At 40.7% G+C, this 72,089-nt stretch overlaps 1 protein-coding gene across 1 annotated transcript; it reads left to right on the forward strand.

The window, feature by feature from the left end:
* Positions 1–19,149: 19,149 nt before the first annotated feature.
* MRPL42 (mitochondrial ribosomal protein L42) lies at positions 19,150–53,018 on the forward strand. Its single transcript, XM_023224747.1, has 6 exons — positions 19,150–19,214; positions 21,599–21,762; positions 27,495–27,558; positions 29,921–30,005; positions 36,798–36,961; positions 51,509–53,018. Exons 2-6 carry the CDS (start codon positions 21,693–21,695, stop codon positions 51,552–51,554), a joined length of 429 nt encoding a protein of 142 aa, XP_023080515.1. The 5' UTR covers positions 19,150–19,214; positions 21,599–21,692; the 3' UTR covers positions 51,555–53,018.
* Positions 53,019–72,089: the final 19,071 nt, after the last annotated feature.

Genomic DNA, 72,089 nt, shown 5'->3' on the forward strand with positions numbered 1-72,089 from the left:
CCCTTATTGTTTCTTGCAGCATAGGGAAACTGTTTCGTGGGTGAACAAGATAGAAGAATTTGTGAGAGGAGGGTTCATGAACACTGACTCAAACAGGCAGTGGGTGGGGTGGGGGTGTGGGAGGAAAAGACTGCTCACTGATTTTAGAAAAGGAAGAAAAATTGCTTGATGGCTTATATTCATGCCTTCACATAAGACATTGAGCACTTATAAACTGTTAACCAACACAAGACCAGACCACAAGAAGGACCCGAGTGGAATCTTCCAGGGTCACAGGCAATCCCTAAGGAGTGCTATCTCACGTGAAAGACCCTGGGAAACACGAGACCCAGAAGAATCAGAGTAATACAGTTTTACTTTGTTTAGTGTTTTATGCTTTACAAAGTGTTTCTGAATGTTATCTCACCCAGTGACAGCTTTGAGTACCTTTAAGTGCATGCACCACTAGAGTGATTTTGTAGGACCCATCATTGATTCTGCAATGTTCCTATAAAAGTAAATGGAGCCGGGCGGGGTGGCTCATGCCTGTAATCCCAGCAGTTTGGGAGGCTGAGGCAGGCGGATCACTTGAGGTCAGGAGTTCGAGACCAGCCTGGCCAACATGATGAAACCCCATTTCTACTAAAAATACAAGAAAAAAAAAATTAGCTGGGCGTAGTGGTATGTGCCTGTAATCCCAGCTACTTGGGAGGCTGAGGCAGGAGAACCGCTTGAACGCAGGAGGTGGAGGTTGCAGTGAGCCAAGATCACGCCACTGCACTCCAGTCTAGGTGACAGAGCAAGACTCTGTCTCAAATAAAAGTGGATGGAGGGGAGTGTTCCACACATATATTCATCTCCTTTCTCTGAGCCAGTTCCCAGTGGAAACAGGATTCCAGAGGTTGGTGACTCAAGACATTTGGCCAGAAGCCTGGCTGGAACAGGAACTCTGCAAAGTAAGGCTCACTTCTCCGCCTGTGTGCCACCCTTTTAGGTTCCCAGGAGAATTGTTTGCTTTCCACGTCCTTGGGCTTCAGTCGCTTCGTAACTCTGCCAGTGACTGCATACTCAGCCCCTACCCCTACCCAGCCTAAACTGTTCTCCCATTTCCTCCCACCTGATGTGCCCCACCCAAGTTTCTTTTCAATTCACTCCCATCACCTTCACCATCCTCCTTCCTCCTTCACCATCACCTGTCTGTCTCAAGTCTGATTGATTTCTCCTATGTTTCTCTATTATGTCACTTGCTATCTGCAAAAAACTGCTCACCTGCTTCTAGTATGATTAGAAATGTTTTTGAAATTGTTTTTCTTCTGAGTACAATGATTTGGGATCCGATATACCCTGGAACAGATGTTTCCACACTTTGGACTGCTTGCTCACCTCAGAGGCTAGTTGAACATACCGGTGAAGGGGCCCTGCCCAAGGTCTTCTAAGTTCAAGTCATAGTCCCCATGTCTCTGTGTGTTTAACAAGCTCCCTAAGGACCACTGAAGGGTCTAAAGCTTGAGAGTCAATGTCATATTATGTGATCTTTTCAAGAAAAGCAAAACAGTTGCAACAGGAACCTTGACTTATAATTTACTTACTCCTGTTTTTCTAAACTCTTCTGATCCAATACCTGTATCTTTCCTTCTGCCTATTCAAATTCTTTTGGTTCAAGTGTGAGATATTTCAGATTGTCGAAGTTTAAGTTGACCCCAGGTGTTCAGTAGTCCAGATTGTTGGGTTTTGGATGTTCAGTATTGTTCACCTCTTTCCACTCCTGAATTATTATTATTTTTTGAGACAGAGTCTCGCTCTGTTGCCCGGGCTGGAGTGCAATGGTGCAATCTCAGCTCGCTGCAGCCTCTGCCTCCCTGGTTCAAGCAATTCTCCTGCCTCAGCCTCCCGAGTAGCTGGGACTACAGGCACACACCACCACGCCCAGCTAATTTTTGTATTTTCAGTAGAGACAGGGTTTCACCATGTTGGCCAAGATGGTCTTGATCTCCTGACCTCATGATCTGCCCGCCTCGGCCTCCCAAAGTTCTGGGATTACAGGCGTGAGCTACCACAGCCGGCTTTCCACTCCTGAAATTATAACCAGTTGAAAAACACAACAGATGGAAATTAAAATATTGCTTTCATTATTAATAAATCTGATTGAAGAATATAGCTCTAAATCAGCAACCAGTTGGGCTTACTCATGTTCCCCCACTAGCCCCATAATTGCAATTATAGCTCCATAGTCACTTAGCACGGCTAGACAACTGCAAGCTCCTTAACCCAAGACAGCAAATGGGAATGCATGAGGCCAGAGGCAGGGACAAAAAAAAAAAAAAAAAGGAGAGAGAAAAAACGGGAGGAGAGGAAGATAAAAGGCTGAGCAGACTGAGTTCATTAGTTTTAAATTCACCAATCAGAAAACTTATTCCTCTTGTAATCCCAAAACCACTTGACTTTTTCTTATGCTTCTGCTTACTTTTTGTTGTTGTTGTTGTTGATAGAGATGCTGTTGTAACATCCCTATTAACCACAACAACAAAAAGTAAGCAGAAGCATAAGAAAGATGTTATGTGTTCAAGACCAGGCTAGGCAACATGTTGTTAATAGAGAACAACATGCCAGTTTCTATGACAACTCCCTGAAAGCAACCCCAGATCACAACCTGGGCAATCTCATCGTTGCTTTGAATGTCCTATAATGGATCATACTTGCACTCCCTCTGACACCATAATTTTCTCATCTGGTTGCCATTTCACAAGTGAGTCTCCACTCCATCTGCTTGATGGTTTCTTGCCCTCCTCCATGAATGTTATATGTAAAATGCTTATTTAAAAACAGAATGCTTGTTCCTTGGTACTGCAAGGAAAAATTAGCATTCAGACAAAAAGTTCTCTCAACAAGGCAGTTTTACTTTCTGCAGAAAGGCTGCTCCTCACAGACGGAACAATGGCAAGAGCACATCTGAACAAAGGAGGTAAGCAATTTTTATTCCTTACGCAGCTTGTCCTTGCTATTGTGTCCTGTCTCCATTGACTGGAGCCAGACCTCACAGTCTAAACTGCACCGGATTGGCTAACAGCTTAAAAACTTTAAATAGGTAAAAGCAATGGAGAACAGAGTAAAAGAGGAAGTTGCTTACCAAAGGACTTAGAAAAGTAATAATATTCCCAAACAAGGAAGGGGCATAGGTTGCGAGCTGGGATATGCCTGTGAGCACGTCCAGCACAAATATCTTGGTTAAAGTACAAGGACATAGAATGTACTGTGTGCCTGTGAGCATGTCTAACAGCTACATAGGATAGGGCTTAACAAACAGTTATCAGCACAAAGCAAGGAGGCTTGAAGGAAGTTAGTCTTTAAAATAAATTATTATTTCTAACACTTATGATTTATTCTTTAACAAGAAGAGAAACTTTGAAGAGGAAGCTTTTTACTTTCTACAATGAAGTTTTCTCCATGTTCTCCAAAACACCTTGTTCATCATGTTCTAACAATGGTCACTTGTAATAATCTGTTTTCCTGTCTCCCTCACCACATTGTGCACCCCTTTAGGGCGGGGAGCACCATATTCTTCTTTGTTATGTGTTCAGCAGTAACATAATGGCTGCACACATTCCCTCCTTCCTGCCTTTGCTCATTTTCTGCCTGTGATGTATTATACTAGATCATCTATAGGAACTTTTTTTTTTTTTGAGATAGGGTCTCACCTTGCTGCCCAGACTGGAGCAAAGTGGTGCCATTGTGGTTCACTGCAACCCCGACTTCCTGGGTTCAAGCTGTCTTCCCACCTCAGCCTCAGCCTCCTGAGTAGCTGAAACCATAGGCACATACCACCATAACTGGTTAATTTTTGTTTTTGTTTTTGTTTTTGTTTTTTGAGCCACCAGCCACCACACCTGGTTTAGGAACTAAATTTAAAAAAAATTTTTTTTTCAAGATAGGGAGGGGTCTTACTGTGTTGCCCAGGCTGGTCTCAAACTCCCAAGCTCAAGCAATCCTCTGGCCTTGACCTCCCAAAGTGCTGGGTTCACAGGCATGAGTCACCACACCTGGCCTAGGAAGTAGTTTTTTTTAATGAACAAGGTAGGCTCTCTGATCTTGAATTTACTTTTTTTTTTTTTTTTTTTTGAGATGGGGTTTTGCCCTTGTTGCTCAGGCTGGAGTGTGATAGTGCGATCTCGGCTCACTGCAACCTCCGCCTCCCAGGCTCAAGCAATTCTCCTGCCTTAGCCTCCCAAGTAGCTGGGATTATAGGCATGCACCACCACACCTGGCTAATTTTGTATTTTCAGTAGAGACAGGGTTTCACCATGTTGGTCAGGCTGGTCTCAAACTCCTGACCTCAGGTGATCTGCCTGCCTCAGCTTCCCAAAGTGCTGGGATTACAGGTGTGAGCTACTGCACCTGGCTTGAACTTACATTCTAATAGATGAAACAGACATTAAAAAACTAATATAATTTGACGTGACAAGTTGTCAAACTGAGATATAGAAGGTGCAATGAGGAGTATATAGAAGACACAGAGAAGGCTTCTTCATCCATTCAGTTATTCAATAAACATTTATCCCAGCCTCGGTGGCTCACACCTGTAACCCCAGCACTTTGGGAGGCTGAGGCGGGTGGATCTCCAGAGGTCAGGAGTTCAAGACCAGTCTGACCAACATAGTGAAACCCTGTTTCTACTGAAAACACAAAAATTAGCCAGGCATGGTGGCAGGCGCCTGTAATCCCAGCTACTCAGGAGGCTGAGATAGGAGAATTGCTTGACTCCAGGAGTGGGAAGTTGCAGTAAGCCGAGATCACATCATTGCACTCTGGCTTAGGTGACAGAGCGAGACTCTGTCTCAAAAAAACAAAAAATAACAAAAAAACAAACCAAAACATTTAATTGGTTAGTGCCCACTAAGTGCCGGACACTATGCTAGACTCTGCAAGTAAAATTATTAGCAAAATCAGATGAAGAACTACTCTTATGGGGCTAGGCATGGTGACTCACGCCTGTAATCCCAGCACTTTGGGAGGCCGAGACAGGTGAATTACTTTAAGTCAGGAGTTCAAGACCAGCCTGGCCAACACAGTGAAACCCCATCTCTACTTAAAATACAAAAACGAGCTGGCCATATGCTTGTAATCCCAGCTACTCAGGAGGCTGAGGCATAAGAATCGCTGAAACCCGGGAGGCAGAGGTTGCAGGAAAATAAACTACCCTTATGGGTTTATGGGGGGTGGAAACATAATGTTAATAGAATTGTCACCAAGTAAGTGCAAAATATTATGTTAGTCAGGGTTCGTGGTTATAGGCAAGGAAACTGACTTAGGCTGACTTAAAACAGAAGAGGAATTCACTGGGAGGACATGGGGAGGTTCACATGATCACAGGAAAGGCTGCAGACTAGGCTCCTCCTGCCTTCCTAAATATTTGATACCACCAATTCCTGAGCCTTGGTGCAACTTGCATGCTTGACTTTGCTCTACCAAGTCAGGTATTCCTGCTTCTGTTGGCTTCCATTTTTGTTCTCATTGTTGTTTGGGTGTGATTTTTGAGAGATGGGGGCAAAAACATCTTTAAGTTGATGTATTTTGTTGTCTTTAAGGCACAAGATTATTCACAGAATTTTTTTTTTTTGAGTCGGGGTCTCACTCTGTCACCCAGTGCAGTGGCATAGTCTCAGCTCACTGCAATCTTCGCCTCCCACGTTCCCAGATTGAAACGATTCTCCTGCCTCAGCCTCCTGAGTAGCTGGGATTACAGGAATCTGCCACCATGCCAGGCTAATTTTTAGTAGAGATGGGGTTTCACCATGTTGGCCAGGCTGGTCTGGAACTCCCAACCTCAAATGATCCACCAGCCTTGCCCTCCCGAAGTGCTGGGATTATAGGCACGAGCCACTGTGCCTGCCCTAATTTTTATATTTTTAGTAGAGATGGGGTTTCACCATGTGGGCCAGGCTGATCTTGAACTTTTGACCTCAGGTGATCTGCCTGCCTCAGCCTCTCAAAGTGCTGGGATTACAGGCGTGAGCCACCATGCCTGGTCATTCACAGATTTAAAAAATTAACATTAAATTGATTGAAGTAACAGTGAAGTATAGTTTTTCCTCAAACTTTCAAGTTTGATTTATAGTTCTTATTATTCTTTTTTTTTTTTTAACTTTAAGTTCTGGTATGCATATATAGAATGCGCAGGTTTGTTACATAGGAATACATGTGCCATTGTGGTTTGCAGCACCTATCAGCTGGTCCTCTAGGTTTTACACCCCACATGCATTAGGTATTTCCTAATGCTCTCCCTCCCCTTTCCCCCGACCCCCGATAAGCCCCTGTGTGTGATGTTCCCCTCCCTGTGTCCCTGTGTTCTCAATGTCCAACTCCCACTTATGAGTGAGAACATAAGGTGTGTGGTTTTCTGTTTCTGTGTTAGTTTGCTGAGAATGATGGCTTCAAGCTTCATCCATGTACCTGCAAAGGACATGAACTCATTCTTTTTTATGGCTGTAATAGTTCTTACTATTCTATTTATAGACTAGCAGCTAAAATAATACTTGAGTAAGTTAAATACATTTAAATATTAATTTTTTTTCTTTTTTTTAAGACAGGGTCTCACCATGTTACCTAGGCTGGTCGTGAACTCCTGGGCTCAAGCGATCTTCCTGTGTTAGCCTCCCAATGTGCTGGGATTATAGGCATGAGTCACCATGCCTGGTCATTTAAACATTTAAAATTGCATTCATAAATCTAGCATATATGATATTCTTTTCCAGCCCTTCAATTTTCTGGCTGCTAAATATTCTCAAGTACTGAAATAATTCTCATAAATTAAAAAAAACTGAATATGGCAACTCACCTATTAAATACTCTAATAACGCTTCCAAACCCAATACAATTTTTTACACCCTCCTACATAGACTTACAAGTCTAAGTTAGCTACCTGAAGATAAATTTTTAAAATTTATTTAAAATTGAATTCAGTTTTAGATTCAAGGAGTACATGTGTATGTCTGCTACATGACTGTATTTCATATTGGTGGGGATGGATTGGGGTTCTAGTGTATCCTTATCCAAATAGTGAACATTGTACCTGATAGGTAATTTTTGAACCCTAGTACCCTGCAACCTTCCTCCCTTGGGTGGCTATTATTTCCATCTTTATGTCCATGTATGCCATTGTCAAGCTACCACTTATAAGTGAGAACATGGGGTATTTGATTTCCTGTTTCTGAATTAGATCACTTAGAATAATAGTCTCCAGCCCTATCCATGTTGCTGCAAAGGACATGATTTCATTCTTTTTTATGGCTGCATAGTGTTCCACGAGATTATCTATCTATCTATCTATCTATCTATCTATCTATCTATCTATCTATGTATCTATCTCACATTTTCTTTATCCAGCCAACTGTTGATACACACTTAAGTTGGTTTCATGACTTTGCTATTGTGACTAGTGCTGTGATAAACATATGAGTGCAACTGTCCTTTTTAATGTAATGATTTCTAAGGAAATCATTTTTTTTTTAAATTGGGATCACAAATTACAGAAGATACAAAGGACCTGGGAACATGTTAAAGTTTGCCCCAAGGATGCACTCAGCAAAGTCCAGACTGTAAGAATCTCTTCAGGGCAAACAACCTGGTTTATTTGACAAATAAATGCAAGGAAAAAAAAAAAAAGGAGAGAGAGACGAATTGAGGAGGAACTTGTAAATTAAAGAAACTTAAAAGTGATATTAAACAGTTAAAATGCATGGATCTAATTTGGATTCTGATTCAAACAAGCAAAGCAAATTTAAAATACGACATTTATGAACCATCTGGAAAGCTGTATATTCACTGGATATTTGAGAATGTTAAATAATCCATGTCAATTTTTAAAAATTGTATAATTACATATGGTTATGTTAGAAGAAAGGAGTTATTACCTACTAGTGTTTCTTACTGAGATAGTTATAGATGAAATTACAGGCTATGTGTGATTTGCTTCAAAATAGTATAGGAGAAGGTACAAGGTAGGAGTACAGATGAAATAAAATTGGCCATGAGTTATCATTGTTGAAGCAGAATGAGAGTTATCTGGTAGTTTACTATACTATTCTTTCTAATTTTGAATATGTCTGAAATTTTCTGTAATAAGTCTTTAAAAATTAGAATCATAGGTCAGGCACAGTGGCTCATACCTGTACTCTCAGCATTTGGGGAGAATAAGGTGGGAGGATGTCTTGAACCCAGGAGTTTGAGACAAGCCTGAGCAACATGGTGAGACCCCCATATATACATTAAAAAAAATAGCTTTGCATGATGGTGCACCTGTGGTTCCAGCTACTTGGGAGGCTGAGATGGGGGAATCACTTGAGTCCAGAATGTCAAGGCTGCAGTGAGCCGTGATGGTACCACTGCCCTCCACCCTGGATGACAGAGTGAGACCCCATCTGAAAAAAAAATCAGAATTACAAAGATAAACTAATAGGCCACAAAGTGAATCTAATATGTTCTAAGGACTTACATATAGAATACATACACACAAATCATATATATAGTAATATATGATGTGTATATATGTGCATACCATATATTATATATGATGTGTACACATATATTTACACACAGACATATATACACACACACATATATATCTGTAGTGAAATAAACCAGATCCACCTAGAGTGCTATTTTCCAGTATACACGCACAAGCACACACACACACGCATGTCTACATCACAGATTGGCATCTGCAGTGGCAGGGGACAGTCTTGTGTCTTATGAGACTGGGCCTTTAACCCATGGGAGATGGGAAAGATGGAGAGGTCAGGGTAATTATTACTCTGGGTTACTCCTTCAAGGTTACCTCAGGCTGGCTATGCCCTTCATTTTAAGGTTACTGCCCCTCTCAGGGTAGCTGCTGCAGGACTCTCTTTTTCTGGGCTCTGATAACTGCTCCCTCTCTTTGTACCTTCAGGCCTGGAGGGGCATGAAGGAACAGCCAGTTTTACTAAGCCTAAATTCTTCTTCTTCTGCTACCACTGCTGCTGCTACTACTACTACTACTACTACTACTACTACTACTACTACTACTACTATTACTGCTACTACCTGTGATCCTGTGATTCCCCTACATACCACTCACACTTCTGTGAAGACACCTTCTGTAAACAAACCCTCCTGAAACCATCCCAATTTGAGTAAGTCAACTGTTTTCTTCTGGGACCCTAACAGATATAGCAATCTTTTTGTTTTTATTTTTGTTTAGACAGAGTCTCCCTCTGTTGCCCAGACTGGAGTGCAATGGCATAATCTTGGCTCATTGCAACCTCCACCTCCTGGATTCAAGCGATTCTCCTGCTTCAGCCTCCCAAGTAGCTGGGACTATAGGTGCGTGCCACCACACCCAGCTAATTTTTGTATTTGTAGTAGAGATGGGATTTTGCCATGTTGGTCAGGCTGGTCTCCAACTCCTGACCTCGGGTGATCCACCCGCCTCAGCCTCCTAAAGTGCTGAAATTACAGGAATGAGCCACTGTGCCTGGCCATTATTGTTCATTTTAGACCAGATTTATTTTTTCATTTTTAGTTACATTCATTAGATTATTCTTGGTAGTCAAAAGGGAAGGCTTTTATTTTAATGCCTAAGAAATAAGTCATCTCCTTGGTATAGATTTTCACAAAAGTTAATAGACAAGATTTTGTTAAGCATCTATAAGATATGATTATGGTTAGCTTTGATTGAGTGCTTACTACCTGCTAGGTACTTTGCTAAGCTTTTTGCTCACTTTCTGTTATTTATTCCACTCAACAATTCTATAAAGTAGATTACAGGTGTGAACCACCGCACCCAGCCAGAAAACGTAGTATCCTACTTTTACAAAGGATAAACTGCGACTCAAAAATATTAAGTAATTAAATTACCCCAAATAACATAATTAAGAAGGAAGGGGAGATTCAAATTTAGGCAGCTAGATTCTCAGACTCCATTTCTTAACCTCTGTACTCTACTGCCTACCTAACATTATGTTGAGCCTCCAGGAACTATAAAGAAAATGATTAAGATGGTCCTGGCTGGGCACAGTGGCTCATACCTGTAATCCAAGCACTCTGAGAGGCGAGGTGGGTGGATCACTTGAGGCAAGGAGTTTGAGACCAGCCTGGGCAACATGACGAAACTCAGTCTTTACAAAAAGTACAAAAAATTAGCCAGGGGTGGTGGTTTGTTCCTGTAGTCCCAGCCACTAGGGAGGCTGAGGTGGGAGGATTGCTTAAGCTTAGGAAGCAGAGGTTGCAGTGAGCTGAAATCGCACCAATGCATTCCAGCCTGAGTGACAGCACAGGACCCTGTCTCGAAAATTTAAAAAACAATAATTTAAAAAAATCCTATTAAAAAAAGAAATAAGATGGTCCTACACATGGGGAGCCCTTTAAGATCTTAAGGATAGAGAAGACGTTAAGTGTAAAACTTGTTTAGAATGTTCATAAGAAAACTCTTGAAGGAAAAGTAGTTTGTAACTTGTGATCTGTATTGTACTCAGTGGAATAAAGGGCCTTACATTTTTATCATTACTAATCCTTTATAGATATTTTTCTTGAATTATTTCTGATTTGAATTATTTTGATTCTGTCATTTCAGTTAGGATTAGTTTCCACTGTTAGTAAAAGACAAAGTATTAGGTTGCTGCGCAGCAGGCTAATACTTTGTCTTTTACTAACAGAGCAGTAGTTTGTCTTCACAGATTATATGGCAAATTATATTCATTTCCTCAGGAAAGCCTTTCCTGTCCTGAGTACACTAGTCTGATGTTCCTGGTATGTGCTCCATGACATCCCTTTCCTCTGAGACACTCAACACAATTGTCATAAAATAATTAATCCCATCATTATATATTTAATATCTGTCACCCTCTGACTATGTAATCTGTGAAGACTGCTGCTCTGGTGTCTGGCGAAAATTGGTGCAATTACTTTTGCACTAACTTTTGCCATTACTGTAAATGGCAAAAACCGCAATCACTGTAACAGCAGCTTAAACAAGATAAAAGTTTACTTCTCTCTTTTGTAAAAATCTCAGGAACCTTGTCTACAAAGTCATCAAAAATCCAGACTCTTTCCAGCTGACTGCTCCATCATTCCAAGGTCAAGGCCGTCCTGGGATTCTACAATAATGACCATTAAATCCACCTTCCAAGAGGAAGGATGAAGTAGGGAGCAAAGGGTGCATACCAGTTGGCTTTAAGGAAGTCACATGACCACATCTAGGATTGCAAGGGAAGCTGAAAAATGTAAATTTTTTTTTTTTTTTTTTTTTTTTTGAGACAGTCTCTTGGTCTATCACCTGGGCTGGAGTGCAGTGGCACAATTTTGGCTCACTGCCAAACCTCTGCCTTGCAGATTCAGGCAGTTCTTGTGCCTCAGCCTCCTGAGTAGCTGGAATTACAGGCACGTGCCACCATGCCAGGCTAATTTTTTGTAAAAAAAAAAAAAAAAGTGTGAATTTTATAATTGTGAGTAACCACATACCCCTGAATTAGGGGTTCTGTTAATACAGAGGAAGGGGAGAAACATCTGTTAGGGGATAGCTTGCAGTTTCTGCTACAGATTTCTCAGTTTGTAGTGGGAACATTAATCCCTATGATTTTAGGTATAACATTTATCGTAACAAGAAAAAGCAAGCACTTCTTAAAGAGAACACTTAGTGCTTACTAGAAAAACAGGGTCTTGATTTTGGTTAAGTTTGAAATGATGTGGTCTCCTAGAAAGCTTTATTTGTTATTTATTTTTTTAGGCCAGTCAAGTGAAGCAGCGGGAGTGGAGAAGGAACAAAGAAATCTGTAACTGGTTATGATCAATGAGTTGTAAACCCCGTTGCACTTGAACCAGCCAGTTTTTAAGTGTTGGCTGTCAGGAATAACATGAAAATAAATTTGCCGTCAGCCTCATTGCTTTTGCTAGCACCCTATATTCTAGTCACATAGGCCTTATTTATTTATTTATTTATTTATTTATTTATTTATTTATTTAGAGACAGGGTCTTGCTGTGCTTCCTAGGCTGGTCTCGAACTCCTGGTTTTAAGCGATCCTCCTGCCTTACCATGCCCCCACCCCTACCACCAGTTGCTGGGATTACAGGTTGAGCCACCACTCCGGCTCTTTTGTTTCTTAGAAGAATCATACTACTTCCTATTTCAGCGCCTTCACACAGGCTGCTCCCTCCGGCCCTCTTCCTCTACCTAACTTCTCCTCTTCCTTCACATTTCCACTTAAATTCACTTCCTCAGGAAAGCCTTTCCTGTCCTGAGTACACTAGTCAAATGTTCCTGGTATATGCTCCCTGACATCCCTTTCCTCTGAGACACTCAACAAAATTGTCATACAATAATTAATCCCATCAGTATATATTTAGTATCTGTCACCCTCTGACGATATAATCTGTGAAGACAAACTGCTGCTCTGGTGTCTGGTACATATAATAGGTCCTCAATAAATATTTATTAGATAAATAAATGAATTAGAATAAATTAAAAATCTAGGAGTTGCAGGAAAGCACCTAACAATGAATTAACTTTAAAATGAAAACTGTCATCTTGGGAGGCTGAGGAAAGAGAATCGCTTGAGCCCAGGAGTTTGAGTCCAGGCTGGGCGAAACAACAAGATCCCATCTCAGAAAAAAAGATGAGAGTTACATTGTAAGGATTTCTCTCTCTTTCTTTTTTTTTTTTTTTTTGACAAGTTCTCGCTATGTTGCCCAAGCTGGAGTGCAGTGGCGCAATCATGACTCACTGCAGCCTCAACCTTCTGGGCTCAAGTGATCCTCCCACCTCAGCCTCCTGAGTAGGTGGGACTAGAGGCATATGCCACCACACCTGGCTAATTTTTAAAAATTTTTTTGTAGAAATAGGGGCCTCACTATGTCACCCAGGCTGGTCTCGAACTCCTGGGCTCAAGCAATTCTCCTGCCTTGGCCTCCCAAAGTGCTGGGATTACAGGTGTGAGCCACCATACCCAGACTTCCGGATTTCTTTTTTTGTTTGTTTGTTTTTTTGAGATGGAGTCTCGCCCTGTCACCCAGGCTGGAGTGAGATGTCACAATCTCGGCTCACTGCAATCTCCACCTTCCAGCTTCAAATGATTCTCCTGCCTCAGCCTCCCGAGTATCTGGGATTACAGGCACCCGCCACCATGCCCAGCTAATTTTGTATTTTTAGTAGAGACGAGGTTTCACCACGTTGGCCAGGCTGGTCTTGAACTCCTGACCTCATGATCTGCCTGCTTTGGCCTCCCAAAGTGCTGGGATTACAGGCATAAGCCACCGCACCTGGCCCCAGACTTCATTTTTTTTTTTTTTTTTTGAGACGGAGTCTCGCTCTGTCACCTAGGCTGGAGTGCAGTGGCCGGATCTCAGCTCACTGCAAGCTCCGCCTCCCGGGTTCACGCCATTCTCCTGCCTCAGCCTCCCAAGTAGCTGGGACTACAGGCGCCGCCACCTCGCCCGCTAGGCTAGTTTTTTGTATTTTTAGTAGAGACGGGGTTTCACCGTGTTAGCCAGGATGGTCTCGATCTCCTGACCTCGTGATCCGCCCGTCTCGGCCTCCCAAAGTGCTGGGATTACAGGCTTGAGCCACCGTGCCCGGCCAGACTTCATTTTTAAAAAACAAAATTTTAAGTTTTAGGGTCTCACTGTGTGGCCCACCCTGGTCTTAAACTCCTGGGCTCAAGAGATCTTCCTGCCTTGGCCTCTGATAGTGCTGGGATTACAGGCATGAGCCATCATAACCAATGCAAAGATCTTTAATAATCAAAATAACCCTTTAAGTCCTGATGATCTCTAGGAGACTTGTAGTTCTACACTGACAATATTAAGCGTGTTCATAGGAAAAAAATATGTGCATCCATGTGTATGTATACTTATTTATATATTCATATTAACAGTAATAGGAGAAAACCTAAAAAATAATGTGTTCGTGTGAAAGAAAGGGAGACTGAAGGAGAATAAGGCTATCCAGTTCATATCTCAGCTCCACCATTTACTTGCCATAGAACTTTAGAATAGTACACATAATGTGCTCGATAAATGCTAGCTATTGTCATAATATAGATATAAGAAGACAGCTAGGTTCTGTGGCTCAAGCCTGTAATCCCAATTACTCAGGAGGATGAGGCAGAAGGATTGCTTGAGGCCAGGAGTTTCAGACCAACCTGGGCACTACAGCAAGACCCTGTCTCAAAGAAAAAGAAGAAAAGAAATGTCAAGTGAAAAGTTATACATCAAAATGTTAGCAGTGATTATCTCTTGGGTTTTGTTTTTTAAATGTGCATTCATTTTTTAAAAATCTGTTTTATTTGTTGTTGAGATGGGATCTTGCTGTGTTGCTCAGGCTGGTTTTGAACTCATTGGCTCAGTCCATCCTCCCCGCTCAGTCTCTTGAGTACCTGGGATTGCAGGTGCACTCCACAGCACCTAGTCTCATCTATATTTTGTATTTTGAAATAAGCATGGTTCAGTCTAACACAGAGGTTAGGTTCATGAGCACTGGTAATAGTAGTTCCTGGGTTCAAAGCACAGTAACCTGTGTGACTTTGAACAAGTTGTTAACCTCTCTGTGCCTCTGTCACTTCTGTTTGTAAAATGACAGTCACAATAATTAAGTGTTTAGAAAGATCTTTTTTTTTTTCTTTTTTTTTGAGACAGAGTTTTACTCTGTTGCCCAGGCTGGAGTGCAGTGGTGTGATCTCAGTTCACTGCAACCTCTACCTCCCAGGTACAAGCGATACTCCTGCCTCAGCCTCCTGAGTACCTAGAATTACAGGCATGTACCAACATGCCCAGCTAATTTTTGTATTTTTAGTAGAGACGGGGTTTCACCATGTTGGTCAGGCTGGTCTGGAACTCCTGACCTCGTGATCCGCCTGCCTTGGCCTCCCAAAGTGTTGGGATTACAGGCGTGAGCCACTGCACCTGGCCAGAAAGATCATTCTAATAGTTTGGTTGTAAGATTGCTCTGGAATCTTTGCTCTCTGATTGATACAAAGACCGACTTTTTTTTCTGGGAAGTTACAGAAGAAAAGGCAATCCCCTTTTAAACGGAAGTCATTTGATGCCAATTCCAAAGTCCTAGAATTTTGTCTGTTTTGTCATTTTACTAGCATGAATTCAAAGTATTTGTAGCTGAGCACAGTGGCTCACGCCTATAATTCCAGCACTTTGGAAGGTTGAGGTGGGCGGATCACTTTAGGTCAGGAGTTCAAGACCAGTCTGGCCAACATGGTGAAACTCTGTCTCTACTAAAATTCAAAAATTAGCTGGGCATTGTGGCGGGCACCTGTAATCCCAGCTACTCAGGAGGCTGAGGCAGAAGAGTCACTTGTACCCAGGAGGTGGAGGTTGCAGTGAGCCAAGATAACATCACTGCACTCCAGCCTGGGTGACAGAGCGGGACACTGTCTTAAAAAAAATAAATAAATAAAGGCTGGGCACAGTGGCTGAAGCCTGTAATTCCAGCAGTTTGGGAGGCTGAGACGGGCGGATCACGAGGTCAGGAGATCGAGACCATCCTGGCTAACCCGGTGAAACCCCGTCTCTACTAAAAAAATACAAAAAATTAGCCGGGCGAGGTGGCGGGCGCCTGTAGTCCCAGCTACTGGGGAGGCTGAGGCAGGAGAATGGCGTAAACCCGGGAGGCGGAGCTTGCAGTGAGCTGAGATCCGGCCACTGCACTCCAGCCTGGGCGACAGAGCGAGACTCCGTCTCAAAATAAATAAATAAATAAATACATAAATACATAAATAAATAAATAAAATAAAGCACTTTTACGTAGGTCAGTATAAGTTATTTGCTGGTATTTCAAGTTTGTATTTTGGAAATTATACTTTATAAGTTGCTAGCACTGAACTCTTAAGTTAGGAACACTTTGTGACGTGGCCTCTCTTAACTACTCTGACATCATTGTATTTGTTTTCCTTCTACCTTTCTTACTGCCACTCTTGGGAGACCCTTGCTCAAGGTTATCCTCCTCCATCTGATTTCTAAGTGTTGGAATTCCCTGGGGCCAGCTTCCAGGCCCTTTATCTTTTTTTCTATACCTAGTCCAACCTCTACTCTCCAAACACACCTCTTCAAGTACCTGCCTTTTGTTTTTTGTTTTTTGGGGGATGGGGGTCTCACTCTGTTACTCAGGCTGGAGTGCAGTGGCATGACCACAGCTCACTGCAGCCTCAACCTCCAGGGCTCAAATGATCCTCCTACCTCAGCCTCCTTAGTAGCTGGGATCACAGGTGTGCACCATCAGCCTGACTAATTTTGTGGATTTTTTGTAGAGACAAGGCCTCACTCACTGTGTTGCCCAGGCTGCTGCCTCGTTTTGTATCTCCACTGGAGTGTCTCAGAGCCATCTCAAACTCAACAACTCCCAAACAGAAGTATGCATTTCCGCCCTCATCAGACTCCCCAAACCTGTTCCTCTCTCAGTCTTCCTTGTCTTATGAATGGCGCCATTGTCAAGCTAGTCATCAAAGCATCACCTGAAGTGTCTTCCTCTCTCTCAATCAGTCCATCAGCAAGTTAAGTCATTACTTCCAATTTTAAAATACATCTGGACTCTTTCTCTCTCTCCATCTCCACTGCCACCACCCTCCATCACATGATTTATTGACTGCAGAACTGCTCTAGCTTCCTTGCTAGACTTGCCTGCGGTCTTGCCACTCTCCAAACCACTCCTCCCAGGGCAGCCAGAGTAACCTTTTAAAAATAGAAATCAAATTATGTCACTTCTTTTGTGTAAAAATCTCAAGAGACAGGGGCTCACTCTGTCACCCAGGCGGGAGTGCACGGCACGATCATAGCTCACTGCCACCTTGACCTCTTGGGCCAAGCAATCCTCCCACTTCAGCCTCCTACTCCCAGGGTAGCTAGGACTACAGGCACACAGCACCACCTACTCCATTTAATCTCTACATATGTCCTGTGTCCTAACTCCATGTTAACCCCTCCAAGGCTTATGAAGCCCAACATGACCTGGCTCCAACTCTCCTCATCTCCTGCCACTCTTCTCCACACTGTCCACCCTACTCCAGTATATGGTAAGCTATTTCCACCACATTAAAGTTTTTGTGTAAGTTGTTCCCTCACTTAGCCTAAACTTGTCTCTCCTCTTTCTTCCCCCAAAAATGTTGGTTTCTTTTCCGGTCTCAGCTTTGTGAGACCTTCCCTGGTCCCACTAAGTGAGTCTCCCTATTGGGGACTGGTCCCACTCTGCTCACAGCCATCAAGACTTGACATCTGGAATCATCTTTGATCCATTCTTCTTACACTTTACGCAGGGAATGTTCAACCAGTCCAGTTGACTGCTCATTCAAATCTGTTTCTCCTCTCTCTCCCTTCCTATTGCATAGTCCAGAAAGACTTCATGGGTAGCTTTGGAGGATGGACATGATTGGAAAGGACACAGATGGGCCCTCTGTGGGCTTCTACAAGAGCAAAGATTAGCCTCCTGATGTTCCCTGGGAAATGCGGAAACATACTACACAGCCCATATTCAGTTTTCTTTACTATGTGATCTTTCACTTACTTTCAATACTTGTCACTTCACGAATATGGTTCTTAACTTGTTAGGAGGTTTATCAATTCCCTGGAATACATACTAAAAGCTATAGATTCTTTCTTAGCAAAATATACAAAAGCAAAATTTTGCAAATCATAGGAAAAGGGAATTTCTAGGCAACAACTTCTCCTTTACCAGCCAATCATCTGCTGTCTTGGATACTTGCAACACTATCTAGTCTTTTCATTTGTTCAGCAAACACTTACTGGAGACCTATAATGAGGCCAAGCATAGTCTGAGATGCTGGGTTTGCATATGGTGAAGAACAAGATAGACATATGTCCCTGCCTTCACGGAGCTTACATTACCCAGCATAAGAGACATTAAACGAGGCTGGGTGCAGTGGCGCACACCTGTAATCCCAGCACTTTGGGAGGCGGAGGCGGGCAGATCACCTGAGGTAAGGAGTTCAAGATCAGTCCGGCGAACATGGCAAAGCCCCATCCCTACTAAAAATACAAAAATTAGCTGGATGTGGTGGTGGGCAACTGTAATCCCAGCTACTCAGGAGGCTGAGGAAGGAGAATCGCTTGAAGCTGAGAGGCGGAGGTTGCAGTGAGCCAAGATCATGCCACTGCACTCCAGCCTGGGCGACAGAGTGAGACTCTGCCTCAAAAAAAAAAAAGAGAGACATTAAACGAGCAAACAAATAATCAATATAAAGTCAGGTAATGGTAAATGTTCTGAAGGAAAATAAAGTGGGGGTGTGGAATAAGGGTGGGTGAGGCTATTTTAATGGTGTGGTCCTTTCTAAGATGGTATTTGAGAAAGGCCTGTATACAGTAAGGTCAAGAGAAGAGGTGAGAGAAGCGCATTGTTGGCAATGGGAACAGAGAGTGCAAAGGCCCAGGGGACTTTCCTTCCTCCTAAGATGGAAGGCAAGGTCCAAGATTCTGCATATTTACTTCCTCCCATAATAGGTAGCCAGCACAGTTCTGAGGGCACAGTGCCAGGTTCTCTGAGCGGAGGGCCTCTTCAGGTTCTGATTCCAAACGTCCAATTCCTAACCTCGACATTTCAGGGCTTCTCTGGAATGTCTCTTCCCCTGAGAAACTTTAACTCATTTACTAAAGGGCAATCTACGATTTCTTTGAATATTAACATAATTTTTTTAAAAAGTACTTGTAGGCTTGCATGGTGGCTCAGGCCTGTGATTTCAGCACTTTGGGGGGTCGAGATGGGAAGATTGCTTGAGACCAGCGTGGGCAACATAGCAAGACCCCGTCTCTACAAAAATATTAAAAAATTAGCCAGGTGTGGTGGTGTGCGCCTGTAGTACCAGCTACTCAGGACGCTGAGGTGGGAGGATCTCTTGGGCCCAGGAGGTAGAGGCTGCAGTGAGCCGTAATGGAGCCATTGCACTCCAGTCTGGGTGACAGAATGAGACTGCCTCACAAAAAAAAAAAAAAATGCTTGTTACTTTCTAAGGGTATGTGTGTGGGGCAGTGATTTTGTTTTTCTGGGCACCTTGATAACGTTGCGGCCATGCTGCTACAAATAAAGGCAAGCGTGCATAGCAACGACTCCGCTTTCCCTCTGCGTCCGGGCCGCTTTCCCACGGAGACTACATTTCCCAGAATGCCCCGCGGCCGGGAGGGCGTGCGCGGCGCTGTTTCGTGGGACCCGGATTGAAACAAGATGGCGGGCTCGTGGTGAGAAGCTGTCAAGGTAACCGCTTCCCTCTAGTCCTCCTGTCGAGGACTCCCTCGAAGCTGGGCAGGCCCACAGTGTTTGTCTGCAGGTGTCGAGGTCTCCCGCCTGTCGTTCCCGCCAGGGCGAGGCTGCCTATATCCCCAGTCTTTGTCCTTCTTGCAGAAGGGCCAGCATGTGGCCGCGCGCTTCCTATAGCGTCCCCTTCGTTCCCTGGCGGACGCCCGGGGGTGGCTGATGCAGCTTGTGGCTCTAGGGACTTCTTTAGGTCGAAGAGTCCGTGAGCTCCTGGTAGCCTGCTCCTCAAACCTCTGACCCGCAGAGGTTATGTAGCTTTTGTTTGGGGGTTGAATTCCGGGCCAAGGGACTTGACCTCTGAAATGATCTTCCTGGGGTGAATAATCTGACTCCCAGCAGGGTGTGCTTGCCTCTGGGTTTCGGACAGAGGGGACCTAATTTCCCCCAAGATGTTTTGTTCGTGGTCAGAGGTCATGGGTTTACATCCCACGCATGTCACCTATTAAGCAGCGATATACTGGTCAAGTAATCGATTGACCTCTCTGAGCCTTTGTTCTTAATCTGTGAAATGGAGATGCCTGCTTCATTGACTTGTGAAAGTCAGAGCACATATTGTATATGAAAGTGGATTGTAAACTAAAAAGCACACTTATGAGCTCACGGTTAGCAATGTTAATGTACTGGCAGTGCAAGGTATCAGTGTGAGTGATTTAGCCTAGCAAATAAAAGGGCCTGTGTCCTAATTCCCTTTTATCACTATTGGAGGAAGGGCACGGATAGTCGTTGAAGACCATTAAAAACAAGGTTTAACAATGGTTGTTTGTCATTTATTCACAACAGCCCATGAAGATTGTGGTTTTCCCCATTTTGTCATTGGAGAAACTGAGGATCGTTTAATGACTTGTTTAAAGTTTCCCAGTTTGGCAGTGACTGACTTTAAAGTCCTTGGAAGCAAGACTTTTAAATTTTATGCTTTAGTTTCTTCATGAATCAGAATAAAGATATCTCACATGATTAATACGAGAGCAAAATGAAATGGTGACCAAAGTACCTTGGAAAGTTAAAGACCTTATACACATATAAGATGGTGAAATTTCATCTGGGACTTGAGGGCATTTGTATGAGTTCCTCCAATTGAGTATTTAATAGGCTAAGGATAGGCCTTCCTGTTTGATGTTTCTTTATTATTATATTAATGGCTCAGGGCAGACAGAAATATTTCATTTAATCAGAAACAGGATAGTACTGTAAGTGATGTAGTATCTTGTGTATGGAACCTTAGAGGTTGTACACAGACACACTAGCATTATGAGAATGAATACTCTGTGTACCATTTGTGAATGACTGTTTCAAGACTAATTACACATTTACTGAGTATTCAGTAAGTAGAAGGAGCTGCACTAGGTGTAGAGGACTACGTGCTCGCAAAGGAGACTCTTGCAAACGAAGCAGGGCGTCGTGAGACCTACCTCGAAAAAAAAAAAAAAAACAACATTCATTACCTGACATTTTACCAATGGAAGTTCTGGATATAGAATTAGCAGAAGCTCTAAATACATAATTAGGACTAATGCCGAAGTTAACACCAATCAAGCCAAAGCAACTCAATGTGCCAAAAGAATTTCAATTAACAATAATTTCTGTAATTTATGAGTTATTCTTGTCACATATATATGTTTAATTACATTTTGAAAACAGCTATGAAAGCTAAAAGTTGTCCCATCTTCAAATGCTCAGTATTTTACCTTGCTACAGAAAAGGAAGTACAGCAGAAAGTAGACTGGACAAAGTAAGGTGGGGAGATCCAGATTTCGGTCACAGTTCTCAGTTACCAAATATGTGACCCTGGGTAAATTTATGAGGGCCACAGAACTCAAGTTTCTTTACCTGCTCTTGCAAATGAAGGGGAAGCCAGCTGCAAACAGCAGACTCTGGGGGCTTGTTTATGTGTAAACATCTTGAAAATCCAGAAAGTCAGGGAAAGGTCAGAAAAACAACAATGTGTCTTGTGACTTGGTAACGTTCCACAAACGACTGTATAAAATAAAGCGGAGCGTGTCGTTCGGCGCGGCCGCCATGTTTGTCTTGTCTTGTGTTGTCTTGTGTGTTCATTCCTTTGTTTAGGAAACACGTGGACCCCAACACTGGGTGCAGAGAAGTTTGCATCTAGGATAAATAGTAATGGACATAGTTCCAGTGGTTCTGATCTTATATTTTGACCATGTTGCTCTTTGTCCTGTTGTTAAATCATGTGAATTGCCAAGTTGTTTAAAAGCATTGCTTCAGTTGACTTCTAGGCAGTAATTCATACCTTGTTCTTGTGGTGTTTAATATAACTTAAGTTTACCATAGGTAGCACTGATTTTTCTTTATCTCTTCAACAGGAATAGAAGTTGGTATGCCTAGAAGCAGATGTTAAAAGCAGTTTCTCTTCAGAACATCTTTTTTCATACCACTTGATAAGCATCTTGAAACACCATGGCTGTAGCTGCAGTAAAATGGGTGATGTCAAAGAGAACTATCTTGAAACATTTATTTCCAATTCAAAGTAAGTAAAATTTTTTTAATGTTTCAAAAGTTTTAAACTTTTAAGAATGTAGAAAATTTAAAGCATTTAGTTATTGTATACGCCTGTAATTTGCAGGAGTGTTTGCAGTAATGGAAAGTGGGAGAAAACCTAAATGTCAGTCAAAAGGGGAATGGATAGGTCAGATGTGGTGTCTCATGCCTGTAATCCCAGCACTTTGGGAGGCTGAGGTGGGAGGACTGCTTGAGGCCAGGAGTTTGAGACCAGCCTGGGCGACATAGCAAGACCCCCATCTCTAAAAAAAATGTAGATCGGGGAGGGGAATGGATAAATTATGGTACATCTTAACTGTGACTATCATGCAGCTGTTACTGACATGGAAAGATCTACAAATAGAAACAAAAAAAAGCGTGTCAGAACTATATCTATATATATCTATCATATGATCTTATTTGTATGTTTAAAAGATGATCCATCATATGCATATGTGCATATGCATAAATGCAGAGGTAAAAGGTCTGGACCAAACAGTGGCTATCTGTGTAGCCCACTCGGGATTTAGCTGAGGGCAGGAGTAAGGTAACTTTCTCTTGTTGAATTATATGTATTACTTTTTTAGTAGTTCTTAAAATGTATGTATAAAGGGTAAATTCACAGTCCCATATTCCAGAGATAATCATTGTTAATATTTTGGTGGATTCTCATTGTGTTTTTTCTATGTACCTAGCCATTTTAAAAATATGAAATGTAATTTCTGCCTTTTCTAAAGAACTGTATATAGTTAATATTTTCTCGAAAGCTTGTTAATACATGTTTGACAGTCAAAGCATGGACCCAAATAAGTAAATAGAATATTAAAGTCTTTTTTCTCAGCCAACTGTGCTTTCTTTTTTCTTTTCCTGTTTGTAAACTCTGTTCTCCCATTTCTAAAGTAGACATGTATAGAGGCTATGGTAGGTTTGCCTTTTTATATTTAACTATGTCAGCCAACTTTTTATTTTTATTTTTTATTTTAGATTCAGGGGGTACATATGCAGGTTTGTTACATGTGTATATTACATATACTGAGGTTTGGGCTTCAACTCAACCCATCGTAATAATCCATGGTGTACATATATACCACATATTATTTATCCAGTCCGCCGTTGATGGGCTTGTTTCCATGTCTTTGCTATTATGATTAGTGCTCTGATAAACATGCAAGTGCAGCTGCCTTTTTTTTTTTTTTTTTTTTGAGATGGAGTTTTGTTCTTGTTGCCCAGGCTGGAGTGCAATGGTGCGATCTCCGGCTCACTGCAACCTCTGCCTCCTGGGTTCAAGCAATTCTCCTGCCTCAACTTCCCAAGCAGCTGGGATTACAGGCCACCACACCCAGCTAATTTTGTATTTTCAGTAGAGACGGGGGTTTCTCCACATTGGTCAGACTGGTCTCGAACTCCCAACCTCAGGTGATCCGCCTGCCTCAGCCTCCCAAAGTGCTGGGATTACAGGCATGTGAGCCATCACGCCTGGGATGCAGCTGACTTTGTAAATACAACTCTGCTTGACCTTGACCGTTGTCTCTTCTTTCTTATTTCCTATTTACCACCATTTGTAATTGAAAGTTTGTTTATTGAATTAAGGAGAAAAGAGCTATTTGAAGAATAGAGTAAAAGTAAAGTAATAAATAGGCAATTTGTTATGGTTGAGGCGGGGAAAATATTTTACTCAGTAAACACCTTTGTTGAATAGAATGCTCAAAAGTTTGCCAGATCTTACTCTATTTTATTTTATTTTGTTTTTTGAGACTGAATCTTGCTCCATTGTTCAGGCTGGAGCGCAGAGGCATGATCTTGGCACATGGCAGCCTCTGTTTCCCAGGTTCAAGTGATTCTCCTGCCTCAGCCTCCCAAGTAGCCGGGATTATAGGCACCTACCACTATGCCTGGTTAATATTTGTATTTTTAGTAGAGGTAGAGTTTCACCATGTTGGCCAGGCTGGTCTTGAACTGCCAGCCTCAAATGATCTTCCTGCCTTGGCCTCCCAAAGTGCTGGGATTGCAGGTGTGAGCCATTGCGCCTGTCCTAGTTTTTGTATTTTTAGTAGGGAAGGGGTTTCACCTTGTAGGCCAGACTGGTCTCAAACTCCTGACCTCAAGTGGTCTGCCACCTCAGCCTCCCAGAGTGCTGGAATTATAGGCGTGAGCCATCGCACCTGGCCACCAAATCCTGCTCTTATAGGAAGCTTTCCATCCCTGCTTCCTTGCTTGCCCCACTCTCCCCTTTTGTAGGGCCCTAAACATAATAACATTTATTACATTATATTCAAAGTAAAATCAACTTAGAATTCAGTAAATGGAACAGGAGATTGCTTAAGAGACTTTGGATATAAACTAAAATAAGTCACAACAAAACTACAATCAGCATTTGATTATCTAGGAGCATTTTTGTTGTGAGAATTGGGAGAAAGACCCTTACTTCTTAGCCTACTCTTTGCCTTGTAGGAGCCCAGCTCCTAGACTAATGAGAAGTCAGATCCAATCAGTTTTTACATAGTCTATGTTTTGAAACAATTAGTTCTCACACAGGCCCATCAGAAAACCAATTAATGTGTCCCTGGATAATTGAAAATTGTTTATATATCTTTTTCCCCACTGGATTTCCCACTAAGTTTGCACTGTATCTAATTCATTTTGGTGTCTCTGGTGCCTCTCATTCATGATAGGAGATATATCAGTGTTTGTTTAAGTAATCTGAATGGATTAGAGTTACTCTCAAAATATCTAGTTAACTAAGAATTAGGTTACCCTAGAAAATCATTCCGTTATCAGTCATCTTAATACTCAGTGACCTAACTTCTTATGTCCTAAAAGTCCCTTATACTGCAAAGTTCCTATTACTACTATTATTGAAAGTAAAGGGCTGGGCATGGTGGCTCACACCTGTAATACCAGCACTTTGGGAGTGAGGCAGGCTCCGAAGTTTGAGACCAGGCTGGGCAATGTGACAAAATGCCATTTCTACAAAAGTTACAGAAATTAGCTGGGCTAATTTCTGTGGTGGTGTGCACCTGTGGTCCAGGAGGGAGGCAGCCTACTCAGGAGGCTGAAGTAGGAAGACTGCTTGAGTCCAGGAGTTCGAGGCTGTGATTGTGCCATTGCACTCCAGCCTGGGAGACAGAGCGAGACCCTGTCTCAAAAATAAACAATTAAAATTAAAGAAAGTTTCATTACTGTTATTATTGATGTTTAATAAAAAAGGGAAGGACATTAAGATTAGAGGCAAAGCGAAATCATGATTAAGGAAGAAAGTTCAATGAGCAAAAATAAAAAGGCTTCCCTATATTCTAGAAGGAATATTTTTAAATTTCCCAAATGGTCAGTCAGCCTGGGAATGTAGACCACTTTACAGTTTTCAAAGCATGTTAAGCCATTTGATCCTTATAACAGTTTTGATTTTGGTAACCCATGTAGTATTACCCTCTTTATGAAGGTAAAGAAACTTGAGTTCTGTGGCCCTCATAAATTTACCCAGGGTCACATATTTGGTAACTGAGAACTGTGACCGAAATCTGGATCTCCCCACCTTACTTTGTCCAGTCTACTTTCTGCTGTACTTCCTTTTCTGTAGCAAGGTAAAATACTGAGCATTTGAAGATGGGACAACTTTTAGCTTTCATAGCTCTTTTCAAAATGTAATTAAACATATATATGTGACAAGAATAACTCATAAATTACAGAAATTATTGTTAATTGAAATTCTTTTGGCACATTGAGTTGCTTTGGCTTGATTGGTGTTAACTTCGGCGTTAGTCCTAATTATGTATTTAGAGCTTCTGCTAATTCTATATCCAGACCTTCCATTGGTAAAATGTCAGGTAATGAATGTTGTTTTTTTTTTTTTTCGAGGTAGGTCTCACTCTGTTGCCCAGGCTGGAGTGCAGTGGCGCAGTCTTGGCCCCCTGCAGCCTTGACCTCCCTGGGCTCAGATGATCCTACTATCTCAGTCTTCCAAGTAAGCAAGACTACAGATGTGCACCACCATGTCTGGTTATTTATTTATTTATTTATTTTTGAGATGGAGTTTCACTCTTGGGATTACAGGCATGCATTAACATGCCTGGCCAGTTTTTTGTATTTTTAGTAGAGAGGGGGTTTCACCATGTTGGCCAGGCTGGTCTCGAATTCCTGACCTCAAGTGATCTACCTGCCCTGGCCTCCCGAAGTGCTGGGATTACAGGAATGAGCCACTGTGCCTGGCAAGTGTTAGACTTTTAAGGATGAAGGGTATTTGAACAAAATGGGGATGGAATTCCATACTGAGGATATGGTGAAGGCATGGAGATAGGGAAGGCAGGATAGGTTACAGTCCTATATCACAGGAACAAGAGGCTCTGACTTTGATTCTTGGCATTAATCAAGATGCATTCAAAACTTGCTTTTAACTATATTGAATTACTTTTAAATTTTTTTCTTTGTACTAAAAAAAATCCTTTTTTTGAACATAGGAGAACCTTTCAAAAGCTTTTAAAAAAGCAATTATGGCCAGGCACGGTGGCTCACGCCTGTAATCCCAGCACTTTGGGAGGCTGAGGCAGGTGGATCACGAGGTCAGGAGATTAAGACCATCCTGGCTAACACGGTGAAACCCCATCTCTACTAAAAATACAAAAAATTAGCCTGGCGTGGTGGCGGGTGCCTGTACTCCTAGCTACTCAGGAGGCTGAGGCAGGAGAATGGCGTGAACCCGGGAGGCAGAGCTTGCAGTGAGCCGAGATTGCGCCACTGCACTCCAGCCTGGGCAGCAGAGCGAGACTCCATCTCAAAAAAAAAAAAAAAAAAGAAGCAATTATGGCTCTTGAATTTGCAGGTATTCTAAAAAAGGAAAATATGCTTTAAAATGTAAGCATTTTGATTAAGAAAAGTTAATTTTGAATAGATTATTTCATATTTCATCACTTCATCACTGCCTTATGAACTCTGCACCTTGGAAAACCCAAATACTTTATTTTTATTTATTTATTTTTTTGAGACGGAGTTTCGCTCTTGTTGCTCAGGCTGGAGTGCAATGGCATGATCTCAGCTCACTGCAATCTCTGCCTCCTGGGTTCAAGCAATTCTCCTGCCTCAGCCTCCTGAGTAGCTGACCACGCCTGGCTAATTTTGTATTTTTAGTAGAGACAAGGTTTCACCATGTTGGTCAGGCTGATCTCAAACTCCTTGACCTTAGGTGATCTGCCCGCCTTGGTCTCCCAAAGTGTTGGGATTACAGGCGTGAGCCACTGTGCCTGGCCCCAAATACTTTAAGTTCTTTCTTGGAAAGGCTCGAGTACCCAAACACTTTTATTTTTTATTTTACCTGGAGTCCTTGCACCTGTTACTCCCTCTGCTAGAAACATTGTTTTTATCTCTTATCAAGTCTTATTTTCTCATTCTTTAGAGCACCTTGGACATCATCTCCACTGAAAAGGCTTTTTGAACCTGCACAATTTGTTTGGTAGCCTTTCTGTGTGACCCATCTTTGCCAGTGTTTACCAGTCCTAACAGTGCTTATCCTCTATGTTGTAATTGTTTGTCTGTCTCTCTCACAAGCAGACTATACCCTTTTGAGGGTTGGGACTGAGTTTTGTTTGTTGTTGAATCCCTAGCCCCTAGCACAGGCCTGTTTCATAGTAAACAGTAAATGTTGGTTGAATGAGTAAAACTAGCTTTAAATTTATGGAAAAAATATGCTCAAATTAACTAAATCTATTTTACTGTTTGGGGTTTTTGCAGATGGAGCTTTATATTCTGTTTGTCATAAATCTACGTATTCTCCTCTACCAGATGACTATAATTGGTATGTATTAAAACTCAACTGAAAAAATAATAGTCTTAGCTATATCTGAAATAATTTAATTTTATTTCTTGTTCTGATGTCTTATGCTTTCATTTCTCATTATTCTTTCCTTAATTTTGTTTTTAAAAATTATTTTAATGATTTTATTTACCCAGTATCTAAGCTTATAAACATTTTAAATAAAAATTATTATCATTGTGTTTCATTGAATATTTGTTGTAAGACAGACATGCTGTTTAGAACTGCTGTCCTTTCTGAAGCATGCTTTAGCTTTTTGGAAAAGTTAATTAGTTTTTATAGGATTCGTATCTGTTAGCTTAAGCTATTATTTATCTTTTGTTTGATATTGAATAATCCTAAATAACACATACTTAATTTAACCACCATTTATTTGGTACTTATTCAATTTAGTCACTATGATAAGAACTAGGAATAACATATGACATTGTCTTTTTCCTCTGCAGCAGAGTCTGATATGCAGAAACTGCTACCTATTTTCTTAATCTGTGTTATTTTTATTACAAAATGATAATAAAAATATTTTTTCTTCTCTCTTGACACTAGTTTTATTTTTATTTTGTTTTCGAGATGGGGTCTTGTTCTGTCGCCCAGGCTGGAGAGCAATGGTGTGATCTTGGCTCACTGCAACCTGAGATGGGGTCTTGTTCTGTCGCCCAGGCTGGATAGCAGTGGTGTGATCTTGGCTCACTGCAATCTCTACCTCTCGTGTTCAGGCGATTTTCCAGCCTCAGCCTCCTGAGTAGCTGAGACTATAGGCGCACGCCACCATGCCTGGCTAATTTTTATATTTTTAGTAGAGATGGGGTTTCACCATGTTAGCCAGGCTGGTCTCAAAGTCCTTACCTCAGGTAATCTGCCCACCTGGGCCTCCCAAAATGCTGGAATTACAGGCGTGAGGCACTGCAACTGACCTTTTATTTTTTTGAGACAAGTTCTCACTTTGTCACCCACGCTGGAATGCAGTGGCGCTATCTCAGCTCACTGCAGCCTCAACTTGCGAGGTTCAAGTAATCCTCTTGCTTCAGCCCCCCAAGCAGCTGGGACTACAGGTGTGTGCCACCACACCCAGCTAATTCTGTATTTTTTATAGAAACGGGGTTTCAGCATGTTGCCTAGGCTGATCTTAAACTCTGAGCTCAAGCAGTCTCCTCCCTCGGCCTCCCAGCATGCAAGGATTACAGGTGTGAGCCATCATGGTTGGCCTTTTATTTTTATTTTTGAGACAGGGTCTCACTTTGTCACCCAGGCTGGAGTTCAGTGACGCTATGTCAGCTCACTACAGCCTCAACCTCCCAGGTTCAAGCTATCCTCCTGCCTCAGCGCCCCCAAGTAACTGGAACTATAGGTGTGTACCACCACACCCGGCTAATTTTTTTTATTTTTTGTAGAGACAGGATTTTGCCATGTTACCCAGGCTGGTCTCAAACTCCTGAGCTCAAGTGATCCTCCCGCCTTGGCCTCCCAAAGTGTAAGGATTACAGATGTGAGCTACCACACCCGGCCTTGACACTAATTGTACATCTAATGAGTACTATGATAGTGATGAAACTGGAGTAGGTAACATTTTTTGAACCTGGAAAGATTGAGTCATATATGTGTTTTGCATTATATAAAACTATCTTCTCATGAAGAAATCATTTGACAGATTAAATGTTCATTGTAGCCGTGTTATGGTATTCAGTCTTGCAGCCATGGTGAAACAATCTAATGCCTATTCTCTGTTACCTACAAATTATTTTGTTGTGGTATTTAAGCTGACATATTCTGTGGGATGGTCTTCAGTTGTCTCCTGTGTTTTGGGTACTAGGTTTGCCAATCCAGTGATGTAGTATCTTCTCTTCAGCAATTTGTGATTAATTAATTTTAGCCTTTTTTTTTTTTTTTTGAGATGGAGTCTCATTCTGTTGCCCAGGCTGGAGTGCAGTGGCATGATCTTGACTCACTGCAGCCTCCGCCTCCTGGGTTCAAGTGATTCTCCTGCCTCAGCCTCCTGCGTAGCTGGGAGTACAAGTGTGTGCCACTACACCTGGCTAATATTTGTATTTTTAGTAGAGACGGTGTTTTGCTAGACTGGTCTTGAACTCCTTACCTCAAGCAATCTGCCCACCTCGGCCTTACAAAGTGCTGAGATTACAGGCATGAGCCACCACGCTGGGCCCAGAATGATTATTCTTAAAGCTAAAATTAGGCCAGGCACTAATTTTAGCTTTAACCTAGAGTGCCCATTGCACTCCAGCCTGAGTGACACAGTGAGATTCCGTCTCAAAAAAAAAAAAAAAAAAAGAATAATCATTTTGCTGTGAATACAGTATAACTTTATTTCTAAAACATTCTTTTTTAGCAACGTAGAGCTTGCTCTGACTTCTGATGGCAGGACAATAGTATGCTACCACCCTTCTGTGGACATTCCATATGAACACACAAAAGTATGTATGAGAAAATTTCTTGTAGTTTTTAATCTGCTGTTAGAAATGTTTGCACTACTTATAGTATCCAAAAAGAAGGGAGTCGTCTGATTTTCCTTGTTTTAGATTTTCTTTTGGCTTTTTAATTTTACTATTTTGATTTTTCTCTTATTTATTTTTCATCTGCTTTCTTTATAGTCTTTTTTTTTTTTTTTTTCAGAATACAAAGTGAACCATTTAAACACAACTATGGCATCAGTTTTCTGGTCTAAAAATTTGGGTAGATTTCTGATTAAGGTTCAAATACATCTAATATAAAATTATAAAATGCATTGTCCCATACTGCCCCATATTATAATCTAGAAAATTATGAAAAAGTTGTATTTTAGAGTGCTGTTACAAATAAAAGTTGTATTTTAGAGTGCTGGGATTACAACTACTTTTTTACTGTTGGTTCTGACAGTTTTTTTTTTAACATTTGGTGACTTTGTTTTTTTTATTTTTATTTTTTAATGGGACAACATAGGTATGTATTTTGAATGGCTCAGTTAGATTTCTTTCCCTATTTTTTTTAAAAATCAAGTACTAGACGGAAGAGGATTTTGTATTGTTTTTAATATAATTTATTTTTAGTTTGACCCAAGTCTTTTTCTTTTTAGTTTTGTATTTGAAATGCTTTTTCCTATTTCTTTAAGCCTCCTTCTACTAAGTAACGTTTGATTTGCTTTTTTTTTTTTTTTTTTTTTTGAGACAGGGTCTCACTCTGTCACCCAGGCAGGAGTGCAGTGGCGTGATCCAGCTCACTGCAACCTCCACCTCCTGGGTTGAAGCTATTCTCCTGTCCCAGCCTCCCAAGTACCTGGGACGACAGGCACCTGCCACTACGCCCGGCTAATTTATTTATTTGTTTAAATTTTTGTATTTTTAGTAGAGATGGCATTTCACCATGTTGCCCAGGCTGATCTCAAACTCCCAAGCTCAGGTGATCTGCCTGCCTTGGCCTCCCAAAATGCTGGGATTACAGGCATGAGCCACTGTGCCCAGCCTTGACTTGCTTTTTGAGGAGAAAATAATGAGATGGTTTAGGTCATCACATGATATATTTAGTGGTACTTATTTTAAAAAATCATCATTAAGGTCAGGGTGCTGGTTGATTTGACAAATAATTTCTTTCCTTTTTTTTTTTTTTGTGAGACCGAGTCTTGCTCTGTTGCCCAGGCTGGAGTGCAATGGCGCGATCTCGCCTCACAGCAGCCTCTGCCTCCTGGGTTCAGGCGATTCTCCTGTCTCAGCCTCCTGAGTAACTGGGACTACAGGCATGCCCCACCACACCCGGCTAATTTTTGTATTTTTAGTAGAGACAGGGTTTCACCATGTTGGGCAGGATGGTCTCAATCTCTTGACCTCATAATCTGCCTGCCTCAGCCTCCCAAAGCGCTGGGATTACAGGCATAAGCCACTGTGCCTGACCAACAAATAATTTCTATATTCCTTTTTAAACTCACCATTTTGTCTCCCTGCTTTGTTAGGAAACAAAAGCCAGGTATCATAGGTACTAATCCAGTGCCTCTTTTGTATCACTTATTTGGGCAACGTTTAGAAAAATAGGCCTACATCACTGAGTTTTGGCCTGTAAACCCTCCAGGTCACACTATGTTGTACCTTTGTCCATTGTTATTTTGTTGAATATCTTCGGTTTATTTGCCCTGTTTTAGCAATTATACTAAGAATGCCAGGTCATTTCACATCATCCAGACTCTTATCCCCAAATGGCTCTTTATATCTCTGAATCTGACCCTCCTCAACTGCCAAAACTTTCCCACTGTACTTGTAGAACTTACCACCCTTGGCAAAATCTCTTACAACCTTAACCTATTCCAGAATGTTGCCTTCACCTTCTGACTCTAATAGAAACCTGCCTGTACCCTGGAGACATTACTTCCCCAGCAGTTCTTTTAAGTAGTTGCTGTTTTCTCTCTCATATTCTTTTACCACTGAGTCTAAAGATGGGGAAGGTATCCCTGTAGCTCCTCATTGTCAAATCTAGATCATTTCTCTTCCTTCCTAACAATTTCTGGCTTTGTAGCTTGTATCATCCAACTACATCATTTACTATCTTTTTTTGTTGCTGTTATCTACCAACTGCCAGGTTATTTCTCCTCCTCCACCACTCTGCACTTCCTTGAATTTTCTAAGCTTGCTGTCACACTTTTTCCAATACTGTTTTACCCTCATTCTTTGTTACTTCAGTATCCATGTAGATGATCTAATACTGTGGTGTCTCACTTCTTGATCTCTCACTACGTCAGCCACCCATTTCCATGGGAGGATTCCCTAGAGATATTCTAATTACCAATAATTGCTACTCCTCTTTTCCAATCTAAATAAATCCAATAATTAACTACCAGTCCCTCTTGGTCTCCCAGCTCCAAGAATTATTCATTCCCTCTTTGTAACCTACATCCATTGATCCAACCACTTTTTCACAGTCCCTCATGTATCTCACACATTCTCACTCCCTCCTTACCCAGCATAGATTCGTATCATGGTTTATCATTATCATCATTCCTCTGTATACATGCCCACCTTCCCTGCATCCTCTTTCTTTGTTGTGTTTCCTTTGTTTTGACAATTATCTTCTCTGCCACATCATCAATATTCATCTCTAGTTTAGGTAAGTAATCACTCCTACAAGTTTTCAAGTAAATCACTCTACTGCCACCATACTTACCACAACTGCAGCTGTTTTTCAACTGTATTAGGCGAGCTCCCCACTCAGAGCTTTTGTATTTCCTGCTTCCTTTGCCTGGAATGCTTTTACCTCATAGTTTACTCCCTTTCCTTAAGGTCTTTTTCCTTATCTGTTATCTTGTGTGGCCTTCCTTGGCTACTGCATTTCAAGTTGTACTTTTGTTCCTACACTCCTTGTTGTCCTTTGATTTACTTTTCTTAATAGCATTTATTATTTCTAGCATACTGGATGTTTTCTGGCTGTCTCCCATCACTAAAATGTAAGCTCGATGAGGACAGGGCCTTGTGTGTTTTTTTTCCCATGCTTGATCTTCAGCACCTGGAATAGCACTTGAACTTGGTAGGTGCACAGTAAATATTTTTCTGTTAAGTGAATGAAGTTGTTCCTTCCTCTTCATGCTTATGGGTTTTATGTTTTAGGGCTAAGAGACATTCACATGAGAAAGCAGGGAAAGTTTTTTGTTTGTCAAGCAATACATTGTAGATTGGGCTGCAAAATAAGAAACGTTCTTGAGAACATGTTACTATTAGAATAATAGTAACATGGGCTCAAACAATCCTCCCACTTCAGCCTCCTGAGTAGCTGGGACTATAGGCACACACCACCATGCCCAGCTAATTTTTAAAATTTTTGTAGACAGGGTCTCACTATGTTGTCCAAACCGATATGGAATTCCTGGACCCAAGCAGTCCTCTCACCTTGGCTTCCCAAAGTGCTGGAATTTGATCCAGCACTCATGTGATCCGCCCACCGCAGCCTCCCAAAGTGCTGGGATTACAGGCGTGTGTCACTGCACCCAGCCTGAAAACATTCTTATGCAGCCCATGACTTTACTTAATTGTGCCACCTCCATTGCTTTTTAAAAAACATATATATAAAAATAGAGATGGCGGGGGGGGGGGGTCTCACCACGGTGCCCAGGCTGGTCTCGAACTCCTAGGCGGAAACATTCCTTTGCCACTTTGACCTTCCTAAGTGCTGGGATTGCAGGTGTGAGCCACTGCACGTGGTCCATGTTGCCTTTTTTTTTTTTTTTTTTTTAATTGAGACACGGTCTATCTGTGTCGCCCAGACTGGAATGCAGTGGCGCAATCTTGGCTCACTGCAGCCTCTGCTTCCCGGGCTTAAGTGATCCTCCCATTTCAGCCTCCTCAGTAGCTGGGACTACAGGCATGAGCTACCATGCTTGGCTAATTTTTTGTATTTTTTGTAGAGATGGAGTCTCTAACTCCTGAACTCAAGTGATCTGCCTGCCTCAGCCTCCCAAAGTGCTAGGGTTAACACATGTGAGCCACCGCACCTGACCACATTGCCTTTTAAAGAGGTCTTGTTTCATGTGTGTAAACTAGATATAAATGTATGCTATAATATTTAATACAGTGGTAGAATGTAGTTGTCACTAATAGTGTATGAATGTAAAGAAAATATCTGTTTGAATTGTTTCTTTCTGGTTGTAAATTCAGATTTTCATTGTATTATAATACATATATATTGTTATTTTAAAGCAAGGCGGTGTTACAGTCTTGTTACATATATATTATTATTGAATAATTACTTTCATTATGATAGCTTTATATAGTATTGAATGTTACAATCTTTGCTACATACCTTAATAACACTTAATATTTAAAATATAGGTAACTTGACCCTCCAAGATAGTGATTCCTTTTGTTTTCCGTTTTGTTTTGTTTTGTTTTGTTTTGTTTTGAGACAGGGTCTCTTTCTTGCTCAGGCAGGAGGGTACTGTGCAGTCATGGCTCACTGCAGCCTTGAACTCCTGAGCTCAAAGGATCATCCTGCCTCAGACCCCAAGAAGCTGGGACTGCAACCGTACACCACCACGCCTGGCTAATTTATTTTTTGTTTTTAAATTTTTTGTAGAGATGAGGTCTCACTATGTTGGCCAGGCTGGTTTCAAACTCCTGGGCTCAAATGGTCCTCCCACCTTGGCCTCTGAAAGTGCTGGGATTACAGATGTGAGCCACATGGCTGGCCAAGACAGTGATTCTTTTTTTTTTTTTTTTTTTTTTTTGTTGAGACGGAGTCTCGCTCTATCACCCAAGCTGGAGTGCAGTGGCCGGATCTCAGCTCACTGCAAGCTCCGCCTCCCGGGTTCCCGCCATTCTCCTGCCTCAGCCTCCTGAGTAGCTGGGACTACAGGCACCTGCCACCTCGCCCGGCTAGATTTTTGTATTTTTTTTTTAGTAGAGACGGGGTTTCACCGTGTTAGCCAGGATGGTCTCGATCTCCTGACCTCGTGATCCGCCTGTCTCGGCCTCCCAAAGTGCTGGGATTACAGGCTTGAGCCACCGCGCCCGGCCGACAGTGATTCTTAAAGTCTTTAGCAAGCCACTATTACTGGTGGAATATATTGTATATCATTCATGTGTGCTGAGGAGATGAGATTTTTAGTAATCATTAACTTTGGGGGAAAGGTATTTAAATAACAATAAAGCACTGTTTGGTGGCATTTTAGTGACCTGAAATGAAAATGTTGAACATTTTTCTGCTTCCATTGGATATAAGAAATGTCATTTTCATTCTTTTTTTTGTTTTTGAGGCGGAGTCTTGTTGTGTCACCCAGGCTGGAGTGCAAAGGTGCAATCTTGGCTCACTGCAACCTCTGCCTCCCGGGCTAAAGCGATTCTCCTTCCTCAGCCTCCCAAGTAGCTGGGATTACAGGCATGCGCTACTGCACCAAGCTAATTTTTGTATTTTTAGTAGAGACAGGGTTTCACCCTGTTGGCCAGGCTGGTCTTGAACTCCTGACCTCAGGTGATCCACCCGCCTCGGCCTCCCAAAGTGCTGGGATTACAGGCGTGAGCCACTGCGGCCAGCCAAAAAATGTCGTTTTCTTTTTTTTTTTTTTTTTTTGAGACGGAGTCTCGTTCTGTTGCCCAGGCTGGAGTGCAGTGGCCGGATCTCAGCTCACTGCAAGCTCCGCCTCCCGGGTTTACGCCATTCTCCTGCCTCAGCCTCCCGAGTAGCTGGGCCTACAGGCGCCCGCCACCTTGCCCGGCTAGTTTTTTGTATTTTTTTTAGTAGCGATGGGGTTTCACCCTATTTAGCCAGGATGGTCTCGATCTCCTGACCTTGTGATCCGCCTGTCTCGGCTTCCCAAAGTGCTGGAATTACAGGCTTGAGCCACCGCGCCTGGCCAAAAATGTCATTTTCAATGAAAAGTTTTTCATTGTTTCTCATCTTAATGGTATATAAAGTAAATGGTAAACTTTTAAGTTAAAAAATAATAATAGGCATAATTTATACCTTTGAGAAACAGAAACTAAAGTAATAAGTACTTTATTACTATGGAAAATAAGAATGTTAAATGAAGATTTTCTTTTTTTTCTTTTTTTCTTTTCTTTTTCTCTTTGTAGTAGAGACAAGGTCTTGCTGTGTTGCCCAGGCTGGTCTTGAACTCTTGAACTGAAGTGATCCTCCCACCTTGGCCTCCCAAAGTGCTGGAATTACAGGCATGAGCCACCACACCCGGCCTTTCTATTTTTCTTTCTCTTTTTTTTGAGACAGGGTTTCACTCTGTCACAAAGTGCTGTGACAGAGTGAAACGCAGTCACAGGCTGGAACGCAGTAGTGTGATCACAGGTAGCTTCGACCTCCTGGTCTCAAGTGATCCTCCCACTTCAGCCTCTCGAGTAGCTGGGACTACAGGTGCATGCTGTCACGCCTAGATAGTTTTTAAATTTTTTTGTCTGACCATGTTGTCCAAGCTGGTCCCATGCTTTGGAACTCCTGGGCTCAAGCGATTCTCATGTCTTGGTTTCCCAAAGTGCTGGGATTACAGGCATGAGCCACTCACTGCACCTGGCCTAAATAAGAACTTTTTTTTATTAGAAAAGAAACCTAAAATTTGGTGTGAGAAGAAAAATATTTCTGACTAATGAATAATGCAACTAAGTGAAACTTTGTTTTGATAACTTATTTGCCCACCCTAAAGTACTATAGTGAATTACTGAGTATTGTAATTGTTTTATTGTAATCTCGAACAAATGCTGGCTAACATTCCCACATCTTCATGATGTTTGTTACTGATTATTTTGTAGCCTATCCCTCGGCCAGATCCTGTGCATAACAATGAAGAAACACATGAGCAAGTGCTGAAAACCAGACTGGAAGAAAAAGTTGAACACCTTGAGGAAGGACCTATGATAGAACAACTTAGCAAAATGTTCTTCACTACTAAGCACCGTTGGTATCCTCATGGACAGTAAGTTTTCTTTTGTTTTCTTCAATCCCTACTAGATACAGTAAAGGAACACATTGATTTTCTTGCAGAAACCAACTTCTGAAGTGGTATTTTGCATGAAGAAATTAACCCCAAGTATATTCACCTACTATTTTGTACTTTTTTTTTGTTTTCTGAGACAGGATCTCACTTTGTCACCCAGACTGGAGTGCAGTGCCACAGTCTCAGCTCACTGCAGCCTCAACCTCCAGTGCTCAAGTGATCTTTCCACTTTAGCCTTCTGAGTAGCTAGGACTACAGGCATGTGCCACCACACCTGGCTAGTTGTGTTCTTTCTTTTTGAGTCTTGCTCTGTCAACCAGGCTGGAGTGCGGTGACGCAATCTCGTTTCGCTGCAACCTCCACCTCCCAGGTTCAAACGATTCTCCTGCTTCAGCCTCCTGAGTACCTGGGACTACAGGCACGTGCCACCACACCCGACTAATTTTTTGTATTTTCAATAGAGACAGGGTTTTACCGTGTTAGGATGGTCTCGAACTCCTGACCTTGTGATCCACCTGCCTTGGCCTCCCAAAGTGCCGAGATTATGGGCATGAGCCACCGAGCCTGGCTCATTTTTTTTCTTTTGTAGAGGCAAGGGCTCACTTACTGTGTTACCCAGGCTGATTTTAAACTCCTGGACTCAAGTGATCCTCCTCCCTCAGCTGGGATTATAAGCATGAGCCACTGCCACTGTACTTTTAAGTTTACATATAATTTAGCTAAAATGAAATATTACTTCTTTTTTTCTTTATTTTAATGGGGGAATTTAACCAGAGCTTTCAGTGAATTTTGTAAGAGTTCTTGAAAATTTTTACATTCTATGATGTATTCATTTAATATGTTGTTTTTGTTCATTTTCCTGGTAAGTAATTGATTATGTCTTCAGCCCTTTATTAATTTCTTTATCAGATTTTGAGTTACTGCAAAAAACATTGGGTTACAGCAAATGATTGGACAGCATATGTTGTTCTCAGTTCCCTTAGAAACTATAATTGCCCTGATGTTCACAAACACTCACATTTTCCATCGATTCTTACCTGCCATTTGACTCTGGCATTAATTAGTTTTCCTTTTTTTGATTTTTTTCTTTTGTATCTGTCTTCTTCCATACCAAACTATAAGATGTTTTTGTTGTTTATATTTGAACAAACGTTGTTTTTTTGAAAAGGAAGTCTCACTATGTTACCCAGGCTGATCTTGAATTCCTGGGCTCAAGCAATCCTCCTTCCTCAGCCTCCTAAGTAGCTGGGATTACAGGCACACTCTGCCACGCCCAGCTAGTTTGAACAAAACTTTGTTCTTACTTGTTTAACTCAGTAACTAGCACTGGGCTGGGTACATTTAGAGAATTAATGAGTATACATTCATCGAGCTGCTCTAAGTGCTGGTTAATGCAAAACATAATCCCCACTTACAAATTGTTTATAGTCAAGGAGGGAAGATAGTGGAGTAAATAAATGGTTACATCAAATGTAATTGAGCCTTGAAGGAGGGTTAGGAGTTAACCCATTGAGAATGAGGGGTAAACTTCACAGGCAGAGGAAACAGCATTTCTGATAAAGTGTGTGGGGGAAATTACTAGTAGGTCAGATTATGGCACCCAGAATATTAATTTATTATAACAAAACATAGCCCATTGTTTTCTGTCTTAAGAAGCCCCTTTCTTAATAATCTCTATAATAAAAGGGATTTTTTTATATCATTTTCCCAAGGAAAAATATTGATTTTTTTTTGCGGGGGTGGGGCCAACATGGTCTTTCAATTCCTGCTTCTCTTTTGTATCTCCTTCCTTGATTTTTCCTTCTTATTTATTTTATTTAATTAATTAATTTATTTTTTGAGACATAGTCTCACTCTGTCGCCTAGGCTAGAGTGCAGTGGTGTGATCTCAGCTCACTGCAACCTCTGCTTCCCAGGTTCAAGTGATTCTCCTGCCTCAGCCTCCCAAATAGCTGGGACTATAGGCATGTGCCACCATACCTGGCGAATGTTTTGTATTTTTAGTAGAGACGAGGTTTCACCATGTTGGCCAAGCTGGTCTCGAACTCCTGACCTCAGGTGATCTGCCCACCTTGGCCTCCCAAAGTGCTGGGATTACAGGCGTGAGCCACTCCTCCGGCCTTCCTTCTTATTTAATACCCACTTTGTTTATGCATGCTATTTGGATTTTTCCTTATATTTTTAATTGTAAAGTTAGGATATGTGCAAACAAATTAGGGAACCATCTGATAGCCCTGTATCTTAAATCGTTAAATCTCATTATATTCTGAGATTTCTTTTTATAATTCTTAACATCTCTCATGTCTATTTTTGACTTGTATCACATTATCCAGGTATTTGAGGTCAAACCTTGTTTCAACGTCTTCTGTAATGGCTTTCCGTACCTGTTTCTTTCCTGCATGTTCCATATTGCTACAATCTGTTTCAAGCATTCAGAACCAAATCATTCTAAAGTTGTGTAACCTGACAGAGACAAGACTGAAGACAGGGAGAATAATTAGGAGTCTTAAAACCAAGCATGTTATCTTTAGACATTTGTGTCTAGTACCTTAACTATGTTTAATCTTATTTACTTAATCTTACTGCTAATCAGCTTTTGACTGCTAGTTAGTTTAATCTCCTGATTTTTTTTCCCCATCAAAATTACTAGGCATTTTTTATTGTAAATTAACTTTAATTAGAGGGACTTGATTGTCCCAATATCTATCCTAATAAAGAGGTTGGCAGAAAAACCCCAGAGACTAGTTTATGTGTATAAAGAGAAATTTTATCTATAGGCCTTGTCCTTGTAGATGTATCATCTTGCTGAATTTTAAATCAGCCTATGTGTAATCACTTATCGTTCAATACATATTTATTTGGTATCTACATATATATTTTGGGTTAATGTGAGTCATTTTCAGGTGTTAGTTTCTGGATGTCAGTGACCATTTCTTTCTTTTTTTCTATCCCTCTATCTATCTGTCTGTCCGTCTGTCCATCTGTCCATCCATCTATTCAGCCATTGATTCATTCATTCATTCATTCTCAGCTTGTTTTCCCTAGTCAGAGACTATTTCTTTTTAAACCTCATTTAATATATAGAAGGATGATTTACTAAATATTTCACAGTTCTTAAGTTACAGCAGTCAAAAGAATGGGACTCATTATGAATTTATTAACTGGGGATATATAACTTCTTAAATAAGTTTTTAGTAAAAGGTTTAAAACACATTTTATTTTTATTTTTATTTTTATTTTTCTGAGACAGAGTCTTGTTTGTTGCCCAGTCTGGTGTGCAGTGGTGCCATCTCAGCTCACTGCAACCTCTGCCTCCTGGGTTCAAGCAATTCTAGTGCCTCAACTTCCCAAGTAGCTGGGACTACAGGCGCACACCACCATGCCTGGCTTTTTTGTGTGTTTTTAGTAGAGACGGGCTTTCACCATGTTGGCCAGGCTGGTCTCAAACTCCTGACCTCAAGTGATCCCCCTGCGTTGGCCTCCCACAGTGCTGGGATTACAGGTGTGAGCCACCATGCCTGGCCAAAACACACATTTTTAAAAAGTGTTTTCAAACTATGCAGAAGTATTTAAAATATAAAATGGAAGTGTTCTCTATTTCTGTGTTCCCCATAGGGAATTGGGTATAATATGAGGTAGGGCTATTCTTAGAGGTAGAGGTTAACCTACCTAGATGTTGAACATCTTTTCATGTGCTTATTGGCCATTCATATGTTTGGGTTTTGGTTTTTGTTTGTTTTCAGTTAAGTATCTGTAGAAATATTTTGTCTGTTTTTTAAAAAGCAAATTGGGTGTCTTATTAAGGTATAAAACTTAACAGACCAAAGTGGTATATGAGCTATATGCTTTGTAAATTTTGTTATCTAAGCTTGCTTTTCACTATGTATGTTTAATGTATGTATGTATGTATTTTAATAGATACTGTCTTAGGTGTGGTTTCCTAGGAGACCCTAAGATAAGGATTTTTTTATTGTTGTTGTTTTATTTCAATTTTTAGCTTCAGGGGGGTACACAAGGATATATTGTGTGATGCTGAGGTTTGGAGTATGATTGAACCCATCACCCAGGCAGTGAGATAGTGCCCAATAGGTAGTTCTTCAGCCTTCTCTCACCTCTTTCCCTCCTGCCTGTTGTCCCCAGTGTTTTTTGTTTCCATCTTTATGTCCATGTGTACCCAATGTTTGGCTCCCACTTATAAGTGAGAACATGTAGTCTTTGGTTTTCCGTTTCTGTGTTAATTCGCTTAGAATAATGGCTTCCAGCTGCATCTGTGCTGCTGCAAAGGACATGATTTTGTTCTTTTTTATGTCTGTATAGTATTCCATGGTGTATATGTACCACATTTTCTTTATCCAGTTCACCATTGACAGGCACCTAATTGATTTCCTGTCTTTGCTGTTGTGAGTAGTGCTACAGTGAACATACAATTACATGTGTCTTTTTGGTGGAACAATTTATATTCCTTTGGGTATTTACCTAGTAACAGGATTGGTGGGTCGAATGGCAATTCTCTTTTTAGTTCTTTGAGAAATCTCCAATTGCTTTCCACAGTGGCTGAACTAATTTACATTCCCACCAACAGTATGTAAGCATTCGCTTTTCTTTGCAGCCTTGCCAACATTTGTTATTTTTTTCTGTTTTTAATAATAGCCATTCTAACTAATGTCAGCTGGTATCACACTGTGATTTTTATTTGCATTTCTCTGATGATTAGTGATGTTGAGCATTTTTTCATATGTTTATTGGCTGCTTGTATGTCTTCTTTTGAGAAGTATCTGTTCATGTTCCCTTGCCCACTTTTTAGTGGAGTTATTTGTTTTTTGCTTAAGTTCCTTATAGATTCCGGATAGTAGACCTTTGTTGGATGCATACTTTGTGAATATCTTATATTCTGTAGGTTGTCTGTTTACTCTGTTGATAGTTTTTTTTGTTGGGCAGAAGCTCTTTGCTTTATTTATTTATTTATTTATTTATTTTTGAGACGGAGTTTTGCTCTTGTTGCCCAGACTGGGGTGCAATGTCACGATCTTGGCTCACCACAACCTCCGCCTCCTGGGTTGAAGTGATTCTCCTGCCTCAGCCTCCCGAGTAGCTGGGATTACAAGCATGCACCATCATGCCCAACTAATTTTGTATTTTTAGTAGAGACGGAGTTTCTCCATGTTAGTCAGGCTGCTCTCGAACTCCTGACCTCAGGTGATCCACCCGCCTTGGCCTCAAAGTGTTGGGAATACAGGTGTGAGCCACTGTGCTTGGCCAACTCTTTGTTTTAATTAAGTCCCACTTGTCAGTTTTTGTGTTTTTTTGCAATCACTTTTGAGTACTTAGTCATAAATTATTTACCAAGACCAGTGTCCAGCATGGTGTTTCTTTGAATGTAGCTTTTGTTTATTTCTTTGAAAGAAAAGAAAAATGTAAGCAGAATAATATTTCCTAGGTTTCCTTCTAGGATTTTTGTAGCTTGAGGTCTTATATTTAAGTCTTTAATCTGTCTTCAGTTGTTTTATATATATGGTGGTAGGTAAGGGTCCAGTTTTATTCTTTTGCATATGGTTAGCCAGTTATCCTGGCACCATTTGTCAAAGAACACTTGGTTGTAGGTGTATGGCTTTATTTTTGGGTTTATTATTTTGTTCCATTTATCTCTGTGTCTCTTTTTTATCACTACCATGCTGTTTTGATTACTGTAGCCTTTTAGTATAGTTTGAAGTCAAGTAATGTGATGTCTCTGGCTTCTTTCTTTTTGCTTAGAATTGCTTTGGCTATTTGGACTCTTTTTTGGTTCCATATGAATTTTAGAATAATTTTTTCCTTTTTTTTGGAGACAGAATTTCGCTCTTGTTGCCCAGACTGGAACACAATGGCATGATCTTGGCTCACTGCAGCCTTTGCCTCCGGGGTTCAAGCAATTCTCCCGCCTCAACCTTCTGGGTAGCTGGGATTACAGGCATGCGCCACCATACCTGGCTAAGTTTTGTATTATTAATAGATACAGGGTTTCACCATGTGGCCAGGCTGCTCTCACACTCCTGACCTCAGGTGATCCACCTGTCTCAGCCTCCCAAAGTGCTGGGATTACAGATGTGAGCCACAGTGCCCGGCCTAGAATAGTTTTTTTCTAATTCTGTGAAATGATGTTGGTAGTCTGATAGGAATAGCATTGAACTGTAGGTTGCTTTGGGCAGTATAGACATTTTAACAATATTGGTTTTTCCAACCCATGAGCATGGAATGTTTGTCCATTTGTCATCTGTGATTGATTGATTGATTGATTGATTGATTTTTGAGATGGAGTCTTACTCTGTCACCCAGGCTGGAGTGCAATGTCATGGTCTCGGCTCACTACAACCTCTGCCGCCCGAGTTCAAGCGATTCTCCTGCCTCAGCCTCCAGAGTAGCTAGGACTACAGGCGCATGCCACCACACCTAGCTAATTTTTGTATTTTTAGTAAAGATGGGGTTTCACCATGTTGGCCAGGCTGGTCTTGAAATCCTGACCTCATGATCTGCCTGCCTCGGCCTCCCAAAGTTCTGGGATTACAGGCGTGAGCCACAGCGTCCGGCCATCTTCTGTGATTTCTTTCAGCAGTGCTTTGTAGTTGTTGTAGAGCCCTTTCACCTCCTTGGTTAGATGTATTCCTAGGCATTTTACATTTTCTTGTGGCTGTTGTAAATGGGATTGTGTTGATAGTGTTGTTTGTTTTCTTTATCCTTACTCATTTTTTATTTAATCAATTATTGTGAGAGGAATGTTGAAATCTGCAACTGTAATTGTAGACTTCAGGCTCTCAGCTTGAACATTATTGGTATATATGAATACTACTGATTTTTGTACATTGATTTTGTATCCTGAAACTTGACTGAAGTTGTTTATCAGTTCTAAGAGCCTTTTGGCTGAATCTTTAGGGTTTTCTAGGCATTGAATCGTATTATCAGTGAAGAGAGATTATTTGACTTTTTCTTTTCCTGAATGGATGCCTTTTATTTTTTTTTTTTTCTTGCCTGATTGCTCTGGCTAGGACTTCCCCAGTACTATGTTGAATAGGAGTAGTGAGAGTGGGCATCCTTGTCTTGTTTGTGTTCTTAAAGGAAATGCTCTCAGCTTTTGCTTGTTCAGTATGTTGGTGTGGGTTTGTCATAAATGGCTCTTATTGTTCTGAAGTATGTTCCCTCAATGCCTAGTTTATTGAGGATTTTCATCATGAAGGGATGTTGGATTTTACTGAAAGTTTTTTTCTGTGTTTATTGAAATGATCTTTTTTTTTTGTTTTTAATTTTGTTTATATGATGAATCACATTTATTTATTTGCATATGTTGAATCAGCCTTCCATCCCAGGCAGAAAGCTTGCTTGATTGTGGTGAATTAATTTTTTGATGTGCTGCTAGATTTGGTTTGCTCGTATTTTGTTGAGGATTTTAGCGTCCATGTTTATCAGGATATTGGCCCATAGTTTTGTTTTTTTGTTATGTCTCTGTCAGATTTGGGTATCAGGATGATGCCATTTTTGTAGAATTAGTTGGGGAGGAGTCCTTCCTCCTCGATTTTTTGTTGTTGTTGTTGGGGGGAATAGTTTCAGTAGGATTGGTACTGGCTTTTTGCACATCTGGTAGGATTCAGCTGTGAATCTATCTGGTCCAGAGCTTTTTTTGGTTGTTGGTTTTTTATTACTGATTCAGTTTCAGAACTCATTATTCATCTGTTCAGGGTTTCAGTTTTTCCTGATTCAATCATGGGAGGTTGTACGTTTTCAGGAATTTATCCATTGCCACTAGATTTTCTAGTTTGTGTGCTTGGAAGTGTTCGTAATAATAGTCTCTGAGGAATCTCCTGAACCTGGGAGACGGAGGTTACAGTGAGCCTAGATTGTGCGCCATTGCACTCCAGCCTGGGGGACAAGAGCAAAACTCCGTCCCTGCCCCCTCCCCCCCCAAAAAATAATAGTCTGTGAGAATCTGTTGTATTTCTCTGAGATTGGTTGTAATGTCACCTTTGTCATTTCTGTATTACTTTTAACCTGGCTGTCTTTATTTTTAAAGTGGATTTCTTATTGGCAGCATATAGTTGGGGCTTGCCTTTTTTTTTTGTTCTCACCTAATCTGACCTCAGTGCCCCATCTCATTTCAACATCAAGCTATTTAAAATGCTTTATCCCTCAGTTTTCAGCACTTTTACTCTTCCTCTGCTATTTGCTCTTAGCTTACTTTCTTCATGACATTTTACTTCTTTATATTCACTTTGAATGTCTACTGTCCCTCTTAGCACAACTATACATAGTTGTAGATTATTAGGTATCTGTTAATGTTATATTTTTATTTTTAGGTGACTTTTTTTGGTTAAATCTTCTTCCCTGGATTATTTTCTCTTTGTCAAGGATGTGGTTGGGCGTGGTGGCTCATCCCTGTAATCCCAGCACTTTGGGAGGCCGAGGTGGGTGGATCACTTGAGATCAGGAGTTCGAGACCAGCCTGGCCAACATGGCAAAACCCTGTCTCTACTAAAAATACAAAAATTAGCTGAGTGTGATGGTGGATGCCTGTAATCCCTGCTACTCAGGAGGCTGAGGCAGGAGAATTGCTTGAACTCAGGAGGTGGTGGCTGCAGTTAGCTGAGATTGTGCAACCAGCCTGGGTGACAGAGTAAGACTCTGTGTCAAAAAAAAAAAAAAAAAAAAAAACCTGAACATTTGTTTTGTAATTTGCCACAAGAATTCTAACACAGTATCCTTAATACAATGTATGGGTACTAAATTGTCATCTGATGGAATACTATCTCACCTAATTGTCTTCACAGCTTCTTTAAGGTGTTTAATTCCTCTTTGAAATGGTACTTTATGGTAGTTTTGAGGATACACTGGTAAATTTCCCAGTGATGCTTGAAAGTTTTATTTCCAGAGTTCAGCTACCAGGTTATATGGCTTTATCCAGTTCCATTTTATCCAGGTAGGTCACAGGTGGGTTAAGATGTTCCTCATTATCAGATTCTTAATCAAGGTCAGCAGATCCTTAATGATCCGAAGGTGTTGGCCCACTTCATTCTGTCTTGAAACTACCTGCGTCTAATTACTGGCCTCACCCAAGGTGGGTGAACTGGGAGTGTAAGTTGTATGACTGAAGAATCAATGCTGAATAGGCCAGTGGCTAATAAGTATCGTTGATTAGATTATCTCATGTCTGAAAATCTGAAGTGTTTACTATTAAATCTGTGGGCCAGGATTACACGCTTGTAATCCCAGCACTTTGGGAGGCTGAGGTGGACAGATTGCTTGAGCCCAGCAGTTGGAGACCAGCATGGGCAACATGGCAAACCCCATCTCTCCAGAAAATGCAAACAACAACAAAAAAAATCAGCCAGGTATGGTAGTATGCTTCTGTAGTCCCAGCTACTTAGGAGGTTGAGTCTTTAGTCTTCCTAAGTTGGCATGAAAAAAAATCAAGTCATGAAGTATTCCTTCTAATATAATCTTCCTAGAACACATCATTTGAGCAATATTATTGTTGTAGGACTTTTTTCTTAGGTCAGCTAAAGACACACAACCACAAAAAATTATGCTTGCAGACAATTTGAAGGGTGAGGAAGGACAGGGTTTATCGGGTGAAAAGGAAAAACTCAGCAAAGCGAGAGAGGTTCCTATTAACAGGCCCACATCTCACAGATTGAATCCCCAGGTTACCACACCAGATCATGAGAGGCCAGGCTCCTTTTCCCTGCAAACAGCACGAACTTCCTGAGGCTCTACCCCATTTTCCCAGCGCACAGGCTGGTCGGAGTTTCTCTGGGGAACCCTGTATCTCTATAGGGTTCATGATGATGTGTCTGTTACTTTTCTCATTAATTCGACCTTAGTAACTGTTGAAATTCTTTTTACATATCTAAAGTTAATACACTATCTTGATTTATCTTGGTGCTTCCTTTTCATCTCCCTTGTCTCTAGATTTTGGAGTGCCCCAAGAATCAGTCCTTGGACCTCTCCACTTTTCTCTTCCATTCTCTAGGACAGGAATCTCATCCAGTCCCATGGCATTAAATACCATCTGTGTGATGATGGCTTCCAAATCCATCTGTGGTCAAGACCTGTCCCTTGACCTCTAGGCTTATATATCCAATTGCTTACTTGACATGTGTAGTAGGTATCCTTAACTTGATATGTGTCTAACTGCGCTTCTGATGGTCCTCCACAAACCAGCTTCTCCTGCAGCCTGCTCTCTCAGTTAATGCTAGTTCTGTTCTTCTAGCTGCTTGGGCCAAAACCTTGGTACCACTCTTGACTCCTCTCTCTATCTCATACCCAATATCTGGTCTGTTAGCAAATCTTGTTAGCTTTATCTCTAAAATGTATCCAGATGTGACTACTTATCACCATTCCCTCTGCCACTATCCTAGTCCAAATCACCATTCTTGCCTGTTTTGTTGAAATAACTTCCTAACTGGTCTCCCAGCTGCTTCCTTTGCTTTGCTGCAGTCTGTTTGTAGCATAGCAGCCAGAGTAACCATGTTAATACTTCCCTTGGTTCTTGTAATTTTTCTGTTGAAAATCCTCAAACAGGCTGGGCACGGTGGCTCACGCCTGTAATCCCAGCACTTTGGGAGGCAGAGGCAGGTGGATCATGAAGTCAGGAGATCAAGACCATCCTGGCTAACACGGTGAAACTCCGTCTCTACTAAAAATACAAAAAAAGGCTGGGTGCGGTGGCTCAAGCCTGTAATCCCAGCACTTTGGGAGGCCGAGACGGGCGGATCACGAGGTCAGGAGATCGAGACCATCCTGGCTAACACGGTGAAACCCCGTCTCTACTAAAAAATACAAAAAAACTAGCCGGGCGTGGTGGCGGGAGCCTGTAGTCCCAGCTACTCGGGAGGCTGAGGCAGGAGAATGGTGTAAACCTGGGAGACGGAGCTTGCAGTGAGCTGAGATCCGGCCACTGCACTCCAGCCTGGGCAACACAGCGAGACTCCGTCTCAAAAAAAAAAAAAAAAAATACAAAAAAAATTAGCCAGGCATGGTTTCGGGCGCCTGTAGTCCCAGCCACTCAGGAGGCTGAGGCAGGAGAATGGCATGAACTCGGGAGGCAGAGCTTGCAGTGAGCTGAGATTGCGCCACTGCACGGCAGTCTGGGTGACAGAGCAAGACTCCGTCTCCAAAAAAAAAAAAAAGGAAATCCTCAAACAGCTTCCTGTCTCACTCAGAAATACTCTTGGCCTACAACTACCTACATGCTTTGGTCCTGCATTACCTTTCTACTCTCATGCACTACTGTCTTTTCCTTGTTCATGTATTCTGGCTAGATGGCCTCTTTTTTGCTTTTGAACATGCCCTTCCTTCCACCTCAGGGCCTTTATACTTGCTGTTTGTCTGCATAGGACACACTTTCTCGCAGTATCAGTAAAGGTAGCTCTCTTACTTCTTTCAGGGTTTTACTCAATGAAGCCTTCCCTGACCAGTTTATTTATCTTATTTTGCTATCTCCTGTATTGGAAAGTCGGATTTTTATCTTGTTTTGTGTACTACAGAATGATTAGGATCTACACATAGTAGGTGCTCACATATTTTAAAATGGATAAATGATTCTGATTCTCATAATACCTGTTTTTTTTTTTTTTTTTTTTTTTTGAGACAGGGTGTTGCCCTGTCACCCGGACTGGAATGCAGTGTGGCCTGATCTCAGTGTACTACGACCTCCACTTCCCGGGTTCAAGAGATTCTCCTGCCTCAGCCTCCTGAGTAGCTGGGACTACAGATGCATACCACCATGCCTGGCTACTTTTTAAATTTTTTGTAGAGATGGGGTTTCGCTATGTTGCCCAGGCTGGTCTCGAACTCCTGGACTCAACTGATCTGCCCACCTTGACCTACCAGAGTGCTGGAATTACAGGAATGAGCCACTGTGCCCGGTCCCCACAATTTTTAAAAATTAGTTGGGCATGGTGGTGTATGCCTGTAGTCCTACCTACTGAGAAGACTGAGGTGGGAGGATCACTTGAGCCCAGGAGTTTGAGGGTGCAATGAGCTATGATTGTTTCATTACACTCCATCCTGGGTGTCAGAGCAAGACCCTGACTCTAAGAAAGAAAGGAGGAGAGAAAAAGAGAGGGGGTGTGGGGAGGGAGAGAGGCAGACGGGCATGAAGGAAGGAGAAAATAATTCTAAATTTCTGAAATATGGGGCAATCTTACAAACGCATGAATAATAGTACTACTTTATTTAAGAAACGACTTTAATATTTTCCCATGGAGACAACAAAAATTAGCTACTTCCATCAGTAGGAAACAGATTTGATTACCTAGCTTAGTATGAACCAGGAGGTAAAGTTTTCTGGGTTAAGAGCTGTGGACCAGTGTTCCAGATGTCACCGAGTCATTGTGTAATTTAAGAAGTGTAACAATATAACTTGGTTTGCCAGGAGCAATCTCAATTTAACTTGTGTATTAATTATTAATAGTGCCTGCAAGGTTTCCAGTCTGGATGATAGAATAAGGTCATCCTAAAATTAAGGTGCTTGCTTTTGGCTAGTGATTGTAGTGTACACTAAAATTCATGCATGATAAGAAATCTGTAAATGCCTTTTGACATTTGTTGAGCACATTTTAGAACTTGACTTTGTTCAGTTTAGGGCTATCAGAGTCTCAAACATTTTCAGTTTTGAGTAGTAAATACAATTGAACAGCGTATGCTGAATGACATTTTTAATAGATGGTTCTTAGCATTTTGAAGGTCTCAGACTTCATTGAGAGCTGATAAAAGTTTTCAGTCCACTGCCCAGAAAAACACATATTCACTATTTTTACAAATAATTTCAAGAGGTTATTGACTTCCCACACCCCTTCTAGAACCGCTCACTATTCCCGATGACCATTCTCCTTGCTTTGAGAGAATGCCTTTCAGAGATGCTATTGCACTAGTACAACCTTGATTATCTGGTATGTCAATGGAACCTTTTAGAAAAAAAGCAGAATTTTCTCTATGCCAACATAAGTACATGTAGACATGTTTATGCAAATGGTATGTTACTGTGTGTATTTTTTGACAACTTACTGTTCCATGTTGATATATACAGATGTAATTCATTCTTTTCAATTCAGTTCCTGTATTTTGCAAATTTTCCAAAAAAAAAAAAAAAATAAGTGTGTCAGGAAGTTGCCTTTATGAAACCTGAAGCAAAAAAATGCTTTAGCTATCTTAATCACAACAACTAAAGATCATAGGGTACATGTCTTACCATTTATAGTGTAAAACTGAATTTCCACATTAGCAAAAAATTGAAAACAAAAATTAACTTGTGACCAACTTGCCAAAATCTGACCAGAAGGAAATTTTTGAAGATAACTCATCACAAAAGCACATGTACTCTATGCAGGAATTTTTCTTAAATCCGTGAAGAAAATAAGGAAATACAGAGGAGCAAAACAAAAAATTCTCCATGGTGAAATCACTCAAAAACTATCACTGCTAACAATGCATTTCATTTCTTTATATCTATACGTAAGTTTCGTTAGTTTGCTTATTTTTATATGGTTATAATCATACTGTGTATGTAAATTTGCTCCTGTGTTCTTCCTGAATATTTTAACTACTTTTTCTATATTCCTTTGGGACAAGTGCTAGAAGAGGAATTACTAGGTCAAAAGTTATGAATATTTTTTGATACATCTTATCATATTGCTTTTAAAAAGTATTTTGAAATAAAAGTTTATACTTTTAACCAGTCGGGTCTGATGGTGCTAATTTCACCACACCTGGGCTTGGATTGGTCATTATGATTTTTAACATGTTTGTGATCTCAAAAACAAGTAAAAGGTTCCTCACTGTTCTGATTTGCAATTTCTCCATTTTTCATGACATCATACATTTTTCCACAAACATATTACTAGTTATATCTTATTTTATATTAAAACATGATTTTGCATTTTAAAGACCTCCATTTAGAGGAAAATAGCCCCTTGTAAATAAAACTTTAACAGAACACATTCGTGTTCACAATGTGATGTTTCTTTTATGTTTTAGAAGCCTAAATCTCACCAGATGTGATATTGCTTTACTACTAAGACAAAAAAAATTAGTTTTTAATTCAAAATCAGTCATCTAAGTTACCATGTTGTGATTATCCTCAAGATATGAAAGAAAACTATTTCAAATGCTTAATATAATTAATAGTCAACAACTTAGCCACATGTGGTGGTGTGCCTGTAGTCCCAGCTACTAGGCAGGGTAAGGTAGGAGGAGCCCTTGTGCCAGGAGTTTGAGGCTGTAGTACCCTATTGTTGAACTTATGAATAACCTCTGCACTTCAGCCTGGGCAATAAAGCAAGACCCAGACTCCAGAAAAGAAAAAAAAAATGATTACGTATAAAAAGGAGAACAAATTTTCACAATGGGAGAATGTGGCTTATTATTAAGAAATGCCTGATACATAGTTTCATTGATTTTTAAAAAATAGTTCCAATAGCAAAATAATCATAGAAGTTAGATTTTTATCAGGAATGATTTTTATTAAAATCATCTTATTCCAAGTATTTTCTTCTTTTCAAGGTATCACAGACGTCGTAAGAATCTGAATCCTCCAAAAGACAGATGATGCTGAGGTTCCTGGGGGAATCAAAGAGAAATGTGCCTCATTTGCCATTTGAGAAAATGTAGTCTGGTGTATTCACTAATATACAGTAAAGTAATAATGATAAAATATCTTTTCATATATTAGAATGTGTACTTATATATAAAGTAATTCTGGATTTGACATTCTTATTTAGAGAAACCTATTTTCTTTTTTTCTTTTTTGATTTTAGTCTTTCATTTATGTACGGTCTCCAATTTAGGACTTTTCCATAGTGCCAAAGCCATACGTATTCAGTAGAATATCAATAAATTACATCAGAAATTCAACACTTTACTATAAAACGGGCTTTGTGTTAGATAATTTTGCTCAACTGTAGGCTACTGTAAATGTTCTGAGCATATTTAAGACAGGCTAGCATTTTCAGTTTACAAGATTTTCAACTGATAGTAGGTTTATTGGGATGTAACCCTACCATAAGTTGAGAAACATCTCTTTTTGGGTGTCTACTGTGATTTAAGTATTTTTAATCATCAGCAAAACATTGTTAGTAGTGTAAATACGATTAATAAAAAGGTGCATAGCTTTCATGAAGGAGATTTTTAAATTGCTTTTGAGAATAAACTCATACGGTCTACCAAGAAAATAAATGTTGTAATGTTTCAGTTGTCTTCTAGGAAACAATTAAATTAGTGATATTTTAATCAGGTTTTACTATCTGCTAGGCCCCTTCCATCCATTCTTATTAAATTCTCAAAATAATCCTTTGAAGGAGTATAATTACATTTTACAGTGACTTGAACCCTACCAAAAAAGTGGGAGAGCCAGGAGCCAAACTATCAGGCTCCAAAGCTTTTTTTCAGTGCATCACAATGACAAAGGGGTGGTTTTCTTTCACCCAAGAATTTGCTTTCCTAGAAATTTTTCTAGATAGAATATTATGTAATTTGTTTTGAGGATTTTTTTTCCTGGCTGTCTTAAAGATTATGCTAGCTTTAGAACACATGCGAACAGCTGCAGCTCTGTGATTAAAACGTTAAGGTCACTAGACTGGTGTTATGAGAATGTTAATAGGTAATTCTGCTGCCTCTATTAGCTTATATGTGATCCTTAATAGCATTGCTTCCCCTTCAGTTTCTATTTAGGAAGTGAAGAATCTTTTAATAAGGCAGAAAGCTTGCTTTATTTAAATTTGTACTGTAGAATGTTTGTGATACAGTATTTGTAAAATTGATGTGAAAAATGATTTCTCAAAATCTATTGTTTGATCTAGTTCTTTTAATAAAGGAACTCTAGTTGAAGTTTCAAGTGGCCAGTGAAGTGTGAGGAATAGTGACTAGGAGAGAGTAAAGGAAATAATAATGTTGACCCTCTGTTACCCAAAGGAAATATTTTTAAGTGGTTTACTTTTTCCGTTAATGTAAATTTCATTTGGAAAGATTAGAAAAACAAGTTTGATTGAACTTGATAAATCAGAAATATTTACCAGCTTTGTCGATGGTGTATTCTTGAAAAATGTTTGGTTTTCTTTCAGATTGACTTATATCCAGAATCCTACAAATTTTTAGCTATGTTATAAATGTACAAAGAAGTGAAAAACAAATCAAAATATAATGATGAAGATTTTCTTCTCTTCCAAGTAGAAAGCTCTACTAAATTAGGGATTTACCCAAGACGTCTAAATCCACATACTTATGTGTCAATGCTTTGGAGAATTAACTTTGACTTTATTGTACTGGAAGTATAGATTAACACTGTGCTTTCTGGGATTTTGCTTTTCATGGTTTGCTGATTTTTAATTTTGCTAAATAAGCACATATTCCATCACCAGCATCACTTGCCCTCTGTTCCTCCCCCGCCCCCCAGGGATAAGAACCTGTTATCCACTATCACTAACATTTTATGAAAGATCTACTTATTTCTGTTTTGCAGACATTTTAAAATTCGTAAAATGGGATGCTTCTTTAAATTAAATACATTTAGCTTCATGAAAAACGCAGTGCACAGTTATTGTTCAAGCATTATTGGAAACCACCAGAGGGCACTCTCATCCAGGGCTTCATTTGAACATCTCACCCAAAAGTGACTTTTAAAAGCACTTAATTAGCAGAGAATTTGGATGTTCATTAGTTGAGAATGACTAGTAGAATAAATGGTAATAGTGAAATTAAGTGCTGGAATATTCTGAGTAGGCCAGTAGCAAAAACTGATTTTTTTTTTTTTTAAAGAGAAGATCTTGCTGTGTGGTCCAGGATGGAGTGCAGTGGCACAATCACATTGCAGTGCAACCTCAATATCATGGGCTCAAGCAATCCTCCCACCGCAGCCTCCCGAGCTGCTGGCACTACACATGTGTGCTGCCACGCCTGGCTAATTGTTTTAATTTTTTTATAGAGATGGGGTTTTGCCATGTTGCCCAGGCTGGTCTTGAACTCCTGGCTCAAAGCAATCCACCTGCCTTGGCCTCCAAAAGTGTGGGATACAGGTGTGAGCCACTGTGCCCAGCCTTATTATTTTTTTAAGATAATATTAACATTTTGTATACCTTCTTTCTTTGTATTTCTCTGCATAAATATATTTCAAAAATAAAAATAGAGCTCATAATATATGCCGTTTTGGAATGCTTTTTTCACTTAATAGGAATTTTTTCCATAAGTACTCTGATTTAATGGGTTCATATTCTTCTATAATCTAGCTTGTCATAATTTAATTAACTCCCTGCTGTTAGATGTAATCCTTGTTTCTGTTTGTTCCGTCTTGTAAATAATGCTGTTATTAACATCCTGGTGGATTATTACCGTTTTTTATTTTTATTATTTTTAAAATTTTTTTCTTATAATCTCATCAGAAGCTGGTAAGATCATTACTATTTTCTTAGATTTGTTTCTGTAAGTGCAATCATTGAATCAGAAGGCATCCATGTTTACGTACATTTTTAAAGTCAGTGGTTTAAACTGTTTTTTCAGGTTCAGTGTGTATTTTTAAAATTTCCAGAAGATAAGTTGAATATCAGTCCACAAACACTGGTAGTAAGTAAACTTTTATTTGCTAAAGGCGTAAATAAATGTCTCCGTTGCTTTTAGGCAGATTTTTTTTTTCCCAGAAGTTCAAAATAACTTGCTCGTAGTCTTCCCAAAATAATTTTCAAACATTCTAACACCAAAGAAAATCTTCCCAATTGAGCTCAGCCATCAGCCTCCTACTATTTTTTAATGTGCTATTTAACCTTCTGAATGTGAGAATACTTTGAATGCACTGGGAAGGAATACTCAGGAACAATATGTAATGTGCTTTCTCGTTTTGCACAAAGGCATTCATTTTGATTTAGTAACAACCTCATACTTACAAAGCATATCCTCCTGCAGAAATGCTTCACAGTCATGACTGCTTGAATTCTTGTCATGTTGCTTGTAAATGAGCTCCTGTTTTTAGATGGAGAAATGGAGGCAGAGTCTCACAATTATATATGAGAATAGCAAGTAGAAACCTTATGATTACTTCTGAGTCTTTTTTTTTTTTCAAGCTGGAATTTCACTTTTGTCACCCTGGCTGGAGTGCAGTGCAGTGGCACGATCTCGGCCTACTGCAACCTCCGCCTCGTGGGCTCAAGCGATTCTCCTGCCTCAGCCTCCTGAGTAGCTGGGATTATGAGCATGCACTAGCATCCCTGGCTAATTTTTTGTATTTTTAGTAGAGATGGGGTTTCACCATGTTGGCCAGCCTGGTCTCGAACTCCTGACCTCAGGTGATCTGCCCACCTTGGCCCCCCAAAATGCCAGGATTACAAGGGTGAGCGACCACGCCCAGCCTCTTCTGAGTCTTCAATTCAGCAAGAATGTCTCTCTTTTTTTTTTTTTTTTTTGAGAGAGTCTTGCTGTTGTTGCCCTGGCTGGAGTGCAACGGCGCAATCTCAGCTCACTGCAACCTCCGCCTCCCGGGTTCAAACGATTCTCCTGCCTCAGCCTCCCAAGTAGCTGGGACTACAGGCATGCAACACCACATCCGGCTAATTTTTTGTATTTAGTAGAGATGGGGTTTTTCCATGTTGGTCACACTGGTCTTGTCTTGAACTCCTGATCTCAGGTGATCCACCTGCTTTGGCCTCCTGAAGTGCTGGGATTACAAGCATGAGCCACCGCGTCTGGCCAAGAATGTCTCTTCTTTATAATATTGTCTCCAAGCATGTAATATTTTCGGCAAATTTTATTAAGCGCCTATAGAGTTCAAGCCACTGTAGGTTCAAAGATGAGCCCTCCTCATTCCTGATTGACAAAATATCTTGCCCAGACCATCCCTTTTTTCCCCTCTAGTGAAAATTAATCTCTTCCTCACTCGTAATGCAAAGTACATTGAATTACTATTATACCACTTACTTGAATAATAGTCCTGATGAGTAACATATGTAGTCAGTAACATGGTAAGTGTGGCAATTTGGATTGATCCCATTGGACTTTTCAATTGCTGCATCCAGGTGTAATTACCATAAAAGCATAAAAGGTGAATGGTAAAGCTGAAAGACATCTTAAAGATGATTTTTGGGCACTGATATGGAAACAGATCCAAAGAGACTAATTGACTTGCCCAAGATCACAGATTGTGGCAGAACCAACCAATGTCTTTTTTAAACATTAAGAATATTTTGTATACATATTTATGCATATACATACTGATGAAATGTGCCTTTAGCAATAGATGTCTCCAGTGATGTACTAATAAAGGTTTAACAACTGGTTCTAACTTGTAATGTTTGCCAGTTTCCATGACTGGATCTTACAAGTTGGTGTGCACTGACACCACCATTCCGCTGGATGTGCCCCTGAAATCATATATTTACTACTAAAACCATTAGATCGTTTCCTTACTTGTTCTAGTTATGCATTCAGAGGCACTTTACCTTATTTTCTGATTACATTTTCAGGGAGAAATAACTCCTTACTTGTCAGTCTCAACCTTCACTTTTAGTTTCTTTTTCTGTTCCTTTTTCCAACCCACTATACCTTAGAAACTTTCAGTTTCTTTTAAGGATTTAATAACTTGCTAATAAGTGTTAAAAATGACTTAATGGGTTCTGTCTTTTAAGGGAACTTTGGATGAATCCTTGAATATCAGTTATCTGTTGCTAATTAATAAATCACCCCAAAGTTCATTGCTTAAAACAACAATCTTTCATTAGTTTGTGTTCTTCCAGGTAATTCTTGTCTGGATCCAGCTCAGCTTATCTTGGCTGAACTTGCCCATGCAGCTGAGGTCATTAGTTGGGTTTTTGAGGCTGGCTGGTCCTAGGTGGCATCACTTGTATGTCTGGTATTGAGTGACTGTCAGCCGGGGCATTAGGGGGACTGTGTGTCATCATCCAGCAAACTAGGCCTGGATTATTCACATGGCTTTAGGGTTTCGAGAGTATAAGATTAGGGCTGGGCATGATGACTCACACTGGTAATCCTAGCACTTTGGGAGGCCAAGGTTGGGGGATTGCTTGAACCCAGGAGTTCAAGACCAGCCTGGGCAACATAGTGAGAGTCCATTTGTAAAAAAAAAAAAATTTTTTTTTTTTTTACAGCTCACCGGAACCTTCGCCTCTTGGGTTTGAGCGATTCTCCTGCTTTAGTCTCCTGAGTAGCTGGGATTACAGGCACGTGCCACCATGCCCGGCTAATTTGTATTTTTAGTAGAGACAGGATTTCTCCATGTTGGTCAGGCTGGTCTCGAATTCCTCACCTCTGGTGATCTGCCTGCCCCAGCTTCCCAAAGTGCTGGGATTACAGGTGTGAGCCACCACGCCTGGTCTTCTACAAAAAAATTTAAAAATATTAGCTGGGGGTGGGGAGGGTGGGGCAATGGTGCTGCGTGCCTGTAGTCCTGGCTATTTGGGAGGCTGAGATGGGAAGATTGCTTGACCCCAGGAGATTGAGGCTGTAGTGAGCCATGATTGTGCCACTGCACTCTAGGCTGGGCAACAGAACAAGCACCTGTATCAAAACAAAAAAGTGCAAGATTGGAGCTTCAAGGCTTCTTGAGGCCTCGTCTCAGAACTGGCACAACATCACTTCATAAGGCTATCTCAGATTCAAGGGAGTGAGAGGAGAGATGCTACCTATTGGAGAAGCAGCAAATACTATGACCATTCTCTTCATAATAGGAGTCAGCAAAATGTAATTGATTTGTTTATGGGTTTAGATTGTCATGTCTCCATAGGACAATGCACATGGTATGTTTGTCAGAACCCAGTTGGAGTTTTGTTTCCCAGCATCCAAAGGAAATCCCTAACTTTTATTTTTTCTTCCTGTAAGCAGCCCCAAACACTTTTACTTATAAGCCATCTCTACCCGAATGAGCACTCATTGATAAGCTCAATCACTGATCATTTCCTTATCAGTTTAAACCATATATATTTTAACACTGTCTCTTTTTCACACACATAGCTAAGAATGAGCTGGGGGGCTGGGCGTGGTAGCTCACACCTGTAATCCCAGAACTAGGAGGCAGAGGTGGGCGGATCACTTGAGGTCAGGAGTTTAAGACCAGCCTAGCCAACATGATGAAATCCCGTCTCTACTAAAAATACAAAAATTAGCTGGGTGTAGTGGCAGGCATCTGTAATCCTAGCTACTCAGGAGGCTGAGGCAGGAGAATCCCTTGAACCTGGGAGGCAGAGGTTGCAGTGGGCCAAGATCACACCACTGCACTCCAGCCTGGGTGACAAAATGAGATTCCATCTCAAAAAAAAAAAAAAAAAAAAAAAACTGCCAAACTGCTTTTTGCAAAGTAGTTGTACCATTTTATATTCTCACCACCATGAATGAAAGTTCCAATTGCTATATTCTTGCCCTCATTTGATAATATATTTAGTTTTAGCCATTCTAATGGATACATAGTAATAATTTGATGGTTTTAATTTGCATTTCTCTGTTGATCAATAACATTATATTTTGATTCATGTACTTGTTGGGCACTCATATCTTTGGTGAAATATCTGTTCAAATCATTTGCTCTTATTTTTTTTTTTTTTTTCTCAGCACTTAAAAGACTTTTTGCCAGGCATAGTGGCACATGCCTGTAGACCTAGCTACTCAGGAGGCTAAGACAGGAGGATCACTTGAGTCCAGTTCTGGGTTGTAGTGAGCTATGCCAATCAGGTGTTTGCACTAAGTTCAGCATAAATATAGTGACCTCCTGGGTCACTGGGACCCAGGGTTGCCTAAGGAGGGGGGAACTGGCCTAAGTCAGAAATGGAGGTCAAAACTCCTGTGCTGATCAGTAGTGAGATCACACCTGTGAATAGCCACTGCACTGTGGCCTGGGCAACATAGTGAGACCCTCATCTCTTAAAAAAAAAAAAAAACTAGTTTTTTTTTTTTTTGAGACGGAGTCTCGCTCTGTCGCCCAGGCTGGAGTGCAGTGGCCGGATCTCAGCTCACTGCAAGCTCCGCCTCCTGGGTTCACGCCATTCTCCTGCCTCAGCCTCCCGAGTAGCTGGGACTACAGGTGCCCACCACCTCGCCCGGCTAGTTTTTTGTATTTTTTTTAAGTAGAGACGGGGTTTCATCATGTTAGCCAGGATGGTCTCGATCTCCTGACCTCGTGATCCGCCCACCTCGGCCTCCCAAAGTGCTGGGATTACAGGCTTGAGCCACCGCGCCCGGCCAAAAACTACTTTAGTTTTTAAAAGCAGTTTTAGGTTCTGAGCAAAATTGAGAGGAAGGTACAGAAATAACATATATCCTCAATGCTCCCTTCCCCCATACGTAACCTCCCTGATCACCATCCCCCAGCAGAGTGGCACATTGGTTACAATTGATAAACCTACAGTGACACATCATTATCACCCAAAGCTTATTGTTTCCATTAGGGTTCACTCTTAGTGTTGTACAATCTATGGGTTTGAACAAAGGTATAACGACGTATCCATCTTTATAGTGTCATGCAGAGTCTACACTGTCCTAAAAACCCTTGGCTCTGCCTGTTCGTCGTGTCCTCCCCACTAAACCCTGGCTACCACTGGTCTTTTCACTGTCTCCATAAGTTTTTCCTTTTTCAGAACGCCATATAGTTGGAATCATAGAGTATATAGCCTTTTCACATAAGTTTCTTTCACTTGGTAATATGCATTTGTTTCCTCTATGTCTTTTCACAGTTTGATAGCTCATTTCTTTTTAGCATCAAGTACTCCATTGTCTGGGTGTACGACAGTTTATCCATTCACCTGCTGAAGGACATCTTGGTTGATTGCTTCCAAGTTTTGGCAATTATGAATAAAATTGCTATAGACATCCATGTGTAGGTTTTTGTGTGCATTTAAGCTGTCCACTCCTTTGGGTAAATACCAAAGAGCACAATTGTTGGATTGAATGGTAAGAGAATGTTTAGTTTTGTAAAAGACCACCAAACTGTCCTACAGAGAGGCTATACCATTTTGCATTCCCACCAGCAATGCATAAGGGTTCCTATTGCTCAACATCCCTGTCAGCACTTGGTGTTAGTGTTCTGAATTTTGGCCATTCTAATAGGTGTGCAGTGGTGTCTCACTTGTTTTGTGTTGTTTTTCTCTACTCAGACAGCTCATCCTCATCATGGTTATTTTAATTTGCATTTCCCTGATAATATGTGATATGGAACATCTGTTTACTCTTATTATTTTTTCTTATGATTGAAGTTATAATATTTGTTTAAATATTTTGGATAAATCTTTTGTCAGATATATGCACTGGAAATATTTTTATGGGGGACCAGTGTTGATTGGATCTGTTTAAAGAGAAAGGAGAGAACGTTTCAGGCAGGGAATGCAATCGATGTGAAGGTTTGGGATAATTTGTTTCATTTATCTTTAACACCATGTTATGGATGGCAAAATAACTTCATTGGCTTTTTTTTTTTTTTTTTTTTTTATCAAGAAAAGACCTTTTCTGAATGAAGCAGTATTATAAACCTAATGGTGACAATAAAAGTGATTCTGAATAAATGAAAACCAAAAGAGATTGTTCTGGTTTTACTCATAAATATAATTCTTCATATACTGAGTTCCGTTTTTTAGCCATAAATGAAGATATGGGAAAACCATAACATGTTATTTGCTGAGACGTTCTGGCAAATGAAGCAATAAAATCATGAAAACTAAATCAACATTTAAATACAGAACATAAAGAGATAAGTCCAAAAGCAGAAGATCGCTTTGAAAGAAAAACCTAATTAAAAAACTGAAAGCACAGATATTCAGTATTTCACAAATAAACGTTAATGCTTTTTAGACATCTTATAAAGTAAGCAACTTTAGATTGCTAAAACTAAAAAAAAAAAAAAAAAATGCAATTATTAAGACAATGGTGAAAAACTGCATCAAAGATTCTTAGAAAATGTTGGGAGACTGTGTGGCAAAGAAAGTACCTCAATTACCGGTTACCAACACACAACAATTTGAAATGTCCAGGAAGATCAACCCATAGAACAAAGAAAGCTAATAAATTACCTTTTCTTGCAATTGGTTTGATGTGCCATTAATGTATAGATATTACTAATATGGCAATTAGTTTATATGCTATTTGAATGATAGTAATATGAAGGAAGAATTCTCTTTTTTCTGCTTCATTGCCAACGAACAACTAAGTCTAAACAATAAAAAAGTGTGGAATAAATTACTTTGCCAATAAATGTGATTTGAAGCTTTGTGTAGCAGTACGATTGGATGGATAGCTGCATTGGTAAGAAGACATTCCGGAATAATTACCTAAGTTAAGGAGCTTGCCCTAGAATGTAAATCAACATACTATATCTTTATTTGAAAAATTCTTGGTAGAAAAAGCATATCAACTGAACTGTACAGTGTGCTCAGTGACTTAGTAAAGACTATAACTTGTGTAAAGGCTAATGCAGTAAGTTTGAGATTGTTCTCTTTATTATGTAATAGTTTGGAAAACTTAAACAACTGTGATAGAGATATGATGGTTATCTAGAGGGAAAGTTCTGTTGAGCATATTTGAACATTTATTATTGCTGCAAGAAGCCAGTTTGGTCCCAGCTTTATAAAGATATACATTGGGCCAGACACGGTGGCTCATGCCTGTAATCCCAGCACTTTGGGAGGCCAACGCAGGCGGATCACCTGAGGTCAGAGGTTCAAGACCAGCCTGGCCAACATGGTGAAACCCCATCTCTACTGAAAATACAAAAATTAGCTGGGTGTGGTGGTGCACACCTGTATTCCTAGCTACTTGGGAGGCTGAGGCAGGAGAATAGCTTTAACCCAGAAAGTGGAGGTTACAGTGAGCCAAGGTTGTGCCACTGCACTCCAGCCTGGATGAAAAGAGTGAAACTCTGCCTCAAAATAAAATAATAAAATAAAATAAAGATACAAATTGGCCAGCTAGAGTTACCATCAATTATCTGAAGATAGTTCTGATAGCTTCAGAATTCTTTCATACAAGGCAGGAATGTAACTTGTTTTTCAATGGCAGATAAAATCAAAGAGCAAAAGCAAAAGGTAGAAGCTTGAAAGACCAGAGTTTCTACAGATTGTTATTACATGTTCCATAATTTAACAATTGTCATTGAAGTTGGTGATTATCTTGATATTGCACATCTGTGAAAAGTAATCAAACTATTATGAATTTCATAGAATGTTTTAAGTTTTATTTTCCAACAAAAGAATGCCTACATATGGCAAATTCATAGATCTGGAATCCATTTATTTCATCAAAAGAGGATTAAAATTTAATTGTAAGCTTATATGATACATTGTTCTAACTGGCAACTAATGAAGAATTAAAAATGAATTTTGAAAATAGCACACCACTTGCTTCATTTTGGATAAAAGTTAAAAGTGAATATTCTGCATATGCTGAAATTATTTTAAAACCTTTTTTTCCCATTCCCACTATTATCCCTTTGTAAATCTGGTTTCATCTTATGAATAATATTTAAGAAGAACATGGAAATAGTTTAGATATATATCAATCCATGAGAGTAGCATTATTTCAATCTACTCTGGATTACATATTTTAACGAAAAAGAAACCAGCTCATTTGTGACATTTAGAACTTTTTTTTTTTTTTTTTTGAGAGAGGGTCTCATTCATTTTATTGCCCAGGCTGGAGTACGGTAGTGCAGTTGTAGCTCACTGTAACCTTGAACTTCCTGGGCTCAAGCAGTCCTCCCATCTCAGCCTGCAGCTGGAGCTTCAGGTGTCTGCCATCATGCCTGGCTAATTAATTTTTTGTAGACACCAAGTCTCCCTGTGTTACCCAGGTTGGTATCAAACTCCTGGCCTCAGGTGATCCTCCCGTGTTGGCCCCCACAATTGTTGGGATTACAGGTGTGAGCCACCCCGCTTGACCTAAAAACTTTTAAATATTAATATGCACTGTGTTTATTCAAAGTATATCTAATGGGCTAATAAACAAATTAATCACTATTTCAATTATAATCTTCAGTTATAATTGAAGAATGACAAAAAATTGAGTTATAGAAATTCTCTATATTAATCTTAAATTCACATTTTCAGTGAAAAAGTTTTTTAATACTTTTTTTCTTTCCCTTTTATGTATATTCCAATTCTATTTATTGAAATTTAGTTTTATATCCATTAAGGTAATTAAAAAGTGGGGCATTTTAAAAAAAGTTTTCTCTTTTCATTCTACTTGTTTCATTTTATAATTTATAAAAGTACTGGACCACAATGGATTAAAGAACTATCCTTTCATCACAGATAGTTCAACATCTCCTATTTTTTTTTTTTTTTTTTTTTAGATTGAGGCTTGCTCTGTCACCCCAGCTGGAGTGCAGTGGTGCGACCTTGGCTCTCTGCAACCTCTGCCTCCCAGGTTCAAGGGATTCTCCTGCTTCAGCCTCCCAAGTAGCTGGGACTACAAGTGCACCCCACCACACCCAGCTAATTTTTGTATTTTTAGTAGAGACGGGGTTTTACCATGTTGGTCAGGCTGGTCTCGAACTCCTGACCTCGTGATCCACCTGCCTTGGCCTCCCAAAGTGCTGGGATTACAGGTGTGAGCCACCGTGCCCAGCCAGCTCCTGTTTTATAGTGTACTTTCTGGAATGCTATTCAGCTTTCTCTTGAATTCTTTTAGTAACTAGGAGTTCACTACGTTTTCATGGACCTAACTCCATTATTGGACAGTTTTCTTTCTTTTTTTTTGAGATGGCATCTCCTCTGTCGATCTCGGCTCATTGCAACTTCTGCCTCCCGAGCTCAAGCGATTCTTGTGCCTCAGACTCCTGAGTAGCTGGGATTACAGGCACACACCACCACACCTGGCTAATTTTTTTTTTTTTGGTAGAGACAGGGTTTCACCATGTTGAACAGGCTGGTCTTGAACTCTCGACCTCAGGTGATCCAACTGCCTTGGCCTCCCAAGTGCTGGGATTACAGGCGTGAGCCACTGCATCTGGCCATTATTGGGCAGTTTTAATGGAAAATCTTTCCTTATATTGAGTGGAAATCAGTCTGCTTATGGTTTATAATCCTCAGACTTGATTCTGCCCCTGAATCTGTATGAAATAAATTTACTCCTATTTGAAAATATTTGTCATATTCCTTATTTTTCTTTAAGCTTTATTTTTTCTTATTATCCATACGACATGCTTCCAGAACCCTCCCTATCTTGGTTGTCCTCCTCTAGGCACATGCTTTTAATAATATATTTCTTAAAATGTATTACCCGGAACAACATTTTTTTTTTTTTTTTTTTTTTTTTTTACTGTGGACAGTATACTTTTACGAATGGTGCCAATAATGCATTACATTTTTTTTAGCAGTCATGCCACCCTGTTGATTTGCATTGAGTCATCATTTCTTAAGAGGGAATCAGGATATCAAAATAGTCTCCAAACTCAGCTGATTCCTTCTGCAAATACACTCTCCACCCTTCTTGATTCCTTTTCGGGAGAAAAGAAAAAAGTTTATTTTCATTGCTAACCTCACTGATTTTTAATTTTACTATTTAAATGTTAGAAACACAGCTGGTAATGTAACCAAAGAAGATTTTTGGCAGGGGATGATGCATTCAGAGCCTTCATTCTGGCTACAGGGAGATCATGGAGGATGGGCTGGAACGGGAGTGTGATGGCATGCTGGGCACACTGTTAAGTGACTGATGGAGTCATTCAGCTGAGAAATGATAATGGCCTGGATTAAGGAAGGAGAAGAGGGTACCAAGAGATGCCAGAGATACATAGAGAGTAAAAATTAATAGGCCTTGGCAACTAATTTTTTTTTGAGACAGAGTCTTGCTGTGTCGCCCAGGCTGGAGTGCAGTAGTGTGATCTCGGCTCACTGCAACCTCTGCCTCCTGGGTTCAAGCAATTCTCGTGCCTCAACCTCCTGAGTAGCTGGGACTACAGGTGTGCATCACCACTCCAAGGTAATTTGTGTATTTTTAGTAGAGATGGAGTTTCGCCAGGCTGGTCTCGAACTCCTGACCTCAAGTGATTCGCCCGCCTCGGCCTCCCAAAGTGCTGGGATTACAGCCGTGAGCCACTGCACCTGGGTGGGCAACTAATTTATATGGAATGACAGAGAGTGATTAATGAAAAATCGGGGGAGAAAAACTGCCCTTGACATCTGAAAGCTGACTTGGCATTCACAGCTAGGCTATGTTATTTTCCTGTTGGGCATAAGTCTCACAGAATACCAACATTAAACAAGATTACTCTGAGACCTTAATAAAGTGAGAAAAAACAAGTCCACTTCGTAGTTTTGTCTAAGCACAGGCAAAAAGAGGGTCACGGTGCCATCCAGAAAATACCAAAAATCACCCTCTCTCAGCTAAAATGAGCAACTGCTACTTTACTAGTGACGGCTTTGTCCCAGCTCTAGTCTGCCTTCCCTGTAGAGAAGATGTATTGAGATAATCATGAAATTCTTCTTTCTGATAGTATCCAATCTGGAGCAAACCCCTGTTTCCTTAGACCCTCTCCCAATCCCAAATTCTATACTAGGTTCTTCTAAACATTCCTACTGAGACACCCCATGGTTCCCTATGTTGTGTGTTCTTTGCTGCAATGAGTAATAAACTCAACTTGTTTAACTAGAGGTGTGTTCCTAGTGGTCTCTGGTTAAAGGGCATTAACATTAAGAAGAATTTCAGAGTTTTCTTGCTTGGACAATCAGGTGTGAGTACTGCCAGTAATAGAGATAAAGTGTACTGGAGGAGAAGAAGAAAATATCTTCAGTTTTTAACAAGGTACCTTTGAGATATTAGTGGGTTACTCCAAGTGGAGATATCCAAGAAGTAATTGGATGGATTTATGGCTCCGGGGGCTCAAGAGAGATGTCTGTGCTGTATCTATCTATCTATCTGTCTGTCTATCTATCAATCATCCATCTACCTACCTACCTACGTTGTAGCTACACATAATGTACTCAGAAATATATATATTTGAGAGCTTTTTTTTTTTTCTTTTGAGGCAGGATCTCACACTTGCTGAGGCTGGAGTGCAGTGGCTCAATCTTGCCTCACTGTAGCCTTGACCTCCTGGGCCCAAGCAATCCTCCTGCCTCAACTTCCCAAGTAGCTGGGACTACAGGCACATACCATCACACCTAGCTAATTTTTGTATTTTTAGTAGAGATGGAGTTTCACCATGTTGCCCAGGCTGGTCTTGAACCCCTGGGCTCAAGCAATCTGCCTGACGCGGCCTCCCGAAGTGTTGGGATTATAGGTGTGAGCCGCTGCGCCTGGCCCGTTGTGTATATAATAGCTGAAGCTGTAGGACTGGCAAAGAGCACCCAGAGAAGGAAAACAATGAGAAAAGGGCTGAGGACAGAGCAGCAAGGAATATCCCATATACTTATGGGATGAGCAGAAAATGAGATACCCAGAAAAGACTCTTAGAAGGAGCCATCATTGGCCGGGCACGGTGGCTCACACCTGTAATCCCAACACTTTGGGAGGCCGAGGTGGGCGGATCACGAGGTCAGGAGATCGAGACCATCCTGGCTAACATGGTGAAACCCCGTCTCTACTAAAAGTACAAAAAATTAGCCGGGCGTGGTGGCGGGCGCCTGTAGTCCTGCTACTCCAGAGGCTGAGGCAGGAGAATGGCGTGAACCTGGGAGGCGGAGCTTGCAGTGGGCCGAGATCGCACCACTGCACTCCAGCCTGGGCAACAGTGCATAACTCCGTCTCAAAAAAAAAAAAAAAAAAAAAGAAGAAGAAGAAGAAGAAGGAGCCGTCATTGAGGAAAGATAATCAGAAGCAGAAGATCAGAAGCAGAAGACCAGATGTTAGAGGAGAGAGTTTCAAGAAGGAGGATGAGATTAGTAGTTTCATAGGCTACTAAAAAGTCAAGATAAAGTGCCCTTCAAGCTATTTGATATATATCCCCATCATTTTTCGAGCACCTCTATTTTTTGGCACAATAAGATGTTCAGTCTCCTCTTACACTTTCCTGTCCTAGCCCTGGAACCAGCCATTTCTCTAAGGAGTCCTGTATCCTTTGGGGACTCCAAAGGAGTGGAAAGTGGTGTCTAGAAAACAAGATCTGGTATAGTATTCCTTTTAAGAAGCTTGTCCGTGAAGGATTATGGCTGTATGATCACACGTGGGACTGGAAGGACAGAGGGGATACCTGACTCAGGTAAAGATGAGCAAAACATTGCTGGGCATGGTGGCTCATGCCTGTACTCCCAGCACTTTGGGAGGCCAAGGTGGGAGGATTGCTTCAGCCCAGGTGTTTGAGACCAGCCTGGGCAACATAGAGAGACCTTGTCTCTACAAAAAAATTAAAAAGTAGCCAGGCATGGTAGCAGGCACCTGTAGTCCCAGCTACTCAGGAGGCTGAGGTGGGAGGATCCCCTCAGCCTGGGAGGTTGAGGTTGCTGTGACCCATGAGTGTGCTACTGCACTCAGCCGGGGCAACAGAGTGAAACCCTTCCTCAAACAAACAAACAAAACTTGAAGCAGAGATAGTATGATCAGAACTGAAGCTTAAGGCCAGGCATGGTGGCTCACGTCTGTAATCTCAGCACTTTGGGAGGCCAAATTGGGCGGATCACCTGAGGTCAGGAGTTGGAGACCAGTCTGGCCAACATGGTGAAACCCGTCTCTACTAAAAATATAAAAATTAGCCTGGCATGGTGGTGCATGCCTCTAATCCCAGCTACTTGGGAGGCCGAGGCATGAGAATTGCTTGAGCTTGGGAGGCGGAGATTGCAGTGACCCAACGTTGTGCTGCTGTACTCTAGCCTGGGCAACAGGCTGTCTCAAAAACAACAACAGACTGAAGCTTAAGGTCAGAAGCAGGTTTGAAGATTATTTGACCTTGAGTCCCAGAGTAGCGAATAGAGCTCCTAAGGTTAGGATTCGTTTTTTAAGAAATGTGGGTGAAGCTCTGCTTCTCAATACACATGAAGTGATCTCAGCAGAGGAAAGAGGCCATGTGCCTAGGCTGGGCACCAAGCAAAACCTGAAACCACCTCTGAAATGTTTGCGAAAGCTACCTGTGCCAAGAATGTTATCCTGGTGTATAAGCTTTGTATAAACAAAGCAATTATAACTTTGTTTATTAAAGTGAGAATTATTTTTATTGACTTTATTTCTCATTACTTAGGAAATTATATTTAATTTCCTCTTAATATTTCTCATTATTAAGGAAATAATGGAATGTTTAATTCCAGTATTTGAACTAAAATCTTCCAAAGAAGGTTGAAACACCCCAACCTTTTTTGCTCTGGAAAATGCCCATTTTCCTACTGTAAATGCATCTCATTCCCTCCTCCTGGCCATAGTAGACTGGACCGAGGTCAGTAACAACATTAAGTAGGGCTGAGCCATTTATGGTGTTTTGTTTCTTGGTAAGCACATGACTCACACCCCAGGCCAGTGAGGGTCCTTTCTCAGGATTTGAAAAACCAGAGCTGGCCCAAAAGGCTTATTCCTTTTCTAGGACCAAGAGAGACGGGGGACATTAGGTTTGTTTGTGGCATAGTTCCTAGAAGAAGCCAGTGCAAGAGAAACAGAGATGGAGAGAGAAGATTCCAGGCAGTGTTCGAATCTCTGATTCCTGGTCTGTGAGGCCCAGGTGTGCTCTTGCCATCTCAGAATCATGTGAACCTCTGTTCCAACATAGATTCCTTTCGGCCGCCACTAGTTTATTTCACCAAAAAAGAGAGACCTTGCTCATAAAGTGACTTCAAATAAACTTGGTTTTAATTTACACTGTCAAAAGCTAACTTCCTTTTGATAAGTATCTCAAATATCCCACCCCAAATGCCAAGAAATAAAGTGACCACAAATGGCTGATGCATTTTTCCTAATAAAAGCAGCAATTGTTCAAAATAATTTTTTTTTTTTTTTTTTTTTTGAGACGGAGCCTCACTCTGTCGCCCAGGCTGGAGTGCAGTGGCCGGATCTCAGCTCACTGCAAGCTCCGCCTCCCGGGTTCACGCCATTCTCCTGCCTCAGCCTCCCGAGTAGCTGGGACTACAGACGCCGCCACCTCGCCCGGCTAGTTTTTTTGTATTTTTTTAGTAGAGACGGGGTTTCACCGTGTTAGCCAGGATGGTCTGGATCTCCTGACCTCGTGATCCGCCCGCCTCGGCCTCCCAAAGTGCTGGGATTACAGGCTTGAGCCACCGCGCCCGGCCTCAAAATAATTTTTTTGATCTATACCTAATATATGAGAACATTTATCCAGGCAACCCCCAAGGATCTCTTTCTTGTGGATCACCTTAGTCTAAATTGTATTTCCACTTCTCTCCTTCCTATCACAGGATTGCACTGAATGTATTTTATCACTTTATTCAAATACTTTCTTCTCTGAAGCAACAAGAAGTAAATCATTTGTCAGAAAAAGTACATATACTTTCTTATTTTCTTCTCTTAAGTTACATATAATTTCCCAGATGCCTACTTAAGCTTATAGTATCTCTAACCACAACTTATTTTAATAGGTTGGACTGTCCCTATTTGCTCTTTCAGATTTCCAAGTCCTTAAGGTTAAGCAGAAACCCTAATCCTTGTGTTTATCCAGACAAGTGCTAATTTCAAAGACAGCTATCTAAGCTGGTTAGTGGTTTTGTTCTTTGAGAAGAATCCTGGGTTTGCTTATAATAGCAGGGTTAATCATTGCACCAATAGTTTTTGGTTTGTTTTTTTGTTTTGTCTATACCTTCATAGAGAATCAGTCTCCTATTTCCTCCTGGGATTCCCCCTTTCCCCATTTCCTGTCAGATCTCAGTGGTACTCTAACCCCCTGCATTAGGAATAGAGTCATGGCCCAGGGCCAAGACAACCTGCACATGTATTCCTTAAGTGGGCACATGACCTAAACCGCACAATTAGAGGACACCAACAGATACATTTTTTCCACCATACATTTTCAATGTATCTGAGGCCACCAACAGATACATTTTTTCTCTCTGCTGGACATGACCTTGAGGGACTGTGAGGCTGGCATTTCTGCAGCCATCTTATGATCATGAAAAGATTATCTGAGAATGAAGTCAGCCCAAAAGTCTTCTGAGAGGTATAGAAAGGGAAACCAGGTCCTAATTACTTGCTAATTACCTAAGCCAAAAAAATGACTTTTTTGCTAAATGGATCTTTGTTACTTACAACCAAAAGATTCTTAACTGATGTTATACTTATCATGTGAAATTCAATTGAGTAAGAAGAAAAAGTGGATAAATACATGTGTATCTGATTTTTTTTAAAAGAATAAGATCTGAGAAAGGAATGAAAACTCAGAATCTATTGGCCATATCAGCTTGTACCTATGTGTTTGCCACAATTATTTATCTGGAAAGAGAAACAAGGCTCTGAGCATTTTCTTCTAAGACATTCAGTCAGTGTCTTGGGACATCCAGAGTTGGAGAGATTTAACCCAGTCCCTTACAATCTCTATGGCAACAATCTGCTACAATAAAACAGTTGTTCTGAATAGTGACCTTGAGATGCGCTAAAGCCAGTCATCAGAAAAAGATGCATAGTCTTACAGAATATTAGATCTGGAGGCGTTACATCACCTACTGTTTAGTAATGCCATTTCCAACAGTATAATAGAAATACATATGTAGGGTTGAATCTTTAAATAACTAAAAGATTAAATATATGAAAACAATGGTTTTTCCAATGCCTTCCCTTCTTGATCAAAATCCCTTCTTGACAAAAACTACTGCACAAGAGAGTTTTTACCATGGCTGGGCCTTCTTAGGTCTTGGAGAACGTAATAAACACTACCTATTTTTCCCCATCCTGTAACTCCTATGCTGGGACTGGAAGAAAATGGAAGAAATTTACAATTAGCAGGTTCATCTGAATTCTATCCCTGTCCATAACTCTGAGAACTACTAGATGTAGCTTAAGCTAGATGTAGGGTAAGCCCCATCGGGGTATGGCCCAGATCTGTGTTAATTCATTGACATACAACCAGTGCCAAGCACAGTGTCTGCCACATATACTAGGTGCTCAATAAATTTTCTTTAAATGAACTCATATATGGATTTTGCATGAGTTTCTTATCCTTTCTTAGTTAGGCTAACTGCTGCAACAACCAGAAAAACCTCAGTGCCTTGATACAGTAAATGTTTACTTCTCACCTTTGTTACAGTCTCACTCTGGCCAATGAATGGGGAGAAATGTATATGCTCCACAGTGCCATTCAGGGATACAGCCTCCTTCCAAGTGGTAGTGGTGGCTTCCCCATCCCTTGGGGCGTGGGCTCCTCTACTAGATTGAGGACACCCAGCCAGCCAGCAAGGAAAAAGAATGTGGAAAACAGAGGATCATGCGCTAGGTTTCAAGGTTTCAGTGGCCAGCCCTGGAGGGGACTCAAATCACTTTCACTCACATCCCATTGGTCAGAACCAAGTTTTATGCAAGCTCACCACTGCAACTGCAGGAGAGCTGGGAACTATGCTCTAGCGGTGTGCCCTGGAAGAAGAGAAACTCCAACACTGGTGAATATTAGCTTGCTTGGCTTCACTCTGAGCCCCAGCTTCTTTTGAAAGAGGAATTAATCATTGCTATTTGCCAGCACTTCATGAAGATTAAATGAGGCAATAAATGTGGAAACACTTGATAAAGTGCCAGTTAAATATTAGCTATAAATATTCCTGGGTGATTTGGTTGGTTACGTTACCTCTGCCCGTCATCTGTGAAACACATAGGCTGGAATGTTCTCTAAGAGTCCTTTCCAGCTCTAAAACACTTAGATTCTGTGTTTCTTTTAAATTTGCAGCAAGTGCCTTTGAAATTTTGTTGACCCTTTAGGATCCTACATGTGATTCTACAAGCTAACCCTCCTGCCCTCAAATCCTCTTTCATTGCTATAATTTTGCCCATGATCTTTTCGAAGACATAACCTCTGTTTCATGTCATTTTAATCCTGTTATTTCCAACTATGGATTAAAGATAATCTTTGCTTTCCTATTACATTAGCCAGTTTCGGTATGTTAGATTTATTTATTTATTTATTTATTTATTTAGAGACAGAGTCTCACTCTGTAGACCAGGCTGAAGTGCAGTGGTATGATACGGTTCACTACAACATCTGCCTCCTGGGTTCAAGTGATTCTCGTACCTCAGCCTACGAATAGCTAGGATTACA

This window comes from Piliocolobus tephrosceles, chromosome 10 (assembly GCF_002776525.5).
Source record: "Piliocolobus tephrosceles isolate RC106 chromosome 10, ASM277652v3, whole genome shotgun sequence".
Lineage (NCBI taxonomy): Eukaryota > Metazoa > Chordata > Mammalia > Primates > Cercopithecidae > Piliocolobus > Piliocolobus tephrosceles.

Bases quoted from the DNA above. Each gene is read 5' to 3' on its own strand.
- MRPL42 (XM_023224747.1), top strand. From the start codon at position 21,693: ATGGCTGTAGCTGCAGTAAAATGGGTGATGTCAAAGAGAACTATCTTG. The intron at 27,559-29,920 runs GTATGTATTAAA...ATTCTTTTTTAG, and splicing joins CTACCAGATGACTATAATTG to CAACGTAGAGCTTGCTCTGA. The intron at 36,962-51,508 runs GTAAGTTTTCTT...CTTCTTTTCAAG, and splicing joins CGTTGGTATCCTCATGGACA to GTATCACAGACGTCGTAAGA.